Source organism: Amphiprion ocellaris, chromosome 10 (genome assembly GCF_022539595.1).
Source record: "Amphiprion ocellaris isolate individual 3 ecotype Okinawa chromosome 10, ASM2253959v1, whole genome shotgun sequence".
Taxonomy (NCBI): domain Eukaryota; kingdom Metazoa; phylum Chordata; class Actinopteri; family Pomacentridae; genus Amphiprion; species Amphiprion ocellaris.
The window spans coordinates 16,695,326-16,767,414 of NC_072775.1; the positions used below are offsets into that span (position 1 = coordinate 16,695,326).

At 39.7% G+C, this 72,089-nt stretch overlaps 1 protein-coding gene and 1 long non-coding RNA gene across 4 annotated transcripts; both read left to right on the forward strand.

Annotated features, from left to right (window-relative positions):
• Window positions 1-6,168: 6,168 nt before the first annotated feature.
• On the forward strand, window positions 6,169-45,327 carry tnn (tenascin N). Of its 3 annotated transcripts, XM_035947820.2 has the most exons (19): window positions 6,169-6,328; window positions 13,104-13,301; window positions 13,544-13,744; window positions 13,879-14,253; window positions 18,653-18,786; window positions 18,874-19,003; window positions 21,308-21,490; window positions 22,298-22,387; window positions 30,226-30,489; window positions 33,475-33,738; window positions 34,161-34,424; window positions 36,349-36,612; window positions 39,139-39,269; window positions 39,836-39,974; window positions 40,107-40,258; window positions 40,739-40,835; window positions 40,950-41,114; window positions 41,717-41,880; window positions 43,892-45,327. In XM_035947820.2, exons 2-19 carry the CDS (start codon window positions 13,106-13,108, stop codon window positions 44,039-44,041), a joined length of 3,363 nt encoding a protein of 1,120 aa, XP_035803713.2. In that variant the 5' UTR covers window positions 6,169-6,328; window positions 13,104-13,105; the 3' UTR covers window positions 44,042-45,327. The 3 variants fall into 3 exon arrangements, with proteins under 3 accessions (XP_035803713.2, XP_035803714.2, XP_035803716.2); XM_035947821.2 differs by lacking the exon at window positions 36,349-36,612; XM_035947823.2 differs by lacking the exons at window positions 33,475-33,738; window positions 34,161-34,424; window positions 36,349-36,612.
• Window positions 45,328-48,851: 3,524 nt separating this feature from the next.
• LOC129349857 (uncharacterized) lies at window positions 48,852-49,705 on the forward strand. Its single transcript, XR_008603027.1, has 2 exons — window positions 48,852-49,104; window positions 49,235-49,705. It is a non-coding gene; the product is annotated as an uncharacterized LOC129349857 (long non-coding RNA).
• Window positions 49,706-72,089: the final 22,384 nt, after the last annotated feature.

Below are 72,089 nucleotides of genomic sequence, written 5' to 3' on the forward strand. Positions count from 1 at the left end.
TCCTCTCATAACAGCTCAGAGTTAGCCTTTTTCCCAGAGACCTGAGAATGGAAACTGAGTGCAGACATGCATCACATTAAAGGAAACATAATATAAAATTCACCCTGCTGTGAAGAGTTGTTACATCTGCTGCTAGTGTGGGGTACGTTTCCCGGCATGGGATGAAACCAACATGCACAATAGGAAACAGTCACATTTTCCTAAGAGTATAGTGACATGCATGAAATATTTTCTCATTGTCCCATGAAGCGCTGTAAATGTCATCACCTCCCACACAGCATGTCCCCGCAACAAAGTGCACGAATGGAATTTAATGTGCCGATTAGACATTGAGGGTATTCTTCACGTTCACTGAAGCTGAAGAGCTATCTTGTTTTGTTAGCAATAATCAACAAATTTGTTAAGTTAAAGTGTGAGAGGAGAGAGGAGTGGATTGATACACCAAATGAGGACTGAAGAGATGGTATGTTTTAACATAAATAAGACCCCCCAGCTTTTTCTTCATGGAAACATTCTTGCTTATTGCATACAACTGGAGAGGCCCGATTGGATGAATGGTTTGATCTCATACCATATGGGCACATATTCCTTGAGCAGCATAACCCTATTTCAACTCCTTATTTGCTGTGTTTTATTCCCTTGCTCTCACTCCCACAATTCATCTCTACTGTGCATTCAAAATAAAGGGGAGAAAATCTTTAAAAAATAATCATTGCACACAACAAAGCAACAGCAAATTGCTTATTGTAAAAGCACAGGAAGCTATAATTCTGATAGAAGGCTGGAGGAAGGGTAGGCAGGAACAATGTTTTCATGATGAAGGACAACAGTCAATATTTTCAACCAAACAGCTAAGGATTCTATGCAAAGACTGGTCTTTTGATGTTCTGAATACACCCAAAATTAGTAAAAGCACTTGTGGGAAGGTTGTCACCAGAAACAGAACCCAAACACTTGCTGACATTTGAGACAAAACTGTTGACAAAGTGCTGACAGGTTTGCTATTTGGGTGATTCGTCTACAGTGTGTGTGTGTGTGTGTGTGTGTGTGTGTGTGTGTATGTGTGCGTGCGTGCGTGCGTGCGTGTGTGTGTGCGCGTGTGTGCGTGTACGTGCTTGCGTGTGTGTGCGTGTATGTGCGCGTGTGTGTGTGTGTGTGTGTGTGTGTGTGTGTGCGTGCGTGTGTGTGTGTGTGTGCGCGCATGTACGTGCTTGCGTGTGTGTGCGTGTACGTGCGTGTGTAAGTGCATGTCTGTTTATGGCATTAGGGGTATTAAGGAATTCCTTGGTGCTGATTCGGAATCATTTCACCTTGTGAAAACATTCCAAAATGATCTCCGACAAACAGTTCACATTATTACACACAAACACACACTAAAAGTCACGCAAGGAAACAAAGACTGGTAAAAAGATACTGTGCCTATAAAAAGTAATCACAGTCTCTCCTATTTCAGCCACTGAAGCTCCATCAGAAAAGGTCAATAAGATTTTTTTGACAAGAATTTAAAAAAACAGACTCTTTCATGCCAAAATGAAAACAGATGTCTACAAAGTAATGTAGATTAATTAAAATATAATATGTAAAATAAGTGATGGCATAAATATTCATCTTCTTTGAGGTGACTACCCTAATACATCCTCGGTGCAGCCAGTTGGTGCAAATCGTCACACATTTAAGGAAATGGAGATCATCCAAGTGCAGAGAATGTGTCTCAAGTGACAGTATGAAGACATCTGTATCTGGAAGGTCTAGTCACTGGTACACGAATACTCCTGGCTATAACTACACCATAAAGACAAAAGAACTCTCCAAGCAACTCCATGAAAAGGTTCTTGAAAAGTATAAGTTAGCGAACGGATGCAAGGAAATTTGTAAATCACCAAATATGGAGTAAATCTTCCAAGACCAGACAATCCCTAAAAACTGAGTAACCACCTATGACTCCTATGAAGGAGCTTTACTGGCTGAGATGGGAGAGACTTAGCATATGACAACTGTTCTCCATTAATAACCATTCAAAGCTTAAAGGGAGAGTGCCCAAAAACAGCAACAACAGCAGTAATAAAACTTAAACCTCGTATTAAATGTTCACTAGAGTTCACCAGGAGGCATGTGGGAATCTCTGAAATCAACTGCAAAAATGTATTTTGGTTTAATGAGATCAAAATTGAGCTTTTTTGCCATCAGACTAGATGCTATGTTTGGCAGACACCAAATACTGCACAGCATCAAAATTACACCACCCTCACCATGAGGCATGGTGGTGGCAGCATCATGATGGATGCGGGGATACCTCCAGGCTGCAGGAACTGCAAGACTCGTCAAGGTAGCGGGTAAAATGAATGCAGTAAAGTAGAGGGAAATCCTGGTTCAGCCTGCAAAAGAACTGTGATTTAGGAGAAGATTTGTTTTTCAGCAAAACAATGACCCGAAGCACACAGTCAAAGCTACACAGAAATGGTTTAAAAGCAACAAGATGAATGCTCTTGAGTCACCAAGTTGGAGCCCAGACCCCAATCCAATGGAGAATTTGTGGTTGGACTTGAAAAGGGCTGTTCATTCAAAGTCCCCGTATAACCTGACAGAGCTTGAGCAGTTTTGCAAACAAGAATGGGGTAAATTTGCCAGAGGTGTATAGCTGATTGAGACCTATCCACACAGACTCCACATTATAATTGCAGCCAAAATCACATCTACTAATACTGAATAATTTTAATATTGGTGCCAGATTCCTCAAATCAAAAGGAAAATCCTATGTTCGCTAACATTACCATTTGCTGTGATTTTTTGCCCACAGGTCAGAACTATGTGGAAATAGAAATGCTTAGAGAGAAAAGACAGATTTGAAACCAATAAACAAGGAATCGGTGGATTATTGTGTTTTCATGTTACCTGTTTGCATTTTTCGTGCTGACAGTGCTCATATATAGTATTTCAATAGAGCCAAATTCCCAATAAAGCTGATTTTGTGTACATACTTTTGTGTTTCTGTTGTCAGACAACAGAACTAGTATGAACTAGTGACTAAAACATGTCCCATTGAGATTTTATTACCAGCTGTCACTTATTGCTTTACAATCACACTTCTGTCTGACAAACTCACCACACACACATTAAATACAATAGCTGTGTTCTAAATTTGTCTGTATTTCCATGTAAAATGATCGCTAAGAGAAAAAGTTAGAAGCAATAGAAAATCCTGATCTCACTAACACCTTGCAGTCAACTGTTTTGCGATTTCCTGTCAGTTTCAGATGCAAAGGAAGTCTTCTTCCTGAAGAGGGCATGGACAGCAACAAATCAACTTCATTTAAAGCTACAGACACTGAAACAATCAATTTAGAACAGGGCTAAAACCAGAGGTAATTTCTTTGCATGATTTTGAGCTGAAATTTTGAAAGACACATGCTGGGGACATGTAAGACTCATTAGTTTACCGAAAAGGAATACAATATGAGATCTTTAAATGCAATTCAAAACGTTTAGTGGTAGATTTGTAAAATAAAAATGGTCAGAAACAATATTTTTGTCACTGGTGATATCAGAGTGGTCTTGTCTTTTTTTTTTTTTTTTTTTATCAGAGCGGTCTTGTCTTCCTTCCATAAAATTCTGATTCCAGTGATTTTACCCTCCACTCTGAGAAAGTTAATTAATATAACTTTAGATATCTATCTACAAATGCCTCTTTCTAAGGACAAGGACTAAAGAGCTTTGCACTACTTAAAAAGAATCGTTCAACCTGATAAAAAGAAATTCAAGGCAACTTAATTAATCATGGAAGTCTTTATTCTCAAGGCACAGTGTAATTGAAAGTGTCCCAGTTTCACATGTTCTCTGATAGTGCAAATTTGTGGGATGGGTAGGAAGCTCTGTTGTTGGACCAAATCTGAAGCGAACATTACATGGACTGATGTTCCACTGTTACATCTTATCTTCTAGAATAAACTCTCTGCAGTGACTGTGTCATTATCAAGCATCCAGAGTCATTTATCTCTGTCCCTACTTTAGGGAGGAGTTTGCTATTGATACCACAGACGCTGGTGCCGAAGGACAGAAATGATCCATTTAGAGTTATTTTGTGTTTAAGTGCCACCAATTTAATCCTTGATTCCTTGTTTTCCTTCCTTCCTTTTGTTTCCTTTTAGTTTGCTGTTCATAAAAGCATATAATACATTCATGGTGTTTTATCATCACCTCTGCACCGCCAGTAAATATGTAGAAACATGACCAAACCATAAAACAGCAACAGTAAATATTTCATATTGAAAGGTAAGGTACCACAGGATTCTTTTGTTATAAAACAGAGTAGGTAAGTGGTTTTATATATATATTCTTCACTAGCATTCACAGCCATTTTTTATTTTTTGTTGTCTTATTTTAGAAAATATGTTATTAACTAAAAATACTTTAAACTTTAGTCCAACCTTGATCATCAGGTTGTTTTTATGTTACTTCCCTTTTCCTTAGCGAGGTCATAGCACCAGTGTAGAAGGAGAGTGAAAATTAGACTTACATTTTTTACATGGCCAGAAACACAACTCCAAATGAATTCTAATGTTGCTCCCTGACTATTAGATATGTAAATGAGCAATATTATGCTAATATGTTTAACATATCAATTCTATCGGGTGAAAATAGGTTAGTGATGTGATTACAGCCTTGCACCCCAAGGGGTCAAAATTGGATCGAGACTTTGAAATATATGAGAGAGGGCTGCTGAAAAGATCAGTATTTCAAGAAAGTGAAACAAGAATATTGACTGCACTTCTTTGTGTAAACTAATTTACACTCTTATATTTGTGACCCTTAAATTCTATAAATAAAAGTTCCAGTTCTCTCTCAGTTTTAATGAGATGCTGTCAGTGTTATTGCTATGATGCTGACTGCCTTCCTTCATAACGAAGTGCTATGATTTGGTGCCAACCATCTCATTTCATATAGGGTAAGATGACCAATTAACCAAATACTTACGTCTGGGGTGCAATTAAAAGATAGAGCAGAATTTGTTCTGTACAAACAACCACAGCGGACCCCCCAGCATCAGCTCCAGTTTCACTTGAACAATTCCTCCGTCCACTGTTTCCCACAGAAATTTGAAGCCTTACTCATATTTTTAGAAACAAACAGCCGCTGTCAGTGTAATCTACTGCCAACCTTGACACCTGAGGTCTTCAGCGATGGTCATGGTGGTAGATGTTTGCTTTCTGTCCAGGTTTGTGTGTGCATGCACTTAGCTGACACTGCGAGGTTTCACATTCTGTTCTGTATACTTGCATAACAGAAACCATCTGAAACAGAATATTGTTTCTTTGTTTGCTTTAAAGTGATCACAGTCTGAGGGGGTAGGTTTTTGAAGTCTGTGGTTTCTCTGTCGGCTTGAAGGAGTTAGGCTTCAGAGCGTGCTTAGCGGCGACCTGTCTCACAACAATAATGTGAGAAACATTTCGCAGAGAATCGTACGGAAATGTCAAATCAAGTCAAGACATTTTGGTTTCTAAGTGCCAGCCATACGTCTGACAACAAATGTTCCAAAGTGATTATTATCACCATTTTAGAGAACCCTTACCACAAACAGTTTTATTCCAGGAAATACCCAAAGTGCTCTTGTTTTGTCGGCATCTCTAACACAATCTGTTTGCCAATGCAATATTCATGCCATTTAGAATTCAATTTCTCCCTCTCGGGTTTTCTTGTGCACTGTTTCATTTTTAAAAATGTATTTTGTCAGATATAACTTCTCCCCTGTGGTACCTTGTATCCTAACCCCACTCTGGGTTTTTCTTGGCTTCGGTCTTGCCCCTTACAGCCCAACCTTTATTCAGTTCCCATGTTGAAGACCCTACTCCTTCTGCTAAAGAGATTTATTTCAGCCCTCTCTGCTACTGTAACAAAACACACAACAGGAGAACAAAAAAAAAGTCATTGAAAAGTGGAGAAAGTGTTGAGATAATGGCGACTCAAGGTGAGAAGTGTGTTTGGGTGAAGTGTGATTAGCTCCAGAAAGGGAAAAAAGAAGTAATTGCTCCTCATTATCTCTCCTCCTCCTCTGGTCCTTCAGCCTTTTCACTTAATCACTTAAGGAGAAGAGGAGAGGAGACACTCCCAAACTTACTGCCCATTGGCCTACAGGCATTTGGGGGAGATTTTAACAGTTGTAGAGGGGAGGAGAGCGCAAAAGTCAGTGGTAGCGCAGAGATCTTTGAATCATAGTCCCTGGCCAGTCAGCAGGTGGCAGAGGGAGAGGCTTGGTGGCTGACGCTCTGTCCTGCAGAGAAAAGAGAGAAGGAAAGAAGGTAGTGGAGGAGAAAGTTAAAGAAAACCCTCAAGGGTAAGGCAATTTTGTTGTTTATCATTCTTGGGATTTTTTAACTTAAATTGTAAGTGTCCTGTTTTGAAGGATTTAATGAATTGCCACCATTAGTTCAATTGACTTGCAGGTGTGGGACAATTTTACAATGTTTACCAGCAGGTTTTGCTCAGTTCGCTGTGAGATTTAGTTATTTATTCTGCAACAACTCAAAACATTGACAGGTCTAAATGAAAGTAATTTTGATGCCAGTCACTTCATAATTGTTAATTTTGCCGTGCTCTGGGAAGAGCTTTTTTCTTAGCTCTTAATTTTTCCTTTGCTTCCATCTCTGTGCATTCCTTTAGTCATCTTTTCTTAAAATCCCTCAGTTTCTCTGAATCTCGTCTCTCCTCTTTTTCAAACATCTCCCATGAGATGGTTTACAAGACTTGAATGCTGTCTGTTACACAAGTCTAAAGGTTAACATGACACCCAGAATTTAGCAAGCACCACAGGACTGAAGCTGTTTTTATGTAGTTTGGGTTTGCATGTATGGTGGCACTGTGTTTATGAAAAAAAAATCAAGAAATCTTGCTGTTGGTGGGGTTTGACAAACTTTAGAAAGCTGTGTGAACATTTGGTGCTCAGTGCGCATAATGAAAGCATACTCAAAGTGTTGCATATTATTTTCTTGGTGTGTTGAAATATAATGAGAAGTGTCTTGAGATAAATTCCTGCACATGTGCAAATGTAAAACAAATACAGACAAAATATTACAAAGTTAGTTTGAATTTGACACTCCCTTTTGCTAAAAAAAAGAATCAGAAAAATATGAATATTTAATAGAATATTGCATTAATATAAATCATCAGGATTATATCCCCCTGTGGAGCTGCTGTGGCAGCTTTGAGTATTTGTAAAAGTCTATTACAATTATTATTTACGATTTGTAGATCAAGCTCATATCCACATTGTATCGTAGATAATCCTAGATTGCCTGTCAACAAAGCTGCCAGCACTAATTTTCCTCTGTGATAATAACATAAATATTTACAATAACTATGTGCTGGGGTGATGGATATTCGCGCTGGGCTGTTGCTCTAGTAGATTTACCTTTTAATGCTACTGTGCTGGCTCAGGGAATACACAGAAGCCCCTCGCAAAATGAGCTACAGATGTGGGCCCTCAGCTGTGCAAAATGATAGAGAGAGGTGGAGGCAAACATAGAAGGACAGAAAAAGAGAGAGAGACCCACAGCCCTGAGTAGATGGCTTATAAAGACTATTCAGATTGCGTAACGTGACTGCTTTCATGGCAACATCAAACCTCTGGTTATGGAGTCTTTTTTTTTCATTTACCTCCACTGAATGAAAATGACCCCTGGACACATGAAAGTTATTGCAAGCACACTTGTTATTTCAAAAACTGATCTGTGTTTATATTTTAGGCTGTTTTATTAATGCCTTTTCAGCAGGTTAGGTTTCCATCTGACAGCCTCACTGAGGGAAACGGAGCCTCTGTGGGTCTGATGAAGCAAGGTCCTTATCGAGGTCTCTTTGTGGTTTGTATGGCAGCAGGAGGTGGGCAGAATCATGAAGATATGAGCTCTGCTCGCAGACGATAATTGCTTTCAGGTTCGTTTTATTCATTTTAGTTTCCATGTTCTGTCTGCAAGCTGCTGCGTGGGGAAGGAAGAGGAGGGGAGAGGAACGTCCCCAAGTTTTTGCAACCGCACATAAAGGCATTGCCTTCTTTCTTCTCATCCTCGGGCTTGTTGGTTTGTTCCAGAGAGATTTGTCCTGAGTTGAAACCTGGTGAAACAGTCGGGCTTTTGTCTGAGGCTTAATGGCTCTCTGGAGAGGATGGGGAAAATGTGTACAGACTGATCGAGTCTTCTTCTATTGCCGCTCTCTTTCTCTATCTGTATTCCCAGTACAACTTTCGACAGCTATTTGTCTTTCTTTCATTTACGGTTGTCCTTTATTCGTGTCTCTTGTTTAATGCAGTCCCAGTTTCCAACACTGTGAAAGAGATTTTTTAAAAACTCACACAAACACACAAGTATCCTTGACAGCCTGTCAAGATACCTCTAGTGAAAGGTGTCTGTTGATCCAGACTGTATTGTCTCTGGGTGATTAAATTGCTGTTGTTACCTTTGGAGATCTCCTCCCACCATCCCTGGGAGCTATAAATGGCAGGTTTCACATACTGTACACATATGGACAGGGTCCTTTGCCCCTCTCTCCCTCACATAAAATCGTGAACACACATTACACGTAGTCAACAAACATTTAACAGGCCCATTGACATAGCTCTGCTTTGACATCGAGAAGTTATTGTCAGGAAGGAATTTTTAACTGTGTTTATTATGGACGTGTTGAATTTTACTTGCTTTGGGCTTGAAGGCCAGGTTGAAATACTGTCTGGATGACCCAGGTGATGCCTGGGAGCGTCCTCTGGACTGAAGCTTTTCTGGTTTTCTGCTTTGTCCTGCAGTCCTAGAGTGATAGTCAATCAATGTGCTGGACATTCATGCCAAACCTGTGTTCAACGTCTTTACCAGGTCATTGGAGTGGATCCAATGAATCCTCTCTGCTTTTACAATAATCAGGCAAAAACCTTCGGTCCTGGTTTGTGTCATGACAGTCGCTTAATGCAGCAAAATATTTCTGGTTTACCTAATCTTGTCTGTCATTTCATATCCAACAACCCTCTGTTCAACTCATCAGTTAACCAATAACCACATGAATAAAACTAATTCATCATATATCTATTTGATCCACCCACTTATCTACCCATCTCAACTTTAATCCATCCATTGATCACTGTCTATCTGTATATCTGCTTTTTGCACATCCTTTCATTCATCTATTCATGTGACCATCATTAATTCATTGACTCTATGTATCTATCTATCTATCTATCTATCTATCTATCTATCTATCTATCTATCTATCTATCTATCTATCTATCTATCTATCTATCTATCTATCTATCTATCTATCTATCTATCTATCTATCTATCTATCTATCTATCTATCACCCTTAACTCAACATATCCTTTTATTTCCATCACTTGTCCATCCAGCTGTTCTTCTCTCCATCCATCCATCCATGGCCGTGATTCCTAATTGTGACTATCCCACTTCCCTCCTTAGTCCCCATTTCCTCTCTCCATTAATCCGTCCTTCTGTCTTTCTTTCGCACACCAGGACATTCTCAGCAGTCCTCTGCTGTGCTTGGAAAGTCACAGCGCCATCTTATCCAAGAGAAATAAGAAATAAAGGCCTGAAAATGGCAAGCATCAAATAAAACCTTGACAGAGAGCAATAAACATGCTTGTTAAACATCTCTGTGCGCCAGCGCACAGTGCCATTACACATGGCTATAGTATACTGTCTATAATGTGGCTAACTGCTAGACTGTCAGTACTTCATCAACACTCTCCATCATTCCTGCTCTCACCTATTCACTCTCTGTCACTCACTTCGTCTCTCTCACTTTCCACTTTTTTCATCCCCTACTTTCTCTCCATTTCCTTCTCTTAATGTCTCCTAAATTCAACTGTGGTTTACTCTATTAAGCTTTGGCCACTGATAAAACACTCTAAACCCCAAGTTTTGACCGCCTCAGAGGGTAAAATAAACAATTTCCCAGTGATGTCATAGCTTGGATTGCTTGCACAGGCACCAGCCTTCGACCTCAAGCTTTTGACCAGCAGCAGTAAAGCAGACAGCTAAAATAACCACATAAAGTCAAATATATTGAGTTTGGACTAGTTAGAAACAGGTCGTGGTAATTATACAGCTATTTGTCTTTTTAAAGAAAGACTGGAGCGTGTTAAATCACAGAGTGACTTGAGTTACATCCTGTGTAAATCTGATTTATGTGCCAACTTTGCTGAAAGTAAATTGCATCCAGTTAAGTAAGAGCAGCAGCTTTCCACCTTAGCTGAAAATATGTCATACATTTACATATAGCTCAAGGTATCAGGTATTCTCTATTTCTTGAGATCACTGCCCAGAATTATTGTTCATTTAAAAATGAAGTCATCTTGGTGCACAGATGAGTGGCAGGTTCTGGGTCCACTTGATGACATCTTACTATTCTGGCCAGTGCTGCGTCCAACAGGACTTTTAGAATTTGTTTCTCTGTGTGCACATTTTTCTGCTTTTCCATCTGTTTTTGTCTTTGATCCTTAATGAGAAGATATCATAACAGCAGGAATTTCCAGGTGATCAGTCTCCACTAAAAATTTCAGCAACTGCTTCTGTCTTTTGTGCTTCAGTATGCACAGTATTTTCTTTTTTATGCTTTACTTTTTATCAAATAATCCTGTCATTTCAAGTAAATCCAACATATTTATTCAAGCATGTGTCCTACTATATAATTTTATGTAGTTTCCAACTGTCAGGCACCACACACTTTATTGCAGAACTTTCATTCACTCTATTAGTGGTTTTCTGTTTCCACAGACCTCACAAATGCAGCACAGTTAGATCAGAAGTTCCCTTCTGCCACTTTCTAAACTTTTACACCAAAAAAGTTAAATTCTGACCGAAGTCCAAAAAAATGGCCCTCTGAAGGTTAAAACAGGCTCACTATTTTTGAAAGCATGTAATTTGGTTTCTCGGGGAAGCCGCTGCAAGGTTTTAGGTTCACATGACATCACTGTCATTAGACACAATGACATCATCACACTTGTGAGCTCTCTGAAGGTTAGAAATGCCTGACTGAGCACAATTTATGGCTTAGAGCAAAAAGATCTCTGACAAAGTGATGACTGCTGACTTTCTGCTGCCTTACACTGGAATGGGAGCATCATTACACACAAGAACACACACACAGAGTGACATAATGGTTCAGGTTTCTTGTGATTAAATATACAGTAGCGTGCCCCACTGAATGTAATGTAACTTGTATTGTCCCGACAGTATTTCTGTCCTCAGCACTCTATAAAACACTGACACTGAGGAGAGAACAAATGTGACCCTCTTTCGACCCGGAGACTCAGGTTCAGTCTGGCGCAACGACAAACGGCTACAGTTTCAGTGGTCTGTTGCACATAGTTTGTGCCAAAGATACAATCTGTGCAAACTGTATAAAGCAGCACTAAAAAACAGATGGAATATTTCAACTCTGTGAAGCTTTCACTCATGCCACTCCGGGAGAATCTCATGTGCCTAACAGTCAGCGATGGAGTGTTTAGCTTTGCTCTTTTTGATGCTTTTGACAGGGCCGGGCGAACAAGGCTGGATTACAAAGAGAGAGAATAACAGGGAACTGCTTAATGGCCCCAAGGAACTTCACTTCATAGAATTTCTGTCTATACAACTTGATTAATTATGGACTTGTGAGAAATTTAATTTGCACCACCGGAGTGGAATATCAACAAAAACAGATCCTCCATCCTCCTTCTTGTGGATTTGGATCTGTGTCCAAATTGAGTTGCTGTTTTAGTTTAGAATGTTGTCATTTCGTAAATTGCTTAATTCTTTAGAGTTGTAGTGTTATTGTCTAGTCAATTACTTTCATTCTTCTTTTAGTGACTGCCGTTTCAAAAGTCAAAAACAAAAGATGTTTATGATCATAAAAAACATCAAGAAATATTCACTTGTGAGAAGCTTGGAAAGTTTTGGTGTTTTTACCTGAAAAATAATATGTATATCTCTACCTTTTGGGAAATATTCTCATCCACAGACCAAAAAGCCCTCCTCCATGTTTCCATGGGCTTACTCTTGCTTACTCTGCGTTTTGGGCCCAAGATCGCATTTATAGAGTCCCTGTCCAGTTGAGAGCTTGTGTGTCTGAGACTTCTGCTGGCTGACCAAATGGATTCCTCTTGGCTTTTCGTCATGTGGCTCAACTACATTTTCCAAGTGCTATTGGGCCAAAGGGATCAAATTATGATAGTAAAAGAAGTTATTTCGGGAAAGGTTTGACACTCTGAAAAATATATCATCCATTTTACAGCTGTTTCTTGTCCACTGATTGTGTATGGGGATGTGATTTTTGGGCCAGTGTGTGTCAGCTGTGTTAGCCATGACAACAAAACTCCCAGACAGAAAGTAAATAAAAAGGTCAAAATACGATTTCAGTTATGTACAATGCGCTGACCAACCCCAACATTAAAACCTAAACTGACAGGTGAACACTCATCATGTCATTCCAATGCAGTTTTCTACTGCTAAACATTGGGTCCTTGCATATATGTGGATATTCCTTTGACGTGTACTACCTACCTAAACATTACTGTAGGCCGAGCACACCACCCTGTTGGCAGGTGTGTTCCCCAACAAGAGCAGCCTCTCCCAGCAGGATATTGTGCCCTTCCACACTGCCAAGACTGCTCAAGAACTGTTAGAGGAGCACAACAAGTCCAAGGCATTGACCCAGCTTTCAGATCTCCCAAATCTCCGTCCAGTAGAGCATTGGTGGGATGTGTCCATGCCTTAATGGGCCAGAAGTATTTTGGTGGTACAAGAGGGTTCTAAACAATATTAATCGAATGATTTTGATTGGTTTTGTAATTATTTTTGTGCGCTCTTCTTTGTTTGTACTGTTGCATGGAAACAGTACTTTTATTATGGACTGCTAGGTTTGAAAGAACCAATCCCTATGAGTTTTATGGTTAAATAATTACATTAAAATGCTTATGCTTTCTCCAAAACCCACCAGATTCACATCAGCGGTGTGTGTCAGTGCACATCTAATTCTTTGTTTGTGTGTCCCGCACACACTGAAAGTCTGTCTTGTTTCAGAAAAGTGAAGACAAATTAACAAATACATTCTCTTTTCTTGACCTCACCTCTAGCAATGACCACTAGACTCCTGTGGAGGGCCCTGTGCCTACTGGCCCTGCTCTGCACCTTGTCACACTGCAGCTCCGCCACCAACCACCCAGACCCCTCAGCCACAGAGCAGGGAGTCACCTTCAGCCACGTCTATAAAATTGACATCCCTGGGAGCTCCAGCTGTAAACTAGAAAGTGTGCCAATGCAGGACAACACAGGTAATTAAAAAAATATAGAGCTAAATGAGAGATTGACAAAGAACATACAACTGAAAACAATTAGAGAGATATAATAACAAGAGTATGTGTGTACCCTTTCTATTAATTTAGGTAGTGCTTAGTATCTCTCAGGTCTGTTTGCTTTTTAATTGTGATTAACGCTTGTTACTTCTGTGCATGACCATTGGGAACCATTATAGCACATTTGGCAATTCAAAATTTGATTTGGTCATACTTTGCAGGTCTGCAAACAGAGACCACAGCAAATGGAGAGAATGATATTATCTTCAAACACAACATTCGGCTACAGACACCCAAGTGTGACTGTGAGGAGTCAGAGAGCTTTAAATCTCTGCTGTACAGAGTCAATGGACTGGAAGAAGAAGTCAACTACTTAAAGACGCAATGCAGTCAAGGATGCTGTGGAAAAGGCGGTGCTGCAGGTAGGCCTAACTGCTCTGTTGCAATCTAATATACATAGTTGTAAAGCTGAGATGGCAAGTCAGTGCTAAAAAACAAGTGAAAAGGGTTGCAAGTAAATACAAACAGTAACATCATTGTACCTCTCTCTCTCAAGGTGTGGATACCAGCTGTAGTGGCCATGGTTCCTACCAACACGACACCTGCAGCTGCCTCTGTAACCCTGGATGGGAAGGCCCAGATTGCTCCATATCCTCCTGCCCTGACGAGTGCAATGACAACGGCCGATGTGTGGATGGGAAATGTGTGTGCCACCAGGGCTACACAGGAGACGACTGCAGCCAGCTGATGTGTCCAGACAACTGTAATGACAAGGGACAGTGTGTCGATGGAAAATGCGTGTGCTTCCCGCACTTCACTGGCGAAGACTGCAGCATCCAGAAGTGTCCCAATGACTGCATCAGTAACGGCCAGTGTGTGGATGGCCAGTGCATCTGTGATGAAGGCTTTTATGGGGAGGACTGTTCTCTAGGTAAGCTATTCAAAATGTTGGTTTTATTGCACAGATAAAGACGTAAAATTCTATCTATCTATCTAGTCCTCATTTTCACAGTTTTATGCTTCAGCAGTTTTAAGACAAACTGCTAATTTCTTAACTTGCAAAGTTACGATAAACATAATTCCGTAGTAAATAATTTTTCTTTACATTAGCTAACGTATATATCTTTTCAAATATAAGGTCCTGTGGTTGTCCACCGGAAAAAATTGCACTCAGGCTCTCGACACAGAGGCACAACTTAGGAAAATGGGTTAAAGATGTTTTTATGGAAGGAATTCATTCATTCAGATGGTTACAATAGCCTTTAAGTATTGTAGAAATAGTTTCAGAACAGTGTTTTCAGTGTTTTAAACAGCCCTCTGAGGTTTTCAGACTTTACCTGTTAATATAGCTTTCGTATAATCAGTGTTTAACTCCATGACCCCAAAGTAGATAAGGTGCAAGAACTAAGGCAGCCTCATTCTAGAGACTTCTGTAGAGACAACTAGTGTGTGAGTCAACATATTTCACCTTGAACTTTTAATTATTCTGTATTTTTTAACCTAAGCTTATATTTAGTTTGATGTGTATTTCTCATGAGACTTGGAGATTCACATTTAACCTTGTTATACAGTCACCTCTGTGGCTCTGACATTAAGGTGAGCATTTTAGCTGTTATCTCAAAGAGCACAGATGCCACAAGGAGCTCGGGGACCATCAAAATTATAACACGTGCCCCTAATGCCCAGTTCACCTTCATATAAATTCTCATCCTTTGTCATTTAATAAAAACTTTTAGGACCTGCCTGAATAATTCTGAAGAGTAATGCAGTTCTGCTTGTGTCAGCTATCTGCTACCATCTGTTTCATTCATATTTCAGCAGACCTGGCTCATGCATTACTTGAACGGCAATTACCTGACAAGTAATATTCAGTCGTATTCATGCAGGTTTACAAGGCAGGTTGTTTTACTGGCAGTTGTCACTTTGGCCTTGCTGCAACGTCCTGTCAACAGCTCAGCACCACTGAAAATAAGACGCCTGCAACACCTGACTTTGACAGTCTTAACAGTTCCCTTGAAGATCGGTCTCACCCACTAAATCCTTGCTGCTAACTGCTTGCAGTGATTGGTCAGCTCAATTATGGAAGTGTTTTTAACCAAACCTAAAGTGATTTCAGTCATCATAATGGCCATTGTGACCTACTTCTGTGGTATTCAAAACATCTCTCCCAGCAGTTATTTCAGATATAACAGCTGAAGGGGCCCTTTCAGCAGGCTGACCCCATGACCACTGCATCTTTGGCCTCCAGACAACTTATGACATCAGGTCACATAATACCACAGGAATATAAGAAGACCCATCAGTCTTTTTGGAGTGCCATCTGGCTTGTACCCTGCAGAACAATCATCACCTTTCCTGTTAAATGCAGTGCTCACCAAACCTTCTATTACTGTACCGCCTCAGGAGTACAAAATTGCATTTTGCAGCAATTTAATGCCACGAAAGCAGAAACGTGAGCAGCAGCTTCCAGGCACGAGCACTGAGTCCACATTGCAACAGTCAATTCTACAGCGACAGTGGAGACTTAGCTGTAAGTGAACAACACAGAAATGAGCTTTTCCTCTTGGACTAATAGATTATTGTTTTTTTCTTCTGCATTTAACCTACTGTTTTTAAATGAATATTGGATATTTATGGATGAAAAGCATTTCCACAAACCATTTTAGGTTCCACACCAAAACTTTATACATTAGAAGAAGAAGATACATTTGGTGTAGAGTTCACAGTAGCAGGTCAGCCATGTCAATCCTTAGACGATAATTCAGTCGCTTCAAACTTTGCTTTGCTTTCCAAAGGAAGAGAATAGCTACAGATGGATCTGCAGCTTCGTGTGTAGGTGCTGTTGAATGGAGTCCAACATCAACAGTGGCATTGTGTCAGAGGAAAAGTCAGGGTGGAATTGAAAGTGGGTGGTAAGAAAAAAAAATACATTGTGTTGATTTTAGGTGTTAGAAATAATAGTGGTAATAAGCAGCAGGAGAAGAAGAGTATACAAGCAAAACAGTGAAGACTTTCTTTGTTTTATGTGGATATTTGCCATTTCAACACCTGGATGGTGGATGTCAATCTGCTCTCTGGGTGATGATGCTAAAGTGAGTCTTAAAGTATAGCTTTAGATATACTGTCCATCCATTGTGGTGAAGTTTCATTCCTTGCCAATGATGTTAAATTTCCGAGCGTCAATGTTGTTTTTTGCGATCATCATCAAAGACAGATGCCTTGTGACTTAGAACTCAGCAGTGCTTTAAAAATACAAAATATTTTTACTAGCCTAAACTCATGGCTATCCATCAGATTACATTAAAAAAAAAAAAAAAGCAACCGCATCTAATGAGGTAATCTGAATATAATGCAGGTGAGATTCTTGAAGTTATAATAACACAACGCAGATGCTTTGGATTCAACATTATTATTGTATCTTCTTTGGCTGTCTCACATGTTTCCTTTAATCAATAGACACATTTAAAAAGATCAGATTCAACATAATGTAGCTTTTAAACCTTGTCCTCGACTTTAAACCATATTTGGCAATTTTCTCAAGTTTCTCTTTTTGCCTGCTGGCTCAAGACTAACTCACATATGTGATATTAACAAAACAGACGGCAAAGGTAATAGGATACAGAGCAACAAACAAAAAAAGGAGACACTGATTGAATCACATAAACACTGATACTTTGCTGTTTGTGTTCACTTGCTGCAGTTTTGCGGTCTTTTTATGAAGCCCAGACATGTTGTTTCACTCACATTTTCCTTCCTCAAATGGTATTTCATTAATTTTCAATCAGAGAAGACACAAATCATCATTACTTTCCATTTTTCCGATCTTAATATGTTAATTTATTCACCCCAGCAGTTCTCAGATGTTTTTTGAGGGTTGAGATTGTTGATGGTCGTGCCTGGAGTAGCAACAAGGGGCTGTGGAACTGGACTGCTGCATTTGAGGAAAAACATTAAGCTTCCTGAATTTGCCTTGTGGAGCAGCATCTGAACCTGATGTGAATTCCTTCCCTGCCAAAGTTATGGCAGACTCCTTCACCACCCGTGTCACAAATTGCCCTTGAAATGTGCTTAGGTTTTTGTGTGCCGTGCTTTGCTTCTTTAAATCTACCAACGCCTAACTTTTATTACCCTCCGTTGTACCCTCAGAAGGTTCATCTTGCTTGTGGAAAGCCTCACTCCCCAACACTGCTGACATGCCGTCTTCTGTCTTTTGGCTGCTGTTTTGTTATTGTACTCCCCCATAGTTATATACCTTCCTACCCACATGCACCTTTCTATAATTTTTCCATCATTTTCATTGAAGCACACTGGCCTTGTATAACCACCAGAGAGCAAAGCAGTAGTTCTTTCCAGTTGGGGAAGAAACCTCAGTGTTCAAAATAACACATAGCTGTTGCCTGGTTCATAAATTATTCTTTGCTCCTTGTAACAGGATAATTGTTAAAATATGTTTTATCAGCGCCTCTGCTGAAAATCAAGTTTTTTTGTTTTTGTTTTTTTTTTAACCTTGTTATCATGTCAAAATCATGTTCTTTGTATGGTGGAAGTTGTATTCTGCGCAAAAAAAGCAGTCAGTGTCATATCTGAAACTGCACTTTGAAACTGCAGTGCACAGATGACACACTGAAAAGCACAGATGCAAGATTGGATTTCTGCATCTTTATTGCCCACCTCCCTCGGTTTTAAGCGTGTAGTCCCATACTTTGACTAGTGGCAGCTACCATTTGGGTAACAAAACATAATTTTTGGTATCATATATGTATTTCATGCTGCCACTTATTCATCCTCAGTGTGGCCATGGACTGTAGTTTCAAAGACTGTAACTTTCATCTTGATTTCAAGTGCAGGACCTCTCACCATTATTGCTCTATTTTATGTCTCCTGTCTGTCCTTTCAGAATTGGTTTCCCCTTGGAATGTACAAAACTGAATTACTCCAATATTACAACTTGCCGTGGCGTAGCAGGAAAGTAATTTTACAATGTTCAAGCAGAGGCAAGATGAGCTCATAGGCTCAAGCAACAGCAAGTGAGGAGGTGTGGGTGGAGCGACGGGCGGGGACTTCATACATCTGCACGAATTCTAGAGGAAGCAACTTTGTGGGCTTACTTCTAAGACATTTAACAGCAGGAAGGGATACACAGAGATGAGTTTTAAGGGTTTTAATCAATGACCAGAGAAGGACTTTTCGTAAATATCATGACAAAGTAAAGCACTAAAAAGGAGAAAAAGACAACAAAACAGATAACAGCCAAGGATTCAAAAGCAGAATATTATTAAACTCTATTAAACCATATTTTTTACTCTGCTTGTGTCCACCTCCCTCTTTAGTCCTTGGACCTCAAGGCCTACGCCTTGTCCAAGTGACCGACGTCTCCCTCCTGGTCGAGTGGGAGCATGTTCGAGGAGCAGAGTATTATGTGTTGACATATCATCCCAAATATGATGAGGGCGCCCAGGAGCAGGTAGGTTTTGAATTTTATTTTATTTTAGTTTTGATCACATCAGTGTCACATACATAATATCTTTCCTTCCAATCCACTGTATCCTAGGTTCGCATTCCCAACACAGAGAACTCCTACCTCATCACAGGGCTGGTTCCGGGGGTTACCTACATTGTCCAAGTCTATGCCGTCATCAAGGAAATCCAGAGTGAAGCAGACAAGATTGAAGCCACCACAGGTAAGTGCAGACAGCTGAAAAACAACAGTGGGGCTTTAAAATGTGAATAAGTTTGTGTTTGTCAGACTAAGCTTGGGCTGGGTGCAGCATGTTGCCCTTAAATGAAGTGGTTTAGAGGAAAGGCAGATGTGACCTATTACAGACTTGTGTGGCTCTGAGGCCAGGTGTGGCCTGCAGGTTTGAGGGATTTAGCTGGATTTTTCTGGGGATTAAATAGTCACATTTGAGGTCAGACGTAAGTATGTGTGTGATGAGGCATGAAAACACTTAAATGTTAAGCTTTTAAACGTTTAGCGGAAGGTGGTGTTGCACTTTAAGAAACAAGAAAGACTACGTAGTGAGCATTGACTTTTGAGATCTGAACATTAAAACTTGTTGATATCATGTCTTGTTATGGGCATTGAATGGATGGCTCATTCTACCTTTGCTGAAATATATGCAGTACTTTTACAGGATGAACATAGTTTTTCCCAGTATTTATTTATTCCAGTATCATACATGTATTTAAATGCTATGCTACGACAGCAATGAACAAGCTGAAGGCTGTCATCACTAAGTGTTTCATTAAGCACTGGTTTGTTAACCATTAAATCTTATGGTAATTACAAGGAAATGGCTCTACGGATGTGTTTAATGTAACATAGACATGCTCACAGATGTGGTAGGAGACAGATGTACAGAGAATGAGATTACTCGACAGGACTGATGGGAGTGAGTGAGGCTTTCACAAACTGGGAGAGACTGAGTGTAACTCTAATATGTGGTTAGCTTGGTTTGCCATGGAAAACCTCACGAAGCATGGCATTCCCATATGGGCATAAGAAAACACGCCATCATCTGGCTGATGGCTGTGTGAGGAGCACACAGCATGAGGCAGACATTTCACTGGTCGCATAGTTTTCATTTCAACTTCAAACGATGATCTACATCAAAGGAGAGTTTTAAATGAATGTTTTTCTGTTGTCCTGAGAAAAAAAGACATATTAGTTGGCATAGAAAAAATGCAAACCCTTTTCATTTGGTGACAGTTGTTTTGTTTGATGTTCCTGTTTTGTGTTTTTTCAACATATGCCACAAATCGAGACAACATTCCATATTGTCATATGGTCCCTATCTGTACATACACTATTTTTTGAGTTCCCATGAAAAGGTGTGTAAAAACGTCTTATAATTTCTGTCTGGATGTTCAATAGAGTTGGGTTGTACAATGAGAAAGTAGACACAGTACTGCAAAATTGTACTGTAACTTTAAAACAATTTAGTGTGAAAACAAAATCAGATAAAACCACATCCAAACCAATGATAGACAGACATTTACAGTATCTGTATATAACTGACAATCAATTACATATACAACCGCCTTCCCGCTAGAATTAACTAGAAAAGAGAACAAAACTCACACAAAATAAATGGAAATTGGTAACAAACAAACAACAGGTGTCCATTGACTTTATATGCAACATTAAGCTTTTTAAGTAAAATAGAAGTGATCATATTGAAGTAAGAACACAATGAAGCATCATTGGTGCAGACAACATGTGCAAACAATTTTAAAAATGCACTGTGACTGCACCACAAATCACACAATTAAAGCAAAAATAGAATCTGCATATTAGTCATAGACATTCATAGACAGGTCAGTACAGCACTTTATTGGCATTCTGTGAGTCTTGGCTCCATGAGGTCCTCCACAATCTGCAGTACATGTACAGTTTAGGTATAATTCTGATTATTTACACTGAGTGCAAAACATGTCAGTCTTTCTGTCTCACTCTACTCTACAAAGCTTTCAGTCACAACATGGAGAACAGCAGAAAAGGCTTCACTGAATGTATCCAGCTGGAGGATCCACTTTGAGCATTTTGCCATTAAACCAAACCTAGCATGAACCTTTTTGTTATGCAACATGGTTGTTTTTAGGCCAGTTATTGTAATTGCAAGGTAGTGCATTAAACAGGTTATTATTTAAGACTGAACCTAGTATAGTTGTAACCTGTTTTGTCTTTAGCAACTACTCATCTTTCATTTTATTGCATTGTTATGCATTTATTGGTCAGTTCACAAACTGCTACTTCTGGCGCAGTGATTGTAAACATTTTTAGAACATCTATTTTTCAGAAAATAAATAGAGTGCAGAGAGTCACTGTTCTGACAAAGAGCTCTGTCCTTTTTCTCTAGAATCCTGAGGACATTAAGGAACAGAGCGGGGCAGATGCTTTTTATTACACAAGCTTTAATACAGGCTTTCCAGTATGAAGTTCATGTCTGTACACCCAGTTCCACCAAACATTGTATCCTTCCCAGATGTCTCAACTATTGATGATATCCGAGTTCTTGGCCAGACAGAGGTCTCCATTCAGGTGGACTGGGGAAACCCACAAGCTGAAGTGGATTACTTCAGGCTCACACACATTGACCCGGCAGGACAGGAGGAGGAGCTGGATGTTCAGAAAAGCCAGGAGGCTCGAACCAAGCACACCATTGTGGGTAAGCCTTGTAGCAGAGGGAACACAAGTTTGCACAGAGGACATAAAACAACCTGAACATTTCTGGAACTGTTGCACCTGTACTGTAACCTGATGTATGTCAGGTGGCAAATCACTTTCAACTGATCCCATAGCTGCCTTATACTACTGGAGACCTTGAATTTACCATCTTTAACCTGTGTAATAGTTTGCCTCTTAACAGTAGATCGTCTATAAATTCTGTTGACTTCAATGGTCCTTTTACTTTTAAATTCACATTATTTACATTTGATTTTTTTCTTATAGAAGAAAAATGTAAATAAAGCTTTTTACATATGTAAACACTCATACAATAGATAAACACACTCATGCATACATATTCAGTATGGATTAAAGTGGTAATCTATACAAAATTATCAATATTATTCTTTAGATCTGCATATATGAAAAGCTTGCAATGCAAATATATATAAAGTAAAATATCGTATTATATAGCAAACATATCGTTGCTATAATAAATTCAAATATAAATTATGGAAAATACGTACTATTTTTGTAATGGTGTAGAATAGTGGCTCCCAACATTTCCGCTAATTGTGATCACTTAAAAAGAATCGATGTCTACTGACTTTCCTGTCAGACAAAACAAGAAAGAAACAAGAAATTAAGAAAAGTCAGAACATAATTTGTCTTATTGTTTCTTTTACTAACTGTGTGATCCTTCAGATTTACCCTGAGTTTGTGAACCACTTATAAAGAGCATTATAGTACAGAACTGAGCTCATTACATCCTGACCCATTTAAGAATACAAAATGTGTCTTTCCACAGGTCTGTATCCAGGAACTGAGTACCAGATCTCAGTCCAGGCCATCAAAGGAACCACTGATGGAAAATCGTCTTCTGTCACTGGTGCCACAGGTCAGTGTCAACACATCAGCACTCACAAGTCGTTTAACCTAACCTAATGTCTTACTATCAGTAGGCAGGAAATGGGCCTGATTTCCCTAAAATTGACTCCTGCCTGACATTAATTGCATTGTGACTGCATTTGTGCAACCACTGGCAGTGCCTGACACTTAAAATGATAGATCAGCCACTTGTGGAAGTGAAACACATTAAAGAAAGAGCGAGGATAACCATATTCCACTTAGTTTTGAATTGTGTGTTGCATCAAACGCAGCTCTTACCTCGTGTCAAGTCACCTATAATTCACCAGCGGTCAGAACCTAATAGGAAAAACACATAATCTGTCATACACAATACTGACACACCGTATTCTACAACCAGCTATTACCTTCCACACACGGCCAATGATAATAGCATAATGAATACAGCCAGCAAGAGGCACGATTATGGGTTAATGATGGAGGGCTGGAATTTACAGCCTAATAATCTGGACAATTTTGTAATGGCTGCGGTGAGTCTGGTCACAGAGGGGAAACATGATATGAATGGTGTAATGACTAAAGGATGCTCCCTGATGGTTGCAGCAAGAATGTCCATGATTTACAGAGTCCATCTGGTAATGTCGGATATTAGCATGTTGGTCTGACTGTGTTTTGGTCTGGTTTTAGAACGTGAGGAGGAATTCATTTTTCAGCTTCACTTTAGCAGCAGTTTCTTGACATTCAAATGCTCTAAAGTTATAATTTAAGTGTCAGACAAATGTTTCAGGATGGCACAGCAGGTCCTCAGTGACTCTCTTTATCCTCTTCTCCTGTCTCTCATTCCCTTTTACACTCATCCACCTCCAGAGCTTAGTCAGTTAAAGTCTCCAGCTCGATGGCTCTTCGCTTTTTCGACACTGAGGCAGCCAGTTTAATGGTTTTTAGTCATCAGTGTTAGCAAGGTATTTTCAACACTCACCTCTTTCTTTTGAAGCCAGTCAGGTGCTCAAGGGCCCCTGTCTTTGCCAATCTTTTTTTTTTCCTGTGTGAGAGTGCCACCCTACTTGTGTAGTAATTGCATGTGTGTTTATGTGTGGTCGTGTGTGTGTGAATGGGCTAATCTGCAGCAGACAGACAGCGGCTTGTCTCCACTCCAGTAGCTACAATCCTTCATTTTAGGTGTAGCACGAAAAGGCTTAGAGGTGATTGAAGAGGATAGTCCTCAGCTCTGTTTGCCAGAGAGGATGTGCAGGTTTCATGATGACTGGCATGGCGCAACAGAGAGCACGACCACCTATTATCTCACTAAACACGCTGTTTGCCTTTGGCCAGCATCGTTATACACAGCAGGAGATAAAAAGAACTGGAGGTGGGAATATGGAAAGTCCATGAATGCAGAGCGAGCGGTAATAAGGAAAAATAGGACAGTAAGCCCAGGTTATAGTAAAAAAATAAATAGAAAATGAGCTGAGATAATGGTACAACACATGAGCAGCAAGGACACAGCGTGAAATCAAGATATTTATAGGGATAGCAAGAGCAAGGCTAAGAAGGATATAAAAATAATGGGTCACAAAGAAGCAATTTCAGTGATATTACATAGCAGTATGTAAAACATTATTGTGTAGATGCTGCTGAGGTTTGCCCTAAGAGGCTGTAGCTGATGTCTACCATAACAGAAGCTCCCCAGTGGAAAGATTTCCCAACCTTTCTTCTTCATTTTTTCCCTTATCTTATATCCCTTTTCATTTCCTTGTGTGTTTCACAGTTAACTACTGTCAGTTTCTAAATGGTTTTGCTGTGGTCCCTCATACTGTGCCCTTTTTTCCACCTGATGTTAGAAAGTGAAAATGTTTCTCTAAATCCCACATATCTATGAAATATATTTTCAACCCTTTGGTTAGATATGCTGCAGTTAGACTTTGCTAAATGTGCACACTGAGATTGCTGTATAACTTAAAGTCCTTTCACTGCCAACAGTTCCAAAGTGAAATGATTCAATGACAGCAGACAGGAATCTCCACTCGGAGCAGACGTCTCACAGTCACTAACCTGCCAAAAGATTATAAGGTGTATAAACACAACATACCACGGCTTCTACTGCTGATTCAGATTCAATAAAGGCACCACCGAGGCCTATATAACCTAAAGCAGATGGCTTGGCTTAAGAAGAGGGTGTGAATTTTGAGCCTTTATGTTATCTGGATACGCTATAGCACCTCGTGTGGTCCAGTGGGAGTCTACTCAGACTTGTCCATCAGAGATTTCAGCTCTTTACTTTAAATTTTGAAAAAAATGTCAGTTGAAATTGTGAGAGGGAACAGTTTATAAAAGTCATGGGAACTCAAAAGGAATTCATGAAAGGTCAAGCTGAGACTGACAGATTGTGTGTATAAGTGCTCGTTGTCTGTTTATTAGATTGGAGTGTTAAGAGTTCAGCGGGCCTGTTTAAATGTGTGAATACGCACTTACACGTGTGTGCAGCAAGAATAAGGTAGTGGAAAGATGGCTTTTGATGATTTTCTTTGTGTGTGGCATCTAAATCTTGATAGCATTTTATGGAAGATTATTCTATAAAACATGCAAAGCCTACTATCCTCAAAAGCTAGATTTTTGCCTTGCATTTTTGCACTTAATGTAAATATACACATTCTCATTTTGTTGCAGTGTATACATTTGCTTCTGAATTGAGGACAGAATTTGTTTTGTGTGTGTTTATAACTTTTACCTGTTGTACATCTATGTTAAACTTATGTTTGTAATTGTACAGCTATGCATCAAATTAGGATGAAACAGTGATGTTTCCTTTCAATAGTATCTATATATCCCCAGTTTGAACAAAGAAAAGGCAAAGAAACTGTTTGTGTGTTTATGGAAACAGTAAAAGCCATATACAGTGGATGAAGGACAAAAGGATGATTTATAATAGCAAGAAATAGATTTCATGTCATTCGTATCATATGTTAGGTCTACAAGTACCTATATAGATAAGTCAGTTCTGTCATGAAGAATTACGAGCTGCTTACAGTCCATATAGATTCTTGGCCAAACATAAAAAAGTCTGTGGTTGCCAAAGGACTCCTCCACAAAGCATAAGTCACACCTGACATATTGTAGTCTCTAAAAGAAAGGAACCCCACTGACTGCATGTGTAGGCGTACTGTGTGGTTTCCACTGTACAGCGGGCTGTGAAGCTGTAAGGCTGTAAATGATGAAAGACAGCCTGTCACTGTGTGCCTTGTGGTCAGTGCCTCTGCTGAACATGCCACCCATAATGGATAAGCTGTTTTCCAAATGGCCGAAGCCGCAGCTTGTGTTGTGTAGCCTGATAGCCACTGACGCTGCACAGCTAGTGGGGTAGAACGTCTGGAGTAACTGGATCCATCATACTCTGCAACTTCAGAGCAAATGTAGGCTTGGAGCGGCCAGAAAAAAAAAAAAAATCTAATAACATAGAGCATTTGTCAGACAGTCAAGGCAGCAGCTATACAGCTTATAAGAGCGAAATGAATTGGACTTCTTTGTTCAGAGGGCGAAACAAAACATCAAAGAGGGAGAAGGAAACCTGTGTTCAAAAGGAAAACAAGGCATAGAGAATACAATGTGTATTCTGAAGGTCGTGAGCCAAATAGCAATTTTAATTCATTTTTAAAGAAGAATTATTGGGTTATTTAATTTCAGATCATCATGGGTCTTCTGCTTGATTGTCTCTGAGTTGCTTGAAACTCAACTATGAATATTTAAAATGATATCTGTGAAGCATTAGATTGATATATCAAGTTTCAAAATATATATATAATTTTAAAATTGCATGTCGACCCATTTTCAGCAAGTTTTTTAAGGCTTTGAAATTTGAGACTATGTTTAAATGACAATATCTCAGGAACTATTAAAGATAAAAGCCTAAAATGTCCCCTGTTTTTTGTCTTTATGCCATTGTTTTTGATATATTAGACAAGTATAAATATGAAATATGAAGAAGAAAATTGATGCTGTCGCGTAAAGTCTAATTTTTGAGAACAGATTAACGAAAAGATTGATAATACAGAGGTCAGCTAGTGATATTTTCTGAACCATGTGTGGCTGCATGTCACAGTAATACAGAATAACATTCATAATATTTTTAATATGAAAGACATGGGCACAAAAAATTTCCTAACTGCCACAAAACAAAAAAACATTGCAAGCTTGAGTTTCAAAATGGTTCTCCAAATAAAATAATTTTTAAAAAAGAAAAATTTTTCATTTGTGCACCTTAAAATATTTTATATATCAAGCAAAATTTTCATAAATACCTTTTTAAATGGCTATATTTTAATTACAGACAAATAAGGGGCAGTTGAACAGAAAGTTTTTAAAAATTCTTATAGTTTATGACATAAGCGTATTCTTTTGGGCTGTCAAACATACTATACAACATTTTCTGTTCTATCCCAATCAAAAACGTTTGCAGTGCTTCATCTTCTTCAGAGTGACTGTACAAACTGTATTTCTTGTAAAAGATTCTAAATTTATCATCCATCGTTCTCAAGTGACTAAAATGGAGTCTGTCAGGCCTGTTTAAGTTTGAGTGACAGTTGCTTCACATTTGCTGCCAAATTACAAGATGCAAACACAATCTGCTCGGAGCCTCATGCTGCCGCTTTGTCAATCAAGTCAGTCGCACAGTTTAGGTGTGAAACTGCGAAATAATTAGTTTCGCAGTCCACGTGAAAATTCAAGAACCAAGTTATTTTTATTCAGAAATCAACTTTTTATATAATTACAGTATCATTCAAAGAAACATTTAGATGGACGTCTGCATGTTTTATATACATTCTTGTAGTGGGCTCTGTTAGTGCTGCTCACTTAAAGTACTCGGACTTCTGTTCATTTTTTTTTTTAGACCATGGAGGAAACACTCAACCCTAATAAAACAGCCCTATTATAAATTCTTTCTGTGGTTAGCTCATGACAGACTGTCAGACCATGCAGCCACAAGGACGGGGAAGTGACAGAAGGAGAAGAGAGCAGAGACAAGGAGGCGATCTAGAGTTAGACAGTTGCATAGTTCCTTTCTTCTCCTTAATGCATCATGAATCAGTTTTCATGATGCAGACTGCACACTGACACAAGACTGACCTCGACTGAGCCGCTGCCATGGAGGAATAATCCTAAATGGTGATTGCTTTTACATTTCCCTCCACTTCCTCTGTGCCGGTCTTACTATCCCTCTGTGTTGCTCCCGTTTTATTTTCTGTCTCTTTGTTGCCCTCCCTCTTCGCTTTCATCGAGATTGCCTTGACAGACCCTAACACCCATCTACACACATGTGCCACCAACTGCTCCGCCTGCGTCTCCCATATGTCTCCTGTGATTCCTCAAACCCACAGACTTTCGTAATGCAGCTCTGTGTTCTGTTCTGCTCCTGTGTCCTTCCTCTGCAACTTGTACTGCAGAGTCGAGTGAACAAGACATGGGTTGAGTTCAGATCTTCAGAGAACAGATTCTCCTTTTTAGTTTATTGTCTTTAGCATCTATACTAAAAAATAAAACCTCAACGAGTTTATAAAAATTTGCAATATATTGGGGAAAAAAATCACGATGAATGCATCCTTTTCTGACTAAAAAGCAGAAAAAGCCACCAGTGACATTCCTTCAGATTGCTCTATTGTTCCGTCTTGACAAACACTGCTGCAGAATATTTGTGCAGCTTAGTCTTGACGGGCCGGTATATCCTATCAGAAGTGCTTGTCAAATGTTCAGACGGCTTCAGAAACTGCCTGCCCGCACACATTTCTGATGTCAGAATTGTAGGGACTGTTACAGTTTTTGTTGCTTTCCAAAACCAGCCATTTGAATTTCACGCTCACTTCCGCCAGCTGTGCTGAGGAACATCTCTCTCAGGCTCCTTTTTTTTTGTTTTCTCATTTCATTTTATTTTTTTTGCCCCACTATTTCTGTCATTTTCCATGTTTACGAGAAGAAAAATGCAGCACTGTGAGTGTCTCCTAGTACAGACTGTCTGAAAATACCCACTGTTGTCCCCACATGTAAATGATTGCTGCATCTCCCCAATCTCTGTGAGTGTGACCGTTCTGGACAGCAATAAACACTTTTGCCTCCTGAAAGGGTTAAAGAATGTGTGATTTAACTATGTCAGGTCATATGTACCTGCTTCATGCAGCTTTGAAAGCCTATTATCCACCTGCTTCCTCCACTCAGACTACATTAAAATGTTCAAACAAAAGAAGGAGCCTTGATCTACACTCTACATTTGCCATTGTCGAACATGCTGATCATGCCCCATGCAATTTAAGAGAAAACCATTATGTTTTTGCTTGATTGAAACACCACAAAATCTTGCACATGCTACGTAAATTCATACAAGAAGAATCCAAATCAGCAGAAACCTACAAGCCTTTTGTATACAATCGTTTTGAATTAAGAAGAGTGATAATGACTACAATTAAATCAGTATGCAACACAAAATTCGCAGCATTAGTCAAGTTCAGATTATGCAAAATTGCTTATGGCTATGTTTTCTTAGCCTGAGTCTTGTGGTTGTATAAATTATCTCTCCTGTTAATTAACAGTAACTAACTAAAAGTGGAGGTCGTGTGCAAGAAGTTTGATCATTACGGTGATCTTTTCCTATGCTATTTTTTTTTTTTTTTTTTTAAACAGTTATACCAATCAAAAGATCACAACTTGTGAAGATTCATGGTGTTTTATCAGTGTTCTTGACAATGGTGCTTCCTTTAACTTCTTGTGTTTGTCTTGAACAATAACATTTGACAAGCCCAATGTTAAAGGTTTCTTAGCAGCGCTACCTGTAATTACAACCATGCAGTGGAGGAATTCATGGGCTGGTGCGAGTTGTGATTCTTGGACATTAATGCATCTAAAACTAAAGCAAGGCTAACTGGCTTTAGAAAGAATCCAATAGCCATCTCTCGTGATGTAAATAAAGATCAGGCTGTTGAGGTTGGGCAGCACTATAAAAATCTTTGCACTTTAATCAACACTAAGCTGGCCTCCGGGCCTTTTCTGTGTGTAGAAAAAACATCAGCACATGGACTTTTATTGTAAGCTTTAAGGTTTTAATGTCGACAATACCTTAGTGAAAGTGTTTTATTTCTGCTTCATTGAATCAGTCCTGGTATTCTTTTTAATCAGCTTGCATGCATCACTTGCCCTCACAAATAGAAGCAGATTGCGGGTTATATGTAGAAAAACTGTGGGCATGACCTCAAAGGATCTTTCTCATCTGTACAATGTTAGGACTTTGAAAAGTCAATCTGATCCCAGCCACCTCCCGTCTAAAGAATTCAAGTTGCTCCTGTCTGTCTGGCTGCAGATACAATCTGCCAACATGCAGCACAAATAGACCTTAAATTAAATGTGATGTTTATTTTGTGTTTGTTGTATTTTTTATTGTTTATCTGATGCTTATGTGATTACTCCTGGCTGTATAACGACTTGCCCCCTGTGGATAATTAAGATATCCTCAATTCTTTGTGATTTAGTCATGAGAATTAGTTTGGTGTAATAAAGTGGCAGATGTTTGTTCTTCCAAATAGTTCCTCACGGGCTGCGTTGTTTAATCTTATAATACCTGCCAGTAGGAAATCAATTTTACGACTTTTTCCATCTACCACCAAATAGCCTTCCTGTTCTGCTGTTCTTATTTAGTGTGTTTTCTTCTGTTTTGTTTGCACCATATATTACATATCTCAATGATGCATCTCCTGGCTTCTGTTTTATGTTCTCTGGGTGCAATTAAATTGTGCTTTCTTCTCAATGGAGTTTTCAAAGACAGGATAGAGTTGGTGAAAAAATCTGTAAAAGTTCGCCTTTCGATTCTAACTTTCCTCGTTGTTTCTGCAGACATTGACAGTCCAACAAACCTTGTGGCCACTGAAGTAACAGAGGACACTGCTACAGTGTCCTGGGATCCAGTTCAGGCTCAGATTGAGGGCTACATGCTGAGCTACACCTCTGCTGAGGGCTCCAGCTCAGACATCCCTGTAGGACGTGACAGCACCTCATACCGGCTGGTCGGCTTGAGGCCTGGAGTTCTCCACACTGTCTACATCTGGGCCTACAGAGGAGACAAAGTCAGCAGGAAGAGTTCAACCGAAGCTGAAACAGGTAAACTTTGAATCAGTTACTAATAGGAGTGATAGATGACATCCACAGAGGTAAGATACAAAACGTAAACCACTAACCCATCCTTTTCAACATGATGGTGAACCTGCTCTGAGCAAACAAATGTTCAAGTGTTTTTATCCTCTCTGTACACTTTGTTACCAGCTGCACGCTGACCTGTGATTCTCAGGAAAGTGTTCAAAAGCAGAGTATTCCTTTTCTTTCTTAGAACTTTTACAGCCTGTGGACAACGGAAAAATGTTTTCAGTGTCTGAGTGTTTTATTTAGCTCCTTTGTGCGAGATGCTCTCAACTCAAGTAGACCCCATGTACAATGCACAAATCATTTCCTTTTGATCTTTGGTCTGTTGGATTTCTGCACAATTTTCTTTTCAACAAGTGAAAAGCATCAGTGGAGACATTTTACACATAGCACACTAACCCCACTTATCCTAACTGCCAAGAGAAATACTGGAACTCTCACTGAAGAAAGGCTATTTACCATAATGAGGCTGGGCACCTTATTTAAAGGCGGTATAGTTTAGCCTGGGGCAGAATGTCCATGAGATGTTTGAGAAGAGACAATTTTGCTTCGTCAACAAGGCAAACTATTTTGTTTCTCCGATCTCCTATGTTCTCCTGTCTCTTAATCTGACTGCTGTGCAGGTTAACAGCTGCTGCTGTCTGCTTGCATTTATGTTACGGAAGAAAGTCAGCGGAAGAACAGTTCTGAGTGCTGACTGGCATTTATCCAAAAACCTATAAAAATTCAGTAGAGCAGCAGGATCAGAAACTTTAAGGAATTTACATACTCTGCAGTAAGGGAGGAGATATTTCGCACAATATTATTACACTATAAAATAAGATTTTTAACCATTTTTTTAACTATTGGTTTACATATTTCCCCTGTTTTGTTAAATTATAGATACTTACTAGTAAAAATGTGTGAGGACATAATTGGATAGTTTTACTGTATAGATTTTACCAATATTTGCATTTTTTCTCATGATTTAATCTATATTTTTTAACTTTAACTAACCCAACTTTAACACATTTTTACTGGCCCTTTTGCTGCCAGATTTCCATCATTTTTATGTGATTTTTTTTGACAGTGTGCATCTGTTAGATACAACAGTGTGAATGTTTGATATGGTCAGAAATGCAATATGAGAGTATAGGCATGAACTCCAACAACACAGTCTACATTTGAAATTATTTGTTGACTGTAGAATTATCACAGTTACATTTCTACATGGCTGTTGTTGTGGTGTGTGTGAGTATATGCGTGAGTGTCTGTGCATGTGTGTGTCGAAGTAGAAATATCGTTCCATTGCTTAAAGCTGTTGATTTGAATTGCCATGCTTGCTAAATATACCACATCCCACATTTGCATCCAAAATATAAAATCCTGCCTCAGATTTCTGAATTTTCCAGGTTCCTTTTGATGAAAGTTGCAGACATGTTCACTCCAATAGCCTCACTCATACCTGAAACAGCAGGAAGCAAATATCTGAAGTTAAACTATGACTCAAAGCAATATGGAAGGGGGAAGTTTTACAAATACTTTTTTTTTTTTTAATGAGAAAAGGTTGTGACTGTTATGTGCCAATTATTCCACAAAAAAGTTTTCACTGATAAGAAGTTATCACCAAAGTCTATTCAAAGTCACAATACTGAATCAATGCTTCTTCCCTTAGTTGCCCTTTCAGCACGAGCTGTCTAGAAATAAAGAGATGTATACTGCACTTCCAAAACAGACCGCAATGAACACAGGAGCCATATCCAGACAATATTTGAAAACTATAATACGTTCCTGCACATTGACTTACCTTTTAATACATTCAAGTACATTTCAGGACAGCTTAGCCAATAGAATTAAAGAATTTATCTGTTTTTTCCTCCGTAGTTACATTTTGACTCCAACTTAGCTGCCTTTTTGTGGCGAGGGTACATTAATGACCAGTCGTATGTCCGTCCATCATCTGTACCTGCCAAAGAGACAGACAACTCACAATTTAAAATCAACAGTCCCTTCTGAGGAGAACACCCAGAGAAAACCTATGCAGCGCTGTAAAAGCATGAAAACTCCACAAAGAAAGGCCCCAGCTGATCATCAAATTCAAACTGTGAACCTTCATGCTGTGAGGCGACAGTGCTAACCACTGCACACTGTGCCACCCTGATGAGTCCTACAGCACAGAGATTACCAGACCAGCCTGCAGCAAGTACACAGCTAAAGTGCAGATACTGTGTTTTTTAGCTCCATTTTGTAGTAACTGCAAATTAAAATGCTGTCATCATAGAAATTACACCTTTCATTGGATTAATAATTTTTATATAGAGAAACTGATCTCATAAACTCAGATACAGGCTATAACTCTACTTTGACCAAATGCGTAGTTACTGCAATTTCCCCATTTATTGCAGCATAGTTGTCCATAGATGGAAACCTGCCACATCCACTGCCAGTCTGGAAGTCTGAATATAGTCTGTTCTAGTGGCATGAGTTAGTGAAACAGACTGAGATATCAAAGCCAGTGTTACTATAAGACGCAACATGAGTGACTGAGATTGTTCTTTTAAAATTCCATCATTCTTTCATATTTTGCTCTGAGCAAATTAAAAAAAAAAGTGTACTACTGTATAGTTTGCATGTTTCCTGATTAATATAGTTCATAGAACCACTGATTACATATTAATGTGATGTCAAACTTGGATTCAACACAAAATTTGGCTTTATAATTTCATGTGTTTTTTAATGAAATGTTGAAATAATTAATAAACTAAAATTACCAACATTTAGTTTTTACATTAAAGCACAAACAAGTTTTATCCACGTTTGACATCTTCTCTAGTGTTTCCAGCCTCTGAATGCAGGTGCACCTACACACTGCTGATTCTGTGTCAGAGGTGCGTAGTTTCTGTCATGTTTGCATCAGATGTAGTGATGTCTTGTAGTTGTGTCTACTAACTATAACTCCCCATGCAGAGCTGGATGCTCCTACTAATTTCTTGGCCCAGGATGAGACAGAGTCCAGCCTCATGGTGTACTGGGATCGCCCTCAGGCAGAAATTGATGGTTACATCCTAACCTATAGCTCCACCGAGGGCTCAAGTGAGGAAATCCTAGTTGGGTCTGACAGCACTTCATACATGCTGACTGGCCTGAGGCCTGGGGTTCTCTACACTGTCTACATCTTGGCCTTCAAGGGAAGCAAAGCCAGCACGAAGATCTCGACTCAAGCGGAGACAGGTCTCATTTCTACAACTTTTGTTCAAAACCAAAGAACTTTGATGTTTGAATAACTACTGTTAAATCTGAAGGAAACCCCTCTTCCTGGGTTCAACATGATAATATCCTTGTATGTTTCTCTTTAAAATAGAATGATATACAGATTGGTGGCAGATTAAAGTTAAAAAATAAAGTATAAATAAAATATAAAGTGTTCTATACATAAAGTATTCTTCAATTCTCTGTGAGTCTGCTGGACAAATGAACAAAGTATTCATTCATTTGGTGTTAAAGAGCCCTGTCCAGAATGTCCCTTTGGTGTACAGTTGAGTTGATGTCTGATATTTTTCAGGCTTTTCCTTTAATTTGTCACTCATCTGTTCATTGTATTTTGCATCACTGTAGTTTGTGTATTAATATCCCCTACTAACATCTTTCTGTAGAAATGGATGCTCCTGCTAACCTCTTAGCCCGAGATGAAACAGAGTCCAGCTTCAGCGTCTCATGGGATCCAGTCCAGGCTGAAATTGATGGCTACATTCTAACCTACACCTCTTCTGACGGCTCTAGTGGGGAAATCCCAGTGGGGCCTGACAGAACCTCTTATCTGCTGACTGGTTTGAGGCCTGGGGCCCTCTACACTGTCTACATCTGGGCCGTGAAGGGAAGCAAAGCGACAAGGAAAATCTCAACACAAGCTGAGACAGGTGTCAAGCATACCTTTTTGTTAAGCCAAATTAGCCGTCTAGTGCATCCATGTTAATGCCTGAGACCTTCAAGTAGCCCATATTTACAGCTGTTTTGACAAGACAACAAAACAACTCCCTTGTAAACCCTTAAAAAGAGAAGTGTGTCTCACATGGTAGACCGATCAGAATCTGCTTGTTTGTTTAAAGCAGGTTTCCAATGTATTACTCCATCAGCTCATCCATCTACTTGCCAGCATCTTCTTTGGGTCATGAAAAGTGCAGCAGTGCGGACGTCTTTTTCCTCAATAACTTACTCAAGCTCTTCCTGAGCAGTCCTATGCCAGCGCAGAGGTATAATCCCTCCAGCATGTCCTGGGACAACCTGCAGTCTCATTTCAGCCAGTCATGGTACAGACAAAACATTCGTTCCATTTGCCATGCTGGTAGTGCAACCACTCCATTCATACTGCCTCTAAGATCTATGAATCCTTCATTCTTTGACACAGACTGAGGTTAGCAAACATGTTGGGGAACTTCATTTCAGCCTCTTTAATTCAACAATGTCCTCATTTCATTTGCTCTTCAAAGTTCATGATGGCAGGTGAGGAAGGGCTTGAAGATAGACTCAAGAAACTCAAAGCTTTGGCTCAGCTGTCTCTTCACAAGCACCATCTGAGATAATATCGGCAGCACTGAAGTCAATTTCCTCTAACATTCAGTTTGTTCAACTACACCTGTGTGTAAAATCCCAATTTACTTGGATCCTTGAGGCTGCTTCCACCTTATCTGAGTAGGATGAGACATTATTTGACAGAAGAGGATGATAGAAGGCCTGGAGGGACTCCTTCCCTTTACAGTCTTATTCACTGATCATGTGCACCAGCGGTTTTTGGGTTGCCACAATCACAAGCACTCTTCATCTTCAAACCACAGCACCGTGCACCTTGATAATGTTGCATAATAAAGCTGAGACCTGAAATTATTCCAGGCAGAGAAAGCAGGAATTTTCAGAAAGTTCAGAGGAACACTTTGAGCAATAAATTCTCCTTACAACATGCTGATGCAACGGCAGAATCTCCAACTGTGCAACAGCCAGAATTTATTAGTATGTCCACCCTGCAAACTCGGCAGGTGGTTCCTGAATATGATAAATACCTCAGTTGGTCAATAAGTCTGGTTCCAAAACAAACACTGTATCTAGAGGTGAGGCCAAAAATATTTAGTCTGTGTGTCTCAGCCTCATGCAGTAGCTCAGACTCAGTCTGTCCCACATGTTGCACATTCAGGCACTTTTGTTACTAGTCAGGTCTGCATCATCAAAGTCTGTCTGTGCCATTTGCCTGAAAAGAATTGCTCCTCCATTCAGCATTTCTGGCAGAGCTACTGGGTTTATGCAGCCAGCAGGCCTGGCTTCAGTGTGGGCTCAGATGCTAGTTTTGTCAGCTCTTGCTAGAACCATGTCCCTATACAGAACTGTATGTTCCCATATCCCTTTTGGCCAAAGAAAAACAGAAGCCATCTTCAAAATGTCATCAGACCACGTACAGACAGAAATCAATGGATGTAATCACAAATCTAATGAAGACACAAGCATGGAGACCCTCTGGAGCCTGATACTGTTACATACAGTGTCTAACTGAACTGCCAGACTGCTCCTATCCTTCATATCATGGAGTTAGCTGTAAATGGGAAACAAAGCATTCCGGTTGCAGCTAATGGTTTGAAAAAGAGGCATTTTTATGGTACGATCTGTTTATGTAATAATCATTTTTCCTTATTTACTCACTGTCATGTTACTAGTACTTGTAGCAACATCAGGCTAAGTTGTTTCATTACCCATTTTGGTGAGAGATGAAACAACAACTCTTGTAGTTTGCATAAGTAGTTCTCGTAGTTTGCATGAGTAGTATATTTAACCACTTCCACTAACATCTTTCTGTAGAAATGGATGCTCCTGCTAACCTCCTAGCCCGAGATGAGACAGAGTCCAGCTTCAGCGTGTCATGGGATCCAGTCCAGGCAGAAATTAATGGCTACATCCTAACCTATAGCTCTTTTGAGGGCTCTAGTGAGGAAATCCCAATTGGGTCTGACAGAACCTCTTACATGCTGAGTAGCCTGAGGCCTGGAGTTCTCTACACTGTCTACGTCTGGGCCGTCAAGGGGAGCAAAGCGACCAGGAAGATCTCAACACAAGCTGAGACAGGTTAATACAATATGACCAGGCAGTTTTTTTCTTTTGATAATTTTAAAGGTCTCCTATCTCTTGAAATGGCCATAAAAAAGAAAATCTGTAGCAACTCTTCTTTTGAATATCTTAATGCATTTGGTAAAATCGGCTAGATGCTATTCAAAAGGAGTTTTTTCCCATTAAAGAAAACCTCTGACATTCATATGAGCTAATTGTGAATCTATTAATACTAAAAATGAACCATTATTTTAAATACAGATGAGGTAAAACACATTAAAATAAAACTAGATGATGAAATCAGGATTTTTAGGATTTGCTATATGGTCTGAAGCAATCGTGGAAAATGGTAATGGAATACCTATTCAGGCAACCAACCCAGTGATTTGTTATTTTTTAACAAGGAGGGCAGTGCCTGACTGCTACAGCACCACCAACCAACATACACACTCATATACGTACACGGAGGATGGCAGGTTAACAAGTTGGTTGTAATTAGGTCATCTGGCTAGCAACAAGGGGGAGGCATCCCTGCTCAAACTGCCTCCTAAACATACCTAACTCAACAATATCTTTGTTACTAGGCATCAAACGACTGTGTAGGGCCCCTAAATACTGTAGCTGTGAGACTGCTTTAAAATGTTGCTGTCATCTCAACACAAAGCTGCCTTTCAGTGATGAGTCCCAGGTGTTGTTACATCCACCAGCTCAAACAGGTTAACTGCTCTATTAATGCTAACAAAAAGTTCTTAGTCTGAGACTATTGATAAGAAGTTCCAGTCAGTCAGGCTCTGCTACATGTGGTCCTAGTTTGGGTAATACTGGTGGTACAGAAGCAGAGAAGGGTCACTTTCTAGGAGCTGATTTATGGGCAGATGCAGGAAAGCCACTGGTTTTAGAGGAAGAGGACAAGAACTACAGTATTTTCACTTCAAAAGAGTTAGTGAGGAATCTTGTGATCCTAATTCATGCTGAAATTAGGCTGTGGATTCCTACTATGTGGATGTAAGTGCATGTCTTAAATGAGAGGAGTGCACACACTGGTATTCACAGGGGTCAACGGTTAAGTGAGAAAGTAAGAAAGCGCATCTGAGTAATTTGGTTCAAACAGGGAGCTTTCAGCAGTGCTTGCATCTTGTGTCAAGGAGTGTTTGATGAATGTAAAGCAACCTGTAAATTGAAATTGATTAGTGTCCTCCTCAAAACAGTCGATGCTGTCAAAAAAGGTAGTAGCTATAGTGGGATTGATTTTAAAAATATGATGCTTTTTGATGTTTTATGCATACTAAAGGACAATCTGTACTTTTATTTATGAAACCGCAGTTTTCTTACAAAGTGAAGATTTGTTTTTGGGTTTTTTTGAGCTTGCAAAGTACCAGGAAGCACCAAAACTCTGGTTCTGACCAGGTCACTGGGTTTGCCTCATAACTCGGAGTGGAGTAAGACACAGCAGCACATGGTGAAAGGTTTACAACAGGGGTGTCATTGTCTAATCCAGATGATCTGTAAAAAACCTCACGGGAGCTTTAAGTGAAAGCTGGATCTTTTTCAATTAGGCAGCAAATGACCAAGGTTTTGGATTATAAACTTTTATCGTCGTAACTCATTAGAAACCGCCAGGGGATGCAGGCCGATGTGGTGCTGGGTTCAAAAAGGAAAGTTGTTGTGTCAAAAGATATCATCTGGGATTCATAAAAGCACATGTTATTACATTTGTGACTTTACTGGATGTAGTAACAATCACCATTAATATGTCAGGTGAAACTCTCCCAAACTGAGTTTCACAGACCTTTCTCAAGCTTTTCCTTCCACTAATGATACCATTGGTGCTAAAGAATTTGTCACCCTTCACACTGTTTTTTAAAAATGGAGTTTTTAGCTGAAGGGTGCTAAAAAATAGGACTATTAATATGAATTAGTAATAGATTGTTTCTAATCATTTTCTACCTTATGGTGACATACATGTGCGCTTCCTCTAATTTCATGAGCCGTGGGAGGTTAAAGATGCCCCTGCTTCACCAGGCGTCCTTTTGTCAGACAAATTATTAAAGCGTCTGTTTCAGGTCAAACCTCGGAAGCATTTAAATCAGGGAGAGGATAACTGCTAGTTTATCTGCAAATGGTAACTGCGCGGGCAGATGGTAGACATCACTGTTGCTGGGCTTCAGATGGAGGGAGGTTGAAAAGCTGTGCTGTCAAATACATTAATCTTGGGCTCATCATTTGTGGCTCATTAAGGGAATAAAGAGCGATGAATGAGAATGGATTCTACTCCAGACTGAAACACACAAAATGTATGAAATAACAGAAAAAAATATTAAAATAATGAAACCATCTTGCACCAAAACTGCTAAAAGGTGTTTCTGAACAACTGAAAAAGAACCTAATATTATTATTACATTTCCCTAAATTTAGTCTGGACTCTAATAAAAACAGCACCAAAATTCTTTTTCTTGTCAAACTAAGAATTGACTTTACAAGACATAATGTGTGAATTAATGCTCTTGTACTGTAATCCACTGTGATTTACATTCATCCCCACAGAGATTGATTCCCCTAAGGACCTGAAGGCTACAGATGTGACGCTGGACTCTGCTTCTCTGACATGGATTCCTCCTCTGGCTGACATCGAGGGTTACATTCTGACCTACAGAGATGAAGAGGGCAACATGGAGGTACTGAACACACATTTTCTCACCCAAACACATACACACCATACCACAAGTTATACATTTTCAGGTATGACGCGCATGGAAAGAGTGATGTCCAGGTATATCTCATGTTTTATACAACCGATAGATGAAATTACAAAGAATACACCCTGGAGTGGAAACGTGTGGGAGGATGCACAGATCCTCATACTCTCTACTGGGTAAAAATAGAGCCTGTGGAAAAACTGTTCTCCTTGTCTAATCTTTAAATCGATTCAGACAGCTCTTCACTGCCTGAAAGAAGACTGAGGCTAAAGGTGCAAGTTAAATTTAAGCTCTGTAGAACACTGACCTCTTGTGGCCACAAATGAAACAAAAGAAACTAGTCCGTAGATTTTTTTTTTTTTTTTTTTAAGATTAGAGGAGCCAGTTTTGCGCATGTGTTAAGCTGAATATTAGTACAGCATCATTAATCATACAGTGAATTTGATGAAAGGCTTTTTTTCATCCGGAAACCATGTATACATTATCTGAGAGTGTGACATGATATTACACTGAGTGCTCAGCAGGATGATTTGTGTTGTGGTCAGACCATTGAAAAGCAGCTTGGAGCCAGCGAGAGCAGCTTTGTTGCATCAAGCCTGGAGACGGGGAAGAGGTACATTGTGACCATTATTGCCTACAGGGGCAACAAGAGGAGCAAGGTGGTAGAAACCATCTTTAAAACAGGTTTGTTCTTAACACTTCAATTTTTAATGTTAGTTGGTCTGATATTTATCATGTTTGTCCTGCTATTCTGAGATCTAATATCAGCGCATGAGCAATAAATAAAAATTAGTAACATTGCATCACCTTCCCTAGTGGGTGTCCTGTACCCGTTCCCCATGGACTGTGTTCAGATCATGAAGAATGGCAACAAAAAGAGTGGTGTCTATACCATCTATATTGCGAATGATCGCTCCAAACCAGCCGAGGTGTTCTGCGACATGGACACTGATGGAGGCGGCTGGCTGGTAAGAATGATTTTTAAACTCAAGATGTTGAAAAGTTAGATTTTGAATAAGGTTTTCAAAATCTTAAATTAATATTAATTATATATTCAGAATTTAAACCAGTAAATATTAAATAGTCACTGCAGCAATTTATACATGAAAACAAATAAACAAATGTCTAATTTCTCTCCAAAGTCTGAATCTTGATGATTTCCATATGTTGTATTGTAGGAGATGGATCCTGTTCTTTTCTTTTCTCATTTTTTTTTTCGGAGCTTGATTAAGCCATAGAACTAAAAGAAGAAAATATCTTTGTTTCTCCTGCTTCAATTTTGACTTAAAAAACAACTGTTTTTATCGCAGGACTACCTAATGATAGCATTTGACAGTTATTACCACTGTAATATTTGTGGTAGACATAATACCCAACCACCCAAAGCAAATTGTTTGAAATGTTTGTGCAACATCTGTCTATAAAAACCCTGCGCTTGCTCTTTTCAGGTGCTTCAGCGCCGTAACATTGGCAAGCTGGACTTCATGAAACGCTGGAGGCAGTACATAGCCGGTTTTGGCAACCTTACAGAAGAGTTCTGGATTGGTGAGCGCTCCGATGTTTTGTGGGGAGTTTCTGCAGACCTTGAAACTTGCACACATGAACAGTAATGGAGCATCTCTTCTCTCCTTCACATTCTCTGCCTGTCTGTTCCCTCAGGTCTGGATAAGATATACGAGCTTACCAACACTCCTACTCAGTATGAGCTGAGGTTTGACTTGGGCCTGGGCTCAGAGAGGGCCTATGCTGTATATGACAACTTTAAGATTGCACCGGTTAAGCAGAAGTTCAAACTCACTATTGGCAAATACAGTGGGACAGCAGGTGAGTATTTTGCTCCTAAGCCTTTTAGAAACTACATGCAATACAAATGGTTGAAACTGTGAGGAGCATTTGCACAGCTTTCCAGATTGTATTTCTCTTTAACACCCAAATACACTGAAATATAGATAAGAAATAATGGCAAATATAGCAATGAAACAGACAGGGGCATGAACAGAGGAGTTTCACGTTGTGGGCACCCCACCCATCATGGTGTGGGATGCAGAGAAATCACATATAAACTAACAGCAGGTGGGATATTTGTTTGAGAAACTTATATACAGTCAGTAGCCATATAGGGAATGTGGTGTCTGGAAATGGCAGGATTTAAGTGAGCTTTGAAGTCAGACATATACAGACACACAGCAAGTGGGACGCTGTGTCTATACCACAGTGTGCTGAAGCAACATATACCGCAGTACTGGATCACTCTCCGTTTGACATTTTATTAAATTTCTTCCTTAAGGGAACAAATGTGAGAAAAAGTAGTAAGCAGCAAAATCAGAAATATATTGTGGCTAGAGTAGAGGTGGACTGAATAAAGCCTGTTCTTTCAAGATGTTTTCTGTACAAACTGAAATCCTAATGTTGCTGATGATCCTCAGGTGATGCCATGACCTACCACCAAGGCAGGCCCTGGACTACTATTGATTCAGATAATGACATCGCCCTGGGTAACTGTGCCTTGACTCACCGTGGCGCCTGGTGGTACAAAAACTGTCACCTGGCCAACCTCAACGGCAAATGGGGTGACAACAGGCACAGCATGGTGAGTGAGCAAGGAGGCAGTTCTGCAACACTAAACTGTAATTTTCTGTCATGAGGTGCTGTCCAGCCAGCTCGGAACATGTCAGCGTGGGTTTGAAAAGGGATTTCAGAAAAGAACAAAATGTGGTGGGGGGAAAAAAAAAAGCAGCTGTAGCCAAAGAGTAGCAGAGTAGTTTATCCACCGATCACAGCGTTTGATCCACAGCTTTTCCCGTCCACGTGTCCTTCAGCATGCGTTAGTGATGAATGAATGAGAGGCGCCTTGTAAAGCACTTTAGATAAAAACTCTATATAAACATATAGTCCTATTCTTTGTCTACATCAGCGTACATACAGAAAATGAAGTGTAAACCTAAGCGTTGTACAACATACTGTTGTTACTAACAATAATTCTGTGGTCAAGATGAGGGTCAACCTATAGAAATGAGCACTGGCAATGTTATTAACTCGTTTTTTTTCTGGTGTAATGTGCCCTTACACCAATAGGTGGCACTCACAGTATAGTGTGACAAGATATTTGCACTGATCTGCCACAACATTAAAACCACTGACAGGTGACGTGAATGACATTGATCATCTTGTCACAATGTTCTGCTGGACAACATTGAGTCCTGGAATTCATTTAGATGTTGTTTTGACACATACCACCCAACTAAACATTGTTCCAGACCAGGTACGACCCTCCATGGCAAAAGCACTGCCCGACACTTGTGGCTTCCCCAAGCAGGACAATGTACCTTGCCACTACTCAGGTTCTTGAGGTCTTGGCCTCCAGGCTTCCCAGGTCCCAATCAGATCCAGCACTGGAACAAACCTGATCCACCTTGTAACCCACGGAAACCAAAGGGTCTGCTGCTAATGTCTGGGTTCCAGACACCACAGGAAGTCGCCACAGGTCTCATGATGATGCCCTGAAAGCTCTGAGTTGTTTTGTTAGCAGAAAAAGGGACCAAAGCAATATCATGCTGGTGGTTTTAATGTTGTGACTGATCAATGTATATTAATCTAAGGTATGACAGTGAGTGGGTCTTGTAGATAAGACCCCAACACCATGCCTTCATTCCAGAGATTACTTTAGATACACTGTAGATTTGTCTCCTAAACAGTATAGACCAAAAATATACTTTCAAAGGATCCCAAAGCTGTTTCATTCTTTGTGTTTGCCAATCTGAAGTCTTTCTGCCGAAAAAGACTGTCAGGAAGAACAGTGTTTTTTTAATTCAGTACTTATGGGAAACCATAGCAGTGAGGTTTAGCTACAATGTTAGGTAGAGTTTTACGTCTGCTAAGTCTCAAAAAGAAATAAAACAGCTATGTACAGCCACCGCTCACAACAAACAGCGACTTCAGATGCTATTATTCATAACACGTAATACAATATTAAGCAAACACAACTAAACATCATGATTAAAAAATGCACCACTGTTATTTAGGATCTTTTCTAAACATGCCTACAGAAAGGCAACAACAACAAACGCTCTCCGGGAGGCTGATCCCTGGTCAGCAATCAAAGACAACTTCACCTCAGCCCACTCCCGCTTGTTTTGTTTCGGATTCTCGAGGTGAAACAGAAATGGCCAGAATCCATCAGCAGTGATGAGAAAACACATTCCTCACACCAGCTATAAACCATAAGTGTTTTTTACCAGGCTGATAGGGTAACAACAACAGTTATTATGTCTAAGGGAGACTGATACTGAAGGAAATGCCGGGGGATTTCTCTGCTCTTGTTGAGACTTCATCCATAATATTGCTGTTGCAGATGTCTCCCGCAATGTGTGTCGGCGAAATGCAACAACAGTCAAAACAAGTTTGTACTCACATGAAATGAAGCCAGAGGCTGGTGTTTATTACTATTTGTCATTCTGCCTGTCTGTCGTGCCTCTTCAGGATTCCGTCTCTCTCCTCTGTATCTATCTCACAACTGCTCCATCTAAACATACTTAACTTTTTCCTCTTCCCTCCATTTTTCCAATCTTTATCTCCTCTCAATCTGCTGTTTGTGCTGTCAGGGAGTGAACTGGGAGCCGTGGAAGGGCCACCTAACGTCCATCGACTTCACCGAGATGAAGATCCGACCCCTGGGAGCCTTGTCCAGCAGGAAGAGGCGATCGCTGATGGCCAGAGAGAAGAGCAGAAAAACAAACCTGCAGAAGAAATAAAAGAGCACCGAAAACCACAACAGACGTCATCGGCCCCATGAACCTGCCATCACACTAGATTTTGGTGATTCTGGACAATTGTACATACATGTGGCTCTGACCACATTAGAACTCCTGTTGGTCTACTTGTTTCTATGTGCCTTAATTCCAGGACGATACATACACTTTTTAGGAAGAGAGAAAAACTCATATTCAGTAATAACTTATTATTTGTTTGTACTTCAATCAGAAATCCCTATATTTAGTGTGATTGTAGGAAAGTGGGACATAATAACTGCCTATGAGTTGGTTTGAAGTGACGTGAAGCTGAACATTAATGAGTTTAGTCTATCAGTTATAATATAATTGTAATTCTAGAAACTCCTGTTTCACTGATTCTGGTAGAAGCCTCGATTATAAATCAGTAAACAGTAGATGGAAAACCAAAAACTCTTTCTCCAGTTACTGCATTCATTTAAACCTTTCTTTAACTTGAGGGCAGCAGCCCAGGTTACATGTATTATATTAGATTTTTTTCATGTCCTAGGAAGAGTGTATAGTAGTATTGTCTTGTAAGAGCATAAATGTAAAACAAAAAAAGCGTCAAATATGGTTTGTGTGTTTTGTTAATGGATGAGGTGTAGACTGTCAGTTAGTGCCCTGAGTTTATTGATTATGAAGCTGGCTGGCTCTGTCACATGAAACTGCCAGTGTGTCTCTAATACTGTCACATCACATCAGTTCGTATAGGACAAGCCAGAGAATAACAACAGATGGCTGCCTGGCGTATCCATACCGCTCCTGCTTTACATTCATATGATAGGGACAGCTCATATCAATCACTGTGATGTGCCCATATCAAATGTCAGTAAGAATGAAGTTTGTTTGCTCCATCCTCAGGAGCTTAATGACCAAACTCTTGTTTTCAGTCTGGAAAGCTGACAGAAGTTATTAATGCTGCCTCGACTTTGACTTTACTTAATTACATTTTTTTTTAGACTTTTATTACAAACTTGGTTTATGTGTCAAGGACGGAGCACATCAATCAACCTCTCTGCTAATCTGCCAGGATTGATTTGTAGCCCTCTGCCACTCATGGATTTTACATTCTCCCCCAAAAAACTTATTTTTAAGATTTCATGACCCATAAAGGTTTTAGTCTGGCTATAATCCTCAGCTTAGATTTTCAAGATCAGAAATGAGGACCACTGTATTATTTTCTATCATGACTGTACTGTCAAACTGACTTTATAGCTGCCTGTTCATATTCATGTCGCCATCAACAGAATAAAAACAATTCAAGTTTTGTTATGTGGAAACACTGTGATTTTTCTCATCTTCATAGTTTGAACAAAACAATTAACAAGCAAGTTTCCCATCTTTTGTGCTTCACAGATTTTAATGAGGTGGGTTGAAGAGTGGGAATCATACGACTGTAATAACCGCATGTTAAAGTTTCCCCATCATCTCAGTGTTTTATTACACAGAGATTAACCGATTTATTAAAGGTATTGTGGAGAAATATCTGTAGGATAAAGCTGGGTAACATGCCCCCCTCAAGAACAATTTCTATTTTCTTTAAAAAAGTAATTAAAATATACACAAATGCTGTTGGTTTTTTTTTTCTTTTACTGCTGGTTGGCTGTTATGTTACTGCATTACATGATGCTGAACATCATGTAATGCATCAACAACTTAGCAGAAATCAAGGCTAGAGAATTAAACACCATTGATGTCCATTAAGATTTTAAAAAAAAACTCATATCATTCATAAACAGTAAAAAAAAAAAAAAAATTGTGTATATCCTAATTAAAAATACACACGTCTATTTTTTACTCTCAAAACATTACATTAGCATATCTCAAAACTACATCTTTTGATTTCCTCAGACCTGTCAAATAATTACAGTGTTACTTAAAAGATTAGCAAAACCACCGTCACCGAAGGAAATACCTGAAATCTAGTGATCAAGAGGGGAATTATTATCTCTGATGGGTATCTTACCCTGGTTTAGCCTACAAGATTTTATGGAGACAGTTGTTTTCTGAACTAAAATCAAACTCATGGTGGTGCTACATGACAAAGTCAGTGGTATTCAGTATGATCCTCTTGAGACCAGGAATATTTGCACTTGTTATGTCATTCCAATAGTTGTCCAAATCAGGCCCTTTATAGCATTGCAGCTGAATAGTACAAGATACCCACAGAGCAGCAGTAACTTTAGTTCAGTGACCATCATTCCAGGGTCACCACAGTGCATCTGATTTGATGAAATCGTCTTGAATCCACAGTCATTCGGTGTCCACTTCTGGTTTCTCTTTCCAGCAGCATCACAGTATTCATCAGTAGATGGAGTTTGCTCAGTTTGTATTTTGACTTGACATTATTATGAAACTCGGATGGCACTTTTCAGTTAAGCTGTCCCCGCTTTAATTTTCTGACTTATGTTAAGCCAAACACTGTCAGGCTGATGATTACATGGACACTGAAGCCGTCCTCAGCTGATTCCTCTATTTAAAGCCAAAGTGTTTGTACAGTACTACACTTTCATCATACTGAGTTGAGCAACTGTACTTGCAGGAACTGATGACTGTTTGCTGTCTGGTCTCAACAGTTTCCCAATTCTCTATCTCATAATCTGTAGATGGCAACAGCCTGCTGTCTGTCCGGTCAGTAACATTTTCACATGGCTGCTAAAAGTGTATGGAAAGGATATAAAAAGCACATTACACCACTTAAGCATTAAAAGATACAGATATAATCTATTCCTGCAACACTGAAACACTTCAGGAATGTCATACCTCCTCCCCCAAAGGCTAGATGAAGAAGTGAAAAGATGATATTTTCAAGTGTTTATTCATCACAATCAAATAAGAGTTTGAGAAGGCTGCTGCTTAAAATTTTGCTGCAAATATGTCTAGCATAGCATTTCATTTCAACTTTGAAATGAAATGTCTCACAAAAGCTCACTGATGTGAGAAGTCTTTTCAGCCACAGTGTTTGCAAATTACTTTAAGGAGATTGGTTCCTGCCATTGCCTTTCGAGGCAAGTGGTTTCCTTAGTGCCAGGATAAATAGAAAGGGGACAAAGAGCAGTTTGCCCTTTCTCTCCCTTCACTCTCTGTTTCTCTTTCGGTCTCTCTCTGTGGTATGCGAATATATATTTATATATATTTATATATAGTACAGCATACGCTTGCTGACATAGACATTTGTCTGCTTGTGTCACTCGGTTTGAAACTTACACCTTGGGTTCAGGGTGATGCATTTTTTCCATGAGAGAACTCAGTAATGTGGTAACAAGGGAGTGTTTGTTTAAAGGGGTGGAGTGTGAGCAGTTCATGGAAAGAGAGAAGAGAAGAGAAGAGAAGAGAAGAGAGAAGAGAAGAGAAGAGAAGAGAAGAGAAGAGAAGAGAAGAGAAGAGAAGAGAAGAGAAGAGAAGAGAAGAGAAGAGAAGAGAAGAGAAGAGAAGAGAAGAGAAGAGAAGAGAAGAGAAGAGAAGAGAAGAGGACATATGAAATTAATTCCTATTTTTCACTAGCACACAATAACTTGAAGTACCATGACTCACACCAACATCACAGTGAAAATGTCCATACTTTATACATTAACACAATGAGCGTGCTCACATAAACACTGTTTCTCAGCTAATTGTCCATGAACCACTAATGGCCAGTTAATCTTGACATCTTTAAGCTGTCTGTACCTCAACAGCTCTTTAGTTTCTCTCTGTTGTTAAAATCCCCTAAAAATGATCTCTGAGTATCAGATTTCTATATTTATAGATTGTTTTCCATGAAAAGAATCCCTTCCTGCCTTAAAATGCCTTAAATGTAACTCTACACTGTTGCTTCCTCAAGAATGTGCAGATCTATTAACTCTCTCCTTCTCTCTCTGTACCGCTCCCCTCTGCAGCTAAAGCACACCAGCTCACCTATGACTCCACTTAAACACTGTAAAACTACACTGCAGTACACAGTAGCATATTGCAATACTGGAATAATTTAGCCACATATGTAGGAACTGGAAGCTGATTCTGAAGACAGGATTAGTTCTTCAGGTGCGTTACATATGAAACCACCAAGTCTGAATCTATGTTTTTGAGGCTGTCAACTCAAGATGAAAATTCTCTGCCCTAATTACTTCGCACATTGTCTCTCAGCATTTAAAAAACACTGTATGCTGAGTTGATACTCACTAGTGGGAATCTTTAATGTCCTGCCTGGACAAAAAATCATCAGATAGTTGAGAACTGGCAAGTGTTGAACCAGAACCAAGAAACGTGAGCACATTGCTCCTGTTTAAATCTTGTTACTCTGGCTCTTAGTGAATTTTTATTTTTATTCTTAGCGTTTAAGATTGATTTTAAAGCCCTTCATGGGCTCAACCCGAATTAGATTTCCAAACTTTTAGTATCGTTTTAACCACACATCAACCTCTGAGATCATCGAGTAGAAACCTGTTGTCTGTTCCAGGGGCCCAGCTGAAAACTAAAAGGGACTCTTCTTGAAACATACTTTTATCTGCGAGCCTTCCCTGACTTAAATTGAGTTTTTATTTCCTTTTAAACTGTCTTTATTTATTCCAGTAAGATCCCTGGTTCACATCTCATCCTGAGCCTGGAATCTTTCTTTGTGGACTGTGTAAATGTCGGATAAATTGTATGATTATCCTCCTGCACAGTATTGTTTATGTATTAAGAATACATTGTAGTCCTGCAGTGCCACCTTGTGGTCTGGTCCGCTTTTATTTAGTTAAGGGCGCGTTTCTTCTTCTTCTGCGGTTTTTGTGACGCCGAACTTCCTGTTTCTTTGTCTAAACAACGTTGTGCTCACGCGTCGTCGGAGAAACGCTCTGAACAGTGACGTGTGTGTGTGTGTGTGTGTGTGTGTGTGTGTGTGTGTGTGTGTGTGTGTGTGTGTGTGTGTGTGTGTGTGTGTGTGTGTGTGTGTGTGTGTGTGTGTGTGTGTGTGTGTGTGTGTGTGTGTGTGTGTGTGTGTGTGTGTGTGTGTATATCGAGCTGGAGAGCATGCTAGCTGATGGCTAACACTTAAATTAGCGCCCTTGGAACGGCGGAATGAGGTATGAAAATGTTAAATATGCATTATTATCACATGAGTTGGGTTTATTTGTACTGAATGTAAACATGATTTATATGTGAATTGTTTGTGATACTACAGTGAGGCATTTTGTATTCTGTTTAATTCTGTAGTTTTCACGGTGCTTATAGTACACGGTGCTTGTCGAGAGTGAGAATAAATCAACACCCGTTTGAAACTCTGCGTCTTGCTGAGTGAATCCAAGGGGCCGCTACAGTGAAAACTCAACCCTACACCAGTCCTGCCATCCCTGGTGAGAAGTCCAACTGCCAAACTGGTACCAGCCGTTTTACTTCGCTTGCATTCAACTCCTGCATCAAGGCAAGATTTAAAATGGACGGCATGCTTAAGGTACAACTACAGGCAAAAGAGACTCTGGATAGCAAGAAGCAAAGAAGCTGAAAAGGGACTATTTACTCACGCCAGCTTACAGCATAACTGAAGTGCCTTATATAATAACATGGTATTGTGAGGTCAAAATACTTGAGCTAATTCCCAGTTCCTAACAGTTCTGAAATTGGTGAATATTTCAAGGTACATGTGTTTGTGGAATAATAATAATTGATAACGTGTATTTTGTAAAAGGTCTGAAGGGTGAAGTGCTTTAGCTGTTAATACTTGCAGCGCTTATTTCTGACATTTTGTTGTTACTGTTTAAGCTAAAAATCCTTTTGAATGTCCATAATCTGTTAATGCTTGACATAAATATTGCTCTGTGGTAAAAGATAACTACAGCTTACAAGTGTAAATTCAGGCATAGGACAATCAAAGGCTACACTCGACTTAAAGCAGCTGAACAAACAAACAAGATGTCACTCCTGTCAGAGAGGACGGACAATCTTACAGACACTCATCTCAGATCCAGCTCACATGAACGAAAGTTAACAGAGAGAGGCCAAGAGATGCATGACCAAGATACTAAGAAACGTAAGAAGACGTTCAACAAGACCTATGACTCTTGGAAACTGGTAGCAAGGGAGACTAGGACAAAACTAAAAACCCTCTGCTCATCAGAAGACCTCAATAAATTACAGCAACATATTCAAGCAAAGCATGATGATGTAAGCCAGCAGTATGAACCTATCCTACGCAACAGTAACACCACGCTAGAGGTCGTCAACAAAATGGACGCCTGTTACGTTAGAAAAAGAAATTTGTGACCTCATTAGTAACCGTCTAGAGACTATTAATCAAGATTATAATGACCAACTTGAGAAAGAAAGAGTAAGAGAAAGATTAAGCAAAAAGGAATATGGGTCTGTCTTTGGCCACACCATAACTGAAACCGTAGGCTCATTAGAGTCATCTGAGAGCTCAAGCAACCATTCCAGCTCAGCCAGTTCCCTCAGCAATAGAGTAGATGCACAAGCAGAGCTTGCTGCTAAGCTGGAACAAGCAAAAGCCATGAAAGAAATTCAAGCACAGCAAGCACATCTTCACAAGTTAGAGAGTGAATGGAAACTTAGAGGCAAAAATGTTGTCAGAAATGAAACAAAAAGAAGTGGAATTGCAACAACAGTTGGAACAAGAGAACAAAATTGCAGCAGTTACAAGCAGCAACAGATGTAGCTATAGCAGCAGCTCGTGCAAGAGCATATAACGATTTTGAAGGTTTTGAGAACCACGATGAAGAGATTAATGACCAAACTAACTCTGCTTGCTACAGAATTGAAACCAAACCTCGATTGAATCCAGATGCTGCATCATTTCAACCTTGTCAAACAGCTCCTCCTGCAGTGACAGTGACCCAGGAATCTGTCAGTCTAGCTCAAGCAGTCGCTAGTTCATTAAGCTTGAACCGCTTGCCTGTCCCTGAACCAACCGTGTTCAGTGGTGACCCTTTAAGGTTTACTGACTGGAGGATGTCATTCGTAGCTCTTATTGACAGGAAACCCCTCCCACCAAGTGAGAAGATGTTTTATCTCAAAAAATATCTTGCTGGAGAGGCACGTAAAGCTGTAGAAAGTTTCTTTTATCAAGATTCAGTGACTGCATACAATGGAGCGTGGAACGTCTTACAGGACAGATATGGGAACCCGTTCATCATACAAAAGGCTTTCCGAGATAAGCTCATGAGATGGCCAAAGATCAACACAAACGATCCACTAGCACTACGGGAGTTCGCTGACTTCCTCCAAGGCTGCACTGAAGCGATCCAGCATGTCAAAGGACTAGCTATCCTTAACAATTGTGAGAAAAACCACAATTTGCTCAAAAAACTACCAGACTGGATCGTGCGCAAGTGGAGTCGAATTACGGGGTAAAATCAAACCCGCCAATGTGGCAGTCTGGTTGACATCATGCTCATGCCTTAAGCTCACAAATATTGTCAAATACATATTTCTAAAGCACGATAAATGGCAGATATGATTGAGACATGATAAAACGCTTTCTGGTGGAGCAACATAATACATGCCAGTCATCAAATTAAAAGCTTGGACACGAGACGAAGGTGTTTGCGCTCTCTCTGTGCAGCATGGGCTCTCATCGGTCTTCCTCCCACAGTCCAAAAACATACTGAGGTTAATTGATAATTCTAGATTGTCCGTAGGTGTGAATGTGAGTGTGATTGTTTGTCTCTATATGTAGCCCTGTGATAGACTGGTGACCTGTCCAGGGTGTCTCCTGCCTTCACCCTACGTCAGCTGGGATAGACTCCAGCCCCCCTAATGAGGACTGAGCGGTGCATAGACAATGGATGGATGGATGGTGTGTATTTGTCTTTTAAATTCGGATGATTATATTCTTAATTTCCTGCCTTGTAAAGCCCATTGTGACTTGGATTTTGGACAATGCTCTATAAATAGAGACTTTTATTAATATATTAAGATGTACTTGTGACAAAAGTTTCTCTCGCAGCAAAAGTCACACTGTATTCCCCATCTGTTAAACAGATTAAATGACTTGATTGTGAGCATTTGTACTTTGGTGTGCACATGTTCATTTGGTATCACTAATCTGTGGCTGGGGATGCTAGTTGGCGTCAGCTGGGCTACAGGAAGACGAGCACCATTCAGTGAAGTGTTAAAATCCTTTCACCACATAGTACAACAGTGATTAAGAAAAAAATTGTTTTCAAGATTTTGCAGATGCTAGCCTAATTAGTGGTGATTAAATGGTTAAAAGCTTTGGATTACTGATCAGAAGGTCAGAGGTCACCAAGCTGCCACTGTTGGGCCGTTAGCTCTATCTGGTCCAGAGGCGCCTTTTCATGGCCGACCCTGACAACAACTGGGTTACATGAAAAGAGAATTTCACTGCGCTATAATATACTTGTGATGAAAAAAACTTCCTCCTATTTCCTTAATGCAAAGAGCCTGATTTTTTTCACGTGTAAAGAGACTAGTTGTAAAGGATCTGTCTCAAGGACACCTCAGGCCTTAAAAAAAGGAAATAAACACACTTGTTTACATGCTGAGATTTAAGTTATGTTAATACTCTGACAATACCAAACATCTCAGGCAGGTTAAAAATCACAATCCGTGGGATGGAACAAATTTTTACAAAGTACATGTCTATTGTCAAAGACGAACTACTCCTCAAGCCAAACTGATTACTTGCATCAAAGGTTTCTCAGCTACGGCCATCAAAGCGATGATGAAAATTACATGTTCATGATGCTCGCTGGAGGCAGAGGAGCTTAGTAATTGCCTCAGCAGCTTTCAGTTTTGTTTAATTACACAGTTTCCATCTTAAGAAACCTCTCTCCGCCCCTTTTATTGACTTTTTCCCCTGTAATATATTGCAGCAACTTTATGTGTGTGCGCGATAAGAAGATGTTGCAGGATGCTAAGATGTCATGCTCTGTATGTGAATGCACCACAAACAAATGCAGCTCCTTTTGTTTGCTCGTGTTCCTCACATTTCACAGCCAGTCACAGTTCCTGTGGTGTAAGCAAGCGATCCAGAGCTCTGTTTCCTCTGATATGCACGTATACTGAGAGCACTAGATGTATAGACGCTGAATTTCTGTGAGCATTTTTTGTCATAACAGCCTCACTGAATGGAGCAGCCTGCGCATATGTAAACATAATGACTTCATGTCAAAACTTAAAAGCTCTGTTGCATTTAATTCAAATTAGAAATGGAAAAATGGGATCCCACGAAGCTAGAAAAATACTTTATTTCTCTCCCTGTCATCTTCCACAGTGTGCTTTATGTGCTTTATTGTTGTATCTCTATATGTCAGGATAAATTGTGCATGCAGAGCAACCAACAAAACCCAGCCAGGCACATAATTAAAACAAAAAGAATCACCTCAGCAAATTTCTCAACTGTGGAACAACAGAAACATGTCTTAAATATACAATGTCATGCATAATTGGACAGGATCAAAAAGACGGTGTTATATAGAAAGCTCTCCAGGAGGGCAGATTTGCTGTTCAAACAGATGACAAATGCTCCCGCTTCCACTCCCTCTGATCACAGAAAACTGACAAAGGGGAAAAGCAAAACATATATATTTTATATTCCGTCCCCCTTGACTCCTGAAGCTAATTTACATACTGCTGAGAAGATAAAATATGATCTGTTCAAAGCGAGGAAAGTCAAAACACAGTGCGGCTCAAAAATAGTGCCAAACAGGTGTTGAAGAGAAAAGCATGACCGGTATGAATGTGTTAAGAGAAAACAAAATGGAGACATGAAAGCTAAATATACATTTATAGCACAAGGCCGCCAAAGAAATCGCCCTCAGTACTGTATGATGGATTTGAAAACTGATAATTAGCATCAGTTACTCATGGTCAAGTGCACCGAACGCAGCTGGGAGGCAAATGAGACGTAAAGAATTGTAAAAATGTTTAGCAAACACATCTGAATAATTGAACGTGTTGAATACGGACAGAAAAGCATATTTTGTCCTACACTTGTCTTTGTAATTATTCTGGTAAAATCATATTCCTATATCTTTATTCTGTATTTGGAGTGAGCAGTTAGTTTGCTTAGTTTAGCACAAAGACTGGAAACAGGAAAAGCGCTGGTGTGATGCAGGTCAAACGTCAGAAAATCCACCTACAACTCCATAGAGTTTCTGCTGGCTGCCAAGAAATAAACTCACTCGACAAACTTTAGCACATCATTCACATAATTTCAAGCTCATCAAACCATTCAGTGACCCTTTGTGCCCTGTGGATGGAGGCATTGTATTCCTGGAAGACACCACTCCCATCAGGATAGGAATGTTCCATTGTGGGATAAAGGTGACCACTTACAATAACTTTGTACTGATTTGCAGTGAGTCTTCTTTCTAGAGGGGGTAAGTGAACCCAAATAGTGCCAGCAAAAAGCCCCCGACAGCATAACAAAGGCAAAGAATCCCCTCACTGTAGGGGCCAAGGTTGTTTTCCTGTTATTTCCCACCTATGTATAAAACTTAATAACAATGGTGAAACGAAACATCTGCTGCTAACTCTTGCCAAGAAAGCAAATACAGTAAGAATACTTCTCCAAACTAATTAGTCTTCCCATTCTTTTTATCTGCTACTTTCCCTCCTGTTATCATTATTATTATGCTGTTGTAAAGCCTGCCACCATCACTGTGTAATAAGACACACAAAAAGACAACTCTGTAAACCTCTCACTGACAAATGCAAAACCACAATGACATATCCGGCAAACGTAGCAAACGTGTCAATGCTATTTCTTGGCAAACCTTTCATTTGACAAGGTTGCATCTATTAGTCATCATGCATTCCTGCCGAGGCTATTATTTTGCAAGACGAGCTCTCAGATTAAGCCCGACTTGTACATTTTCTCTGTGTGAGGCAGGAGAGACGAACCCCAGTTTCCACATGTCCACATGGGGATGTATCTGTCTGAGTGGTAATGAAATGAGCGGGGGGCCGTTTTCCCAGTAGCACTTGAGCAAGAAGATCAACTTAGTGCCAGAATAAGCAAATGCATAAAGATGATGATACTGCTGAGATGTGTCTGCTTAATTGGGCGTAGAGATGTCATACACTTTCAAAAAAAATTAGCCTTCAGGCACAATTCACTCGAAGCCCAAATCGTTTGATTATTTTGGAATTTCTTCTTGAATATTTTAAAAATAAGTAAAATCAAAGAAGTTTAAAGTAATTTTAAATACTCTTCCAACTGGTTTTTAGCACAGAACTTCAATAAAGGAAGTAAATTATCAGCATGTAGCTATTATTAACGCAAGTGTTTATCAAACTTTATTAGAATTCCGCCTAAGACAGATAATGGAGCAGAAAGACACAATCAAATGATTTGCTTTGTGTAACACCAGATGTCAACGCAGCACATGATTAATTATATATTGTATGTTGTATGTTCAGAGCATGAATAGCCAATCAGCTATCTGACACAAACATTGTTACGGTTTTCTGCAAAAACACATGAGATTTGCTATTATTAAATTAATCATGTTTGAATTTAGCCCTTAATTATCAATAGCCTTCCATTTAATCCTTGGTAGAAAACAAATGGAAATAGAAGAAAGTGGAAGAAGAAAGTGGAGCAGAAATTCTGCTCACATAGAGCTCATATGGGAAATTTAATTGCACACTGATTTACAAACACATTTAATGCCAGTTTATTTGGTGTTGTTTGTGAAAAAGAAAAAGTGGTGTGGTGGTTCCTATCAAATGCTTTAATTAATTGCAGATAGTGACGTAAAACTATTGCATTCATAAATTGTACATGAGATCTCTTACATTTAGGAGCCTCTTTAAGAAATTTGACAAACAGCTTTTATTCTCAATCTGGCTTGTAGAAGTAAAAATTAAAAAATGTTACTTCTGCATTCACTTACACACAAAATTTCAATAAATACAGAGCCAGGAAACATTACAGACGTCTTTGCTTCTTTTCTTTTGAATTATAGATTGTGCTTTCAAGGCTCATTTCACCTGAACAGTGCAGTGGATAAAGTCCATCTCTTGTAAATAGAGCTTTATTGTGTCAATAAAATAGACAAAAATATGAAAATGAAGAAAGTTAAAGGCTTCTTGTTGCAGGCAGTGAGTTCAGCTTTTTTGGATGACGGTGCGTTTTGCTTTAGAAAGTGAGAGTCGATCACACTCCACATTGCAGCCTGAATGTGAAAAGTAGGCAGTAATACAGCTATCTGAACACTGGGCAGACCTTAAATTGGCTCTCGCTCCCAAATACAGACGCAATGAATTTCACATGGGAGCTCTAAGAACAAAGTGCTCTCAATAACACTGTTCTTCCCTCGCTCTCTGATGTACACACACACACACACACACACACACACACACACACACACACACACAGACATGTGAGTGCTTCTGTCTGCCCGTTTCTTCCATCATGTACCACACACTTAAAAACCTCATAAAAATGCTGTAAACGTTGTCATAAAACCACCACACACCACATCATAAGAATACAAACTGACAAGAATATATATACTGTTTACATATTTTAACCATGTCCACTACAGTGTTAAGTCCTTCCTAGTCACCTGACCAGCATCTTTAGCCTCCTTTGAGTCCGAGGCTGTTTGAGTTTTACGATTTTGAGATGCTCTATCAACTCCGCTGCCAGATCTGGCCCTGGATGAGCAATCTGAAAATAAAGAATAGATTCCTACACCATGGCCAGAGCGACCCTGTCAGGTGTCATCGGGCCTGTCTTGACGGAGATCCATAAGTCCTCAGTATTGGCTGAGCCCTTTTTCTTCTTTGTCTCTGACCTTGAGGTTGCCATAGAGTCTCTACAGCAGCAGCAGCAGCCGTTGGCATGGCGACAGCAGCAGCAGTGGCAGCACACTACGACAGTGGTGAGGAGGACCAGCAGGGGAAGCGTCAGGAGGACCACCAGGCACACTGTGTTGTAGACCCCCTGGTTGTGTTTGTCTGTAGCAAAGCTCCAGAGTTGGTTGAAAAAATCCTGGACGCTGTCCGTTTTCCCATCCATGACTTCGGGATACAGAGCTGTGACTCCTCTTGGGACTGTGAGTGTCTCGCTGTGGAGAAGTTTTAATAAATCCTTCAGAGAGCTGTGAGGTTTATAGGACAATAAATGTGTATATTAGGCAGCCAGAGACACCAAAGTAATGAAGATGTGATGTTCATTTGAGTTGAAAGGCCTTTTATGGGATCTGGCTCCAGTTTCCAAGTTATAAGACGTCAAGTTTTACTCAACAGAACATCATCAACAACAGCTGTCAGGTCACGTCTTTTCGCAACTTGATTTGAACTTTTATGTGCTCCTTCTATTAAAGATCCGAGCTGAGATAGCTACCTTCTATCTGTGCATGTGCTTGTGCTGTTCATATTAAATTGAAGCACTAACTTTGTTGTCTCCTGCTTAAGTATCCCTTTTAGGTAGACCAAAGCATCTTTTAAAGAAATCCAAAAGACAAAAAGTTGTTTATAGGAATGCTGTCTTTGAAATCACCCAGCTGTGATGATTCTGATCTTGAGGAAATTGCCACAATCTGCACTTCAGCCAAGTTTGTTTATGCAGGTCGACATCCCACTAATTGCTTTTTTGACTTTCCTCTTGTCCTCGTGCCCTTTGGCTCTCCGATTGGTTTTGTTGAGCCGCAGAAAGGTGATTCAGTGTTGGTGCTTCTGTGAAACAGAGAGAGAGAGAGAGAAAGTTAACATGGATAGAAATTTGGTTTCAGGCAGCTCGTCCTCCTGTTTTCGCTTTCCCTCCCTCCAATCCATCTTTCTGTCTCTTCCCTTAACATCTCTACTCCTGCTCTCCCCCTCTTGTCAATGTCAGCTTTGGATTTTTTTCAGCTTTCCCCTCATTAATATTGCAGTGGAGTCATTCAGGATTCAGGGCAGATCTCTCTAAGAGTCCCACTGAGGAAGACAGAGGCAAGGAGAGAGAAAGAGAGAGAGGGAGGGAAAAAATTGAGGGCGATTGTGTCTGAGAGAAGGCGAGACACAGATAGAGGTAACCAATCTTCCTAAGAGTCCCACTGAGATGGAAAGTGCGACAGAGTGTCAGAAAAAAAAAGAGACGAGGGAGAGAGGCAGGCCAGAGAGAGGCCTGCTGCTGGAGATTCATATGAATATATCGAACTAATGGTTCCCATTGCAGGAGATAGGTGGAATCTACCCTAAGTTCTCATAAATGTCTGATTTTTCCTCTGGCCTCAGATAAGATCACCTTTAAATGGCCTTCCTTGAGAAGAAAACATGAAGTGAGGAGCATCTGCTGGTGAAGAAGGTCTGCAAAAGGAAAAGCCAGTCCTAAAAAATAGGAATATTGTTCCTCTCTGCTCTGAGAGTATAAACTCTGATTAAGTCTGAGGCCTTGGGCTACATCTTTTTTAAATGGTGTTAAACAAGTATAGTTTTCCAAATGGTTTCAAACACCATTTGACTCAAGTACGCTCCTTAGAGTCTCTGTAGCTTTCAGCTACAGAGACTCTTTGTATTCTAGTTGCAGGAAGGGAAAAAAAGATTTTTCATCTCACATTTGGTTGCTTCTTAGGCAGGGAGAGAGAAGAAGATGCACCTGCAAGAGGGGAGCAAACAGATTTGGCGTGGCTGTCACCGTGCGTTGTGTCTCATGTGTGAAATTAGTTTACCCGCAGACAGGCTGCTAACTTCCCTCCTGCTCATTTGCTCAACAGGAAGCTAAGCGCTTGAAGCAAAGTCATACCCAAAATGTCAAAATGAGAGTTCAGAAAGAGCAACCTCATCTCAGAAAAGAGATGCCCCCTAAAATCCATCAGCACTTTTAACAATGTGCTTGCTTCTTTTTGTACATTTGCTTAAATATTTTGGGGCGGTTTGTATTGAATTTAAAAACAAGCTCACACACTTTTCCATCCATTTGTTTATGCGAAGATTTTCGATTTGTTCATGAAAAACTGGATTTTTTTTCGTGTAAAAAAAGCCGAAATAAGGGGGAATAAAATTACACATAGCTACTGTGGAAAGAATGATACACTGATAGAATCAAAATCAAACCAGCTTTGTTCTCAGCCCAAGAAACATGCAACTTTAATGTCTGTGAATGTTCCACTGAGGAGAAGAAAAATGGTGGCAGAAGAAAAACATAGGCCACGTGGGTTATACCGCCAGCTCTTCATCTTGCAAACCAAAACAAAACAGCAGTGAATAGAAATGTGTGTCAATTTGCACAACTGCTTTGCACTACGATAAGCCTTTATTAATCCCACAGTGGAGTAATTTGCATTGGGGATAGTGCAAACATTTAAGAAATCAGTAGAAGAAGAAAAATAAACCAAAAACATCAATACAGATCTCATGGAAACGCTGCTGCTGCTCGGTGGTCCACTTGTTGGAGCCGAACACTCGGGTGCATTTGTCCAAATTCCACTGGATGGAAATGATAATTTTACACATAAATGTTACTGCACAAATTCTTTCTTAAATAGAAATCCTCACACTGCATTCGGATGGACTTTAGACTATACAGGAGACTGTACAGTTTGCTGTGAGCCTTGTCACCGCAGCATCATTCTTGATTAACTATCAGTTGCAGGTACATGTTGTGGTGATGAGTTGTGCTGAGCTGCAGCACCTTTGTGTACAATCTGATCCTTCTCACATTATGAAAACACCATCAACATGACAAGCCGGAGCCACCGAACAATAAGAGACACCCAAAGAGCAGGAGAGCAGCAGCAGAGATGTTATCTGGCTGTATAAAGAGATGACTAACAATGAAACAGTGGTTAAGTCATTAAATGGAGCAGATACATCAGTCAGTAACTGTTAGGATAATTATAGTCTCTGACCAGAAATACATAACATCACAGTAAGTTATGTTTATATGTGGGTGAATTACAGTTTTCACACTTTATATTTTGATATATTTATCAGCATGCTCAGTGGATTATTGTATTTAAAGTAGAATATTTTCAGGTAGCTTCACACTTTGGTCAAAGGAAAACAATGTGATGATTGCCATTACTGTTGTGCCAGGATTCTCTTTCCCAGCAGGCCATTTGCATCACTGTGCGGATAACTCTGGCTGTTTACACTGTCGATGACGCATGTCTGAGCACAGGCTGGTTTGTGATTTAGCAAAGGTATGAAACTGTTCACGATACAGAGGAAACACCCATATTGCACAAAAAGTACATTTTAAATGCGACTCCGGCGGCCTTCAAGCATTTCCCTTCTTCAGATTATCTCACTGAGATGCCATTCTAAGACTCTCACAGGCTTCTTCACTTTCTCATGACTTTGTTTTCTCCTTGAGCCATTCATATACAGGAAAAGGCCATTTCTGGGGGGACACAAAGCCAGGAAGGGGCTGAGAAAAATGTTATGATTGCACTTGGTTTGCCCCTGCTGCCTTTTTTAAGGAACATGTGCGACCTAAAAGACAAAAGTTGTGACAGAAGGCAGGGCAGGAATCTTTAATGACTTGCCCCGAGCACAGCAGATCCCTCATCAGTCACCATTAATAGACAGTGCTTGGAAATGTTTAGTTTGACTTGACTCATCTTCCATCAAACAAAAAAGCAACAGTTTCCTTTTTTTTTTTTTTTTGAGCAGAAAATATGAGTTATCTTGGATGTGCGGATATTTTGTTCTGGTAGCAACACGCCTGCTGATATTCTGGAGGAGTACAGTTTTCTGCTGTGAGCAAGTGTACAAGCCCATTACAGTTCAGACTTGTGTCAACTCGATCTTGACTGAGTGAAATGAGCAAAGTGGAGGTCAAACTCACAGTAAGAACAGGATGAGAAGAGTGTAAAAGCCATCATCTGTAAATCAGTACATTAGTAATTCTAATAAAGACCAAAGGGAAACGTTTATATTCATAGACTCACACGAAGATGAATGACATGGCTTGTCTCTAGACAATTACATGCGTGACACTCTGGAGCACTCAGAGGCAGGAAGAAACTTTATCAGCTTATCGTTGCTACTTGTCAAGCATCCTGTCAAATCCAACCACTGTCAAAAACAACATATTTTAAAGCAGGGTCTGTCACAGAAGTAGCAATTTTACCTGGAATCACACAACAAAAAGCATCAGCAGCTTTCATAAACCCACTCAGAGCGGTGTCAAACTATTTGCCGGCATTCAACACTCTCTTTGAAAGTTACCTCGCAGGCACTTGTGAAGTAGCAGGTCTCCCCTCCTGTCTAATCCAGTCAGCTGCTCAAACTTCTGTTGTTTCTGATTTGGCATCTGGCTTCTGCTCTGCTCTGCTCTGGTCCCCCTCACCCAGACATCTTGACAAGTCTTCACTTTCTGTTCCTGTTTCCCTCTCTGCCCTTGTTTCGCGTCCTCCTCCTCCTCCTCCTCCTCCTCCTCCTCCTCCTCCTGCTCTCTGTGAGTGTGTGTTTTGGTCACAACGTCACTGCACCCTGCCCACTTTGTGTAAGAATGGGCCCTCTGTCTGTGCTTGTGTGTTTCCTGCATGGCGCACAGGATTCTTGTGGTTTCTTTACTTAACCCATAAAACAAGTACTGCATGACATCAGACAGAGAAACAGAAAGTTAAATAAACTAAGCAAGAAAATGTGATATGAAATTACAAGAATGCTCCGTTAAATCCCCCGACACGCACCAGTCTGTAAGCCTTGCAACACTACAACACAAGTTGCAGGCAAGGTTGACCGCTTCTTGCATAATAACGCTAAATGGCTGCTTAAACAAATACCACTCCACCCATCTCAGAACACCTAAAATGGAAAGAAAAAGGAGAACCGAAAACTGCATGTGTGCATGCGTTGTGGATGTCACCAGGTGAAGGAGTGCACTGGATGCAATATATGAAAGAGTCAGGTCATGTGAAGTGCACACACACACACACACACACACACACACACACACACACACACACACACGTACTGTGCCTGTGGCGTTGTTGTCAATTCTACTTTCTGTTCAGTCAAGCAAAAGAGGGTTTTTATTCAAGTGGGAACAAAGAAGAAAAGTGTTCAGCAGACATCAAATAGCAGCCTCCTCTCCTCAAAGGGGCACTTTATGAGTTCAAGCGCATTGACACGTGTACTGTATGTACTCACATACTGTATGATGCATACTTGTGAACTTATAGTAAGTTGAAAGAATTCAAAAATGTGTGCCTGCATAGTCCAGTCACATAAGTGCTGCGAATTTTCTTTAGCAATAACATATTTTAGTAAAACTTACATTTATTTTACAGTCTCTGTGTAAGAACTTGTAAAAATAAGTAATGATGGAGGAAGGATTTCCCATTTAATGCTCTTTGAAATAGTTCAGAGTAAAACTATTGATGCTTGAAAGCCAAAAAATGTTCATGTCCTTCATCTGAAATGTGATCAAAACTCTGTTGCTATTTTATGGTGATCTTCTGCAGGTGCTACAGACAGAAACATCTTGTCGGATGATCTCAGAAACACCCTTCCTGACCATCTGACTGGCTGAACATGCAGTGTGCTCTTTTGTAGCTACGGGGCATGGTTACATGAAAATTGATGAGACAAGCCTCGCCATGTCTGCAGGTGTGTCTGAGCCATCTTAGACAAATAGCAACCAGGCATTCACACACACACATACACACACACACATCCACATCCACAGTGCCAGCAGAGACAGTGCTGTCTGCCTGGCAGGGCGTGCAGTTCTACACAGTGAAACTGTATCCCGGCTGCTGTTGGGGCACTACAGCCTCCAGTCACCCCGAGCAAGAGCTGATTAATGACCTCAGTGTAGCAGCTCTCCCCTTGATAGAAATCTGTCTTTCCAGTAGTTTATATAACAAATGATTTCACTATATATTCCATTTGCTGCCTTTGATTGCTATTTCAAGAACCTGCATTCAGAAGTCATCTCCTCTTTGCACAGATATACGTTATGCACAGACATATTTTTAAACCTGCAGGACTGACTTATATCTTCCCTTCTCTATAAGGATCCTGTGTGTTCAACTTATGCTGCAGTGACCCTTATGTACGTCTCATTTCCTCTATGGAAACCCTACTCTCCATTTAAACTGCGTTGACCCTGTGCTATAATGGGTGTAGCTCCCATCTGGTTTATGGAAACTTTTTCACTGTGGAGCTCACCTATGAGGGGGAGCTCAAACAATACATCCCTTTATCCGACTCGTGTCTGTAGCCGAACAAATTGCAGGAAAGACCACTGAGCTCACGCCGGATCACTGATCATACAATCATGAGAGCAAAAAAAAAACCAACGAAACAAAACAAAAAGTGACTGTGACATTACCAGCAGTGTTAAATAAAACTTCATGGAATTACTGGACTGTGCAAAGGGGCATTACCAGTCACCATGACCTACTGGTTCTGTCACTGCGCAGTGAAACAAGCGAAGTATGAACCCAACACTGTGCACTCCGTGAGTTCTTGAACGCGGGTGTTAATGAAAAGTGACTAAAGCGTTGTTGTAGTGGAATCTGACAAGAGTCCAGAAATAGTCTGCTAATAAAACCAATCCCCCCCAGAGGCAAACCTGAACTGTGATTCAGTCCTGTAAAATGTTTGGGCCCAGCGCTGTGACAACAGGCAGAGAGCAAGACGGAGAAAGACATGATTAGTCTATATAAGGAATTGCTTCTTGCTCTCAAGAAAAAGCTGCAATTGAAAAGCTATGGAGTTGGCATGTAAACGTAAGGCTTTTACAAGGGCAGCTAATTGCACATTCCAGCTATGAAGTCAGCCTGCTATTTTAACATTTAATTATGTAATATCTCAGCATAGTTCTCATATGAGACACACTGCACTCTGTACTGGACATAATGTTAAACATCTCTTTCTTGGCTTGTAAGCAGAGAGAAGTTTGGCCTATTCTGCTGTATAAATAAATAAAGAATGGTGCTGTCAGCTAGCTGTAAAGGGAAAAATTTCCAAAGGGCTTCATTTTAATCAGTGGGGACTTTCTGAGTTCCTCTTTGCTTGTCCGGTATTTCCAAATAATGAAGAAGAAGAAGCAAAATGACACACTGTGGGAACCATGAGTTACCCATAGTGGACATTTTTACAGACAGAAGTGGTTATATCTTTATATGTGCCATGCAGATGTGAGAGGCTTTGCAGCAAGAAAACAAATCCATACTTTCACCCAAACTATTCCTTTAAAGCAGATGAACGCTACAGTACAAAATAACTGTCATTATCTCGTACAGGCAGGCTCTTGTTCCTGACAAGTAGAAATGTCAGATAGACAAACATAAGAGAAACATAGGCTGTGACTTGGCCTTATGTGGTCATGAGATAAGCAAGAATACATGAATGTACTTTCCTGCTTTTTGCTTGCGTGTGTGTGTGTTTGTTTTGCATTTTTTTCTGTGAGTTTCAGAAAAACAGAATTTGTATGCAGTTTCAAAACCGTTAAAGTAAAAATGATATTACAGATTATTCACACTGAAGCAAAAGCATCATTTCTAATATGTAGCAAAAGTAACATTTTGACACAGCAAACAAGCTCAATTAGAGATTTCCAACCTGCAGTGAGAATCACAAGATATAACGTCTCTTTTAAAACTCAAAGGCACTCGACTGCTCAACCTCAATTTGTATGAACATGACAGTAATTGAATCTTTTGCTGGCATTAATTTCCATACAGTGTCACATTTTCTCATCCTATTATTATCTCAGTATCCTTTCACTCTCCTAGGTAATAGCCATTAATCAACAAAACAGACTTCCATCTAATGTCACCCCCGGCAAGTGAACAAAAAGTGCTTTGGTGTGTCTGTGATTGCCTCCAGTAAGAAGGAAAACGTCCATCCATCCATCCATCCATCCATCCATCCATCCATCCATCCATCCCGTTTATCTGGGGTTCAAGCAGCAGGCTAAGCAGATCATTCCAGACATCCTTCTCCCTGGTAACATTTTCCAGTTCTTCCTGAGAGCCAGTGAGTTCTAGGTCTACCCTAAAATGGCTCCTTGTGATGTTAAGAAGCTCCAACTTTACTCCGAGCTCCCTCTGCACGTCCTCACCCTATCTCTAAAACTGAGGTCAGCCACTCTATGGAAGAAACCCATTTCAGCCACTTATTTCCATGATTTGATTCTTCCTGTCACTACCCAACATGCATTACCACAGTTGAAGGTTGAGGCACAGTCCAACTGGTAAATTGTGATCTCCAGTCCAACGCCGTAATTCCAGCTGACGTTGCACCAGTTTCTCTGTTTGTTGCAGGCTCCAGTTTTTCCACCACCCATGAACAAGCTTCCGTTTGAGGCAGCACCTCACTACCAATCCAGATGGAGCACGGCATCAGTTTCCCAGTGAGAACTATGACCTCACACTTGGAGATACTGACTCACATTCTGACAGTTTCATACTTAAGTGTAAACTGACCCAGTGCACGTTTAAGATCACAGCACGATAAAACCAATAGGAACATGTTGTCTACAAAAAAAGAGAGGTGCAACTCAGAGGTTCCCAACATGGACACTGTCCTCACCCTAGTCTAGCTTAGCTAGCCCACTCTGATGAACATAATGGTCTGGCTGCACCACACTATCATACAGCTATATGGGGTAAAAAACACTCTGGCTTGTTTGTATTACTTTTAACCAGTCACAGAGTTTGTGGGCGTAGCAAAGCAAAGGATGCAGCTTGTTTGTTCCTTTCAATATATTGACTACCAGAGCTGCTTCAGTAAACAATCCAAATCCTCTGCAAAATTTTTTTTTGTAGTTTCATTCCCAAAGTGAGAGATTACTGCCCAGAGGTTGTTGTTGCTGTTTCCCAATGCGAAGAAAACGCACAAGTAGTGGAAGAGGGCAGACTAAAATGATCAGCCATTGGCAGGCTTATACATCCGGTGAGTCAGCCCATCCTCATCCTGACTGCACCTCGAGGTGTTGTCCAGGAATATCGCAAACAGGATCCTGCCAGAAACATGTTTGACTTTTTGCCAAAAATACAAACACAGATTTCATTGTGACTGTACAAGGACTGGCTGGTGCATATCATCGACCCCAGTACCCATTACTTCTTCTATACCAGAAAAACTTATAAAGACAAAACTACAGCACAGTGAACATTTTCTGTTGGTGCTGACCACCATGTACTTCTATTTACACAGCGTTTTAAAAACAGATGACGCTTTAAGGTACGACAACCTTACATACGATAGCTTTGATTGTTAACACATGTAGCAGTTTGTGTAGCTGAAGTTTAAATGACGAAAAAGACTTTTTCTTTCAGCGAACATTTTCTTTTAAAGGATTCTGACTCGCTTTCTATGTGCGTACTGGGTTCTTAACTACAAAAATAAAGTAGACTGCCTGACTCACACGCTATTACTGTGCAATTTCCATTTCATTGAAATTATGTGTGGGCCCTGAATTAAGGCTGAAATGCGATCGCAAATAGCAAATTTTGCTCTCACAAACAAACACACACCACTTGCTCGGTGTCTTCTGCAAAAAAAATCCTCCATCTTCTGCTCACCTGAGCCCCGAGAGACACTTTCACGTGTCGTAGCCCTCAGATCTGAAGTCTAATGAGTTCAGCTGCTGCAGGGGACAGTAGGGATCCCTGCTGGCACAGTATAAAAATCAAACTCCATTTGGCCCCAAATAATAAAAAGAAAATGGCAAAACATCTCTTTGCATGAAAGGAAAGCAGGACAAGAAAATTGATACATTCTGAATCAAAAAGTCAACAAATTTAGGCAAAATGTGTTGTGTGGCTGCACATGTGGGTTTGTTTTTATGTTACATGATATGTTTGAGCATATTTTATGAACGTATCAGGTAGGGTACAATACTGCTGCACCAATGCATAGGCGGTGTTTTACTGTTGTAGCAGGTTTTCAATTCGTCACATAATAAATCTAAAGAGTGGTCACAAGATGGTAAATGGGATAAAATATCAGAAAATAAAAATGTGGGATTGTTTGCACTTTTCTAGAATCTTTGCTTGTTTGTAAAATATGGATTTCTCTTCATCACTTTTCAGCTCGAACCAGTTTCACCGTTAGAGAAGCTTTGAAATTGAATTTGATGAGAACTGAATATTACTTTTATTTTAAAGGGGGTCCCAAGCCAAGCAGTTTTGATGGTTCAATAGTATAAATACATTTTTAATGTAAAATTTTAATCTTAAAAAGAATTAATCACTGCATTTACCAAAAAAGAGAGGAGGACTATAAACGACTATATTGGTCTCTGAAATGTAGCTCAGTTTCTAAGGGAAGCAGCAGAAAATGGAAAGACTCAAACTACCTTAAGTATTTAAAAATTGAAATGAAGCATCTCACCTTAATAAATGTACTTCAGCAGTACTCTGAGAGATATATGTGTACAGGAAGAGAATCTTAGCTTTAATAAAATCAGAGGTTTGATCTGATAACATACAATATATACACATAGTTGTGTTTTGGAGGAAAATAGCCACACAAATTAGGATTACAGAGCTGTTGCTGACCTGTAGTATGCTGTAGTTATTGCCCCAGTATTAAATCCTATATGGCAGCCGGACATTATTCCAAAATTTAATAGAACCTACTGAAAGACGTTAAGCAAATGACTACGACTATACATTAACAATAGCAAAGTAACTATGCCTTATATTGATTTGTGTCTATGCTTTCTCTAAGGGTAAATACCACTGAAAACTTCTTTAAATAAATTCCATCAGCAGAGTATGATAGTGGTACATGAGAACATCTGATATGACTGTTGGGGGGGATGCTGGGAAAAGCTGGGAAACCACTGATGTAAATTATATATCGAATACAACAACATCAGAGGAAAAGAGGGGAGGCAGGGGAGGGGAGGAGAGGAGATTATAGTATGTTAACAGTGGTTAATGGAAGGAACAAAATCACAACTAGAACAAAGGAAGAGGGGCTTTTACCTCTGAAATCAGCTCAAAACATAAATGTGTCAACAGCACGCTTTCTCTTTTCATCACTTTGTCATGGTTCACTCTTTTCCACATTCTTCTCCCGGAGCCCAGCTGTCAGTCTGACTGTTTTTCTAGGCAAACCCTCACCATACGAACCTTGTCAACTCACATCTACATTTACAGGCCAGCCCGTTCAGCAGAGGCAGGAGAGTGGTGCTTTTAGAGATCGCTTCATAGCTTTAGTGTGTGCATGGATAAAACCTTAGCAGCTGCAGAAACTAAAAGACTATAGACTAAGTCCAAATTATAAATAAGTGCAAGGCATAATTGGTCAGTCATTATTAGTTACGAAAAAGAAAAGCAGTCTCATTAAATAGTATTCAAGCTGCAGAACCTCCATTCATGCATTCTTTCATTAATTGCAAGTGTTCAAATGCACTGGAAAGCCTAATGAATGGTTAGATGGATCATTCCAGTAATGGGTGTTTTTCTCAGCTTCATTTGTGATCCTCCAATTAGAACGAACTCTCTCTCTCTCACGCACACTCACACGCACGCACGCACACACACAAAACAAAACAAAACAAAACAACACAAAACAAGAAAAGTAGTAGAATAAGATGCTCAACTAGCACATCAATTCTTACCTCAAATTCAACTCCACTGAGGTTGTAAATAGACAAATCTTCACAACGCCCCTGTATTTGTGATTTATGCAAGGCCCATTTCCATGCTCGGGCATTCCAACCCATGGAGCTCTGAGCATCAATAAACGTCTGATCAAAATCAAGCTGTTCACCGGCCGGTCGCCCAATTAAGCCCCAGTGTTTACAACGCCATCACAGAGAGAGTCTAACTGGGAGATCTGGGCTGCACCTCCCTCTTATTCAGATGCCTGCCAGGGCCTGTTAACTTTCTGGGATCAGTGAGATGTAAAGAGACTCCAGGAGCACATGGGAGACTGGGGAAGGCTCACAACGCCGCTCTTCATCAGCTTCATGCCATCACCAGCTCTGTGATCAATCCTGTGGAGAGATGTGGAGACATTACTGGACGGGTGGGATGAGGAGAGGAGGAGAAGGTGTAGAAACAGAGTAAGGATAGGGGAAGAAGAGGATGAATCATAAAAAGAAATGGGTGTCTCCTGTTTATCTGACCATGCAGGAATAAACAGTGAAGCTTTTCAACTGTGGGGCTGTACAAAAACCTAATTTTCTCACATTTGTGCAGTGCTTTTTGATCTTTTCATTACTATGTAAGGAGTTTCAATGAATTATGAAACTAGATGTTTACGTCTCATAGTGAATTTTCCATTTAGCCACTGGTCTGATCTTTCCTTGGCTGGATCAAGTGTTAAAGTGGTACTTTGGACAGTATAATGAAAATAAAAGGTTTTTGTGCCTAATATGTTCATAAGGTAGATTCCATGTGAAAGCTGACATATTGCAGCTTTGCAGACTCCTAAAAAGTCGACACAAAAGTTCACAGCAGAGCACTCTGACATTTTTATAGAGGCAGTTCTGGTGATATTTCAAAATGCATCAAAAGCAAAACAAAACAAAAAACAAAACCTGAAGCAGAGCAAGAAGACACTGGGATTTAGATGAGTTAGAGGCAAATCGTGTTATGTATGGGACTGCGACAAGGGACTGACATGCTGTTATAGTAGTCGCAGTCAATCAGACCTCTAGCTCTTTTAAATTCCAGGAAGAGGCTGCAACAACCTCAAAAGCAAAATATGTCCTCGCTCTGGCACAAGCAGTATTCTGGCTAATGTATGCATATAACATAATGTAATATAATGTAATATAATATAATATAATATAATATAATATAATATAATATAATATAATATAATATAATATAATATAATATAATATAATATAATATTGTTTTCATTCTTTCCTAAAAAATGAAAACAAATAAAAAAAATTGTTGCTGTACCTCTCACAGTATAATATTTAAATAATTTTGCAGACAATGACAGTGACAATGGTTAATTTATGTATGGATCATATTTTTGTTTTTATACCTGAATTATTTATTTCTGTCCCTGATGTAGAAGTAAGGGATACACTACAAGCAAGATAAACTTATATAAGAAATGCACCAATGCCAGCAGTAATTTGATTTTAAATAAAGTGAAATGTAAATGCAAACTCAAGAAATATATATATATATATATATATATATATATATATATATATATATATATATATATATATATATATATATATATATATATATATATATATATATATATATATATATATATATATATATATATTCCGCACTCAAACGCCCTTGGATTTTATTCTGTTCTTAGTAATTATTGTGGACCTTGACACCAAAAAGCATCTTTGTACATTAAGTGATTAAAAACAAACAAAAAGCACTCTTACTTTGTGTTTATAAAGCAAAGACGTACCATGTTTCTCCTTGCCAGGATGTTTGTTATTTAACAAGCTAAAAGTCAAAAATATTTAACAATTCGATGAAGGTGTACGGTTAAAAATTAACTTTTAAAAAATGCAAATTTAAAAAACAGTGATTATACTTTTAGTTAAATTCATTTTGTGGTATTAGTCGGTTTCTCTGGTCAGAGCGTTGATTGGCAGGAGATGTGGAAGTAAAACTCAGGAGGCCAAAGATCAAACTTGACAGGTAGCTGGATGAATCCAGAAGAAAACGTAGCAGCATGTTAAGTTGTCTGTCTAATTTATTGGTGTACACACACTACATGTACAGTCCTGCAAGTCCTGTTGTTTCAGGGTGTGTGTGTGTGTGTGTGTGTGTGTGTGTGTGTGTGTGTGTGTGTGTGTGTGTGTGTGTGTGTGTGTGTGTGTGTGTGTGTGTGTGTGTGTGTGTGTGTGTGTGCTTGCTTTTTTTGCTTAGAGAAGAATTATTAAGTATTTTATGTCTGAGTTGTGCACCTTTTGGCAAAGTGCAATTTTTAGTGGACAAAGTAGGCGACGCTAGTATGGACCTGTTTGAATGTTATTTAAATTTGCAAACTAATTTGTTGTTTATGCAGAAGCCAACTAGGGCGTGTCTAGTTTACTTTATTGTTTATACTAGACTGACCTTTTCCATTTTTGAAAACTTGTTGTGAACATCTTAGCTGTAGATGACAGCCGAACTTAAGTAAAGTGGCTTGTTCTTCCAGCAGGTTGTAAAAAATCTCCCTATTATCAAACAGCTTTATGAAGGCTACCTTGAACTCAGAGCTTAATGCTTGCTTTTTTCTTCAGGAGCACACGTGCAATGAGAACTTATGAAATATCGTGTATTTCATGAACAAAACGATAAAGGAGATATTTCAAAGCAAAAATTATTGCGCTGAATTGAATACAACAAATATTTTCATTGAACAATAGTGTGATTATTTATACGTTGAACTGTTGAAAACTTTTTAAGTAGTATAAACCTTAACACTTCTATAGTAAATTAGGTTTTAGTTGTAATTGCTAAATAAAATCAGCTCATTCAGTTAATTGTGTTTCCTGACAAGGATTTAGTTTTAGTCCTTTGACAAGATTGTGTGTTAATTAAGGTCATATTATAATCATTTGCTTTTTATCAGTTTTAGTCTCATTTTTGCATTTTCAATTCAAACATTTTGAATCAAAGTAGTCATCTTTCTGTACCTGCACCATGGTTAAAGGGTTAGTGAGAAAAGCTCAACATTAACATTCCTCTGCTCTGCAGAGATGCATCTGACAAACTCTTTTATCAACATTTCCAAATTTAAAACAGAACTACATTCTCTGTCTTGTTCACCTAGCATTCATATTAGCATCCACTATAGAACAGCAACATCTGTCGGAAGATGATTTACTTGTTCACAGTCTGGGTTCAGCTTGGAAGAGACACTAAATGGTTGGATCACATTTACAGTTATTCAGCAGTATTTGTTTAATGTGCATCTAGAGAACACTTTAGATGGAGCGCCACCATGAAGCCTGGAGCTGACTCATTGCTTCTGACAGTGACGTTGAGAAGATGTCTAACTGAAACTAACATTAATGTTAGGTCCATGTCGTTTGTGTTCCCTTCGTGGCTTTAGATTAATGTGCAGCCAGGGACAAATCAGTCTCCATAAATTAACTTTCAGTTAACCGGATCAGTGAGATGTTTAGAGACTCTAGGAGCACATAGGAGACTGGGAATTCAATTGGAGGAAAATAGACCAAATCAGAATATCAGATCAG

What these genes read in the sequence shown, in the direction of transcription:
- tnn (XM_035947820.2), top strand. Translation starts at nt 13,106, where the DNA reads ATGACCACTAGACTCCTGTGGAGGGCCCTGTGCCTACTGGCCCTGCTC. An exon ending in TGGAAAAGGCGGTGCTGCAG is followed by an intron (nt 13,745 to 13,878) that starts GTAGGCCTAACT and finishes CTCTCTCTCAAG; the next exon opens with GTGTGGATACCAGCTGTAGT. An exon ending in ATGAAGAGGGCAACATGGAG is followed by an intron (nt 39,270 to 39,835) that starts GTACTGAACACA and finishes TGTTGTGGTCAG; the next exon opens with ACCATTGAAAAGCAGCTTGG.